At 43.6% G+C, this 51,410-nt stretch overlaps 2 protein-coding genes across 6 annotated transcripts in view; one reads left to right on the forward strand and one right to left on the reverse strand.

Annotated features, from left to right (window-relative positions):
- The first annotated feature begins 694 nt into the window (after positions 1 to 694).
- LOC139415486 (proenkephalin-B-like) lies at positions 695 to 39,889 on the forward strand. Of its 2 annotated transcripts, none has more exons than XM_071163589.1 (3): positions 695 to 1,402; positions 32,960 to 33,221; positions 38,066 to 38,905. In XM_071163589.1, exons 2-3 carry the CDS (start codon positions 33,087 to 33,089, stop codon positions 38,903 to 38,905), a joined length of 975 nt encoding a protein of 324 aa, XP_071019690.1. In that variant the 5' UTR covers positions 695 to 1,402; positions 32,960 to 33,086. The 2 variants fall into 2 exon arrangements, with proteins under 2 accessions (XP_071019690.1, XP_071019689.1); XM_071163588.1 differs by lacking the exon at positions 695 to 1,402 and adding an exon at positions 18,992 to 19,122 and having other exon boundaries at positions 38,066 to 39,889.
- Positions 39,890 to 45,468: 5,579 nt separating this feature from the next.
- Positions 45,469 to 51,410, reverse strand: part of LOC139414895 (zinc finger protein 395-like) — a 15,408-nt gene continuing 9,466 nt past the window's right edge. For 2 of the 4 annotated variants that reach the window (XM_071162498.1, XM_071162501.1), the window contains exons 9-10: positions 51,079 to 51,200; positions 45,469 to 46,753 (exon numbers count right to left, since the gene is read on the reverse strand). In XM_071162498.1, coding sequence (XP_071018599.1) covers positions 46,642 to 46,753; positions 51,079 to 51,200 — 234 coding nt within the window. In that variant the 3' untranslated portion in view covers positions 45,469 to 46,641. Of the gene's footprint in view, positions 46,802 to 51,078; positions 51,201 to 51,410 lie in introns of all 4 variants that reach the window. The other 2 variants (XM_071162499.1, XM_071162497.1) reach the window with 2 other exon arrangements.

A 51,410-nucleotide genomic window follows, 5' to 3' on the forward strand; every position in this document is an offset into this window, starting at 1 on the left:
TACCGCCCCCTCCTGGCCAGGCTGTCTGCACCCTGCTACTGGACATGCTGGTCTCAGACCCTGATGCCCGGCCCACCTCTCTACCGCCCCCTCCTGGCCAGGCTGTCTGTACCCTGCTACTGGACATGCTGGTCTCAGACCCTGACGACCGCCCCCCCTCTCTACCGCCCCTCCTGGCCAGGCTGTCTGTATCCTGCTACTGGACATGCTGGTCTCAGACCCTGACGACCGCCCCCCCTCTCTACCGCCCCCTCCTGGCCAGGCTGTCTGTACCCTGCTAATGGACATGCTGGTCTCAGACCCTGACGCCCGGCCCACCTCTCTACCGCCCCCTCCTGGCCAGGCTGTCTGTACCCTGCTACTGGACATGCTGGTCTCAGACCCTGACGACCGGCCCACCGCCGCCCAGCCGGAAGACAGGGTCCGCTCTGCCATGGAGGAGGACACACAGTGTCATGGACACGGTTAGCGTCCCATAACCACCCTATTCCCTACATAGTGCACTACTTTAGACCAGAGCCCATAACCACCCTATTCCCTGCATAGTGCACTACTTTAGTTGTTGCCAAGGCAGCAGCTACTCTTCCTGTGGTTTAATATGGCTCCCCATTAGTTCCTGCCAAGGCAGCAGCTACTCTTCCTGGGGTTTATTATGGATCCCCATTAGTTCCTGCCAAGGCAGCAGCTACTCTTCCTGGGGTTCATTATGGATCCCCATTAGTTCCTGCCAAGGCAGCAGCTACTCTTCCTGGGGTCCAAACACACCAAACCACCCACATTAAAACAACAGATAAAACAGTGAACTGTGTTTGTACTGAATGAGCTAAAGATAAAACAGTCCATCTTATAACGTCCCTACACCACCACACGTCCACAACACAAAATGTTTAATACCACCATACAACAATATCACCATGCGTGCCTATGCATGTGTCTGTACCTCTCTGTGTGTGTGTCTCTTCACAGTCCCCGTTGTTCCATAAGGTGTAGGGAATGAGGGGTGGCATTTTGGGATACAACGATGGCGACACGGCATCTATATCCAAAGCTACTCATATCCAATCTTATCTACTAGCTGTGGGAAGAACCATGAGGGAGTTGAACCCACAACCTTGGGTTGGTGTTGCCATGCTAACTAACGGTGGCTCTTTTTTGTCTTTTTCAATACATTCAGTCGTACGTGGTCCTTTCGGGAGTTGAACCCACAACCTTGGTGACCGATGCTCTTGTCGTCTAATAGTCAAAAGAAACAGTCATGCATTTGCACCAAGTCATCAACAACAGACGTACTGTACCAGTCTACTGACTGAGGGGAAACTACTGTTGTTTTAGGCACGCCATTTTGACAACATACCTATTGTATCAGGGAGTCAGTGGACTTCTGTCCTCCATGACACAAACGGTATGTATGCTTTTACTGTCTGGCTCGCTAGCTTATAGGTTTACGTTGTGGTCAACAACAAAAAATATCTAAATCTGCACACCAAATATTTAATCGTTCATCAACTATTTCATTAATCGTGGCGTACGTGTATTAAACTGTAACATTTTATTTTAAGGCAACGTGATTTCATAAATACACATTTATGGAGCTTAACTGTCGTCTTAACTTTACTTGCTATTTTGTATTTACTTTGCCACCATGGCCTTTTTTTTTGCCTTTACCTCCCTTATCTCACCTCATTTGCTCACATCGTATATATAGACTTGTTTCTACTGTATTATTGACTGTATGTTTTGTTTATTCCATGTCTAACTCTGTGTTGTTGTGTGTGTCGAACTGCTTTGCTTTATCTTGGCCAGGTCGCAGTTGTAAATGAGAACTTGTTCTCAACTAGCCTACCTGGTTAAATAAAGGTGTTCTCAACTAGCCTACCTGGTTAAATAAAGGTGTTCTCAACTAGCCTACCTGGTTAAATAAAGGTGTTCTCATCTAGCCTACCTGGTTAAATAAAGGTGTTCTCAACTAGCCTACCTGGTTAAATAAAGGTGTTCTCAACTAGCCTACCTGGTTAAATAAAGGTGTTCTCAACTAGCCTACCTGGTTAAATAAAGGTGTTCTCAACTAGCCTACCTGGTTAAATAAAGGTTAAATAAATAAAAATAACTGTCAGTGATTTTAATTAATATGATACTCAGCTCATTCTTGCATTCAAAATATTTAGAATGGCTTTATTATGTCAATTGAGCAGGTGAGATTTTGTTTTGTTGTTGTTGTCTTTTTCAATGTATCAGTTTAGATCGAGTACATTGTCGGTCCTGTCATGAACTCTTGTTGCTCGGCAACAACCCAGACATTGTGAGAGTCCACCAGCGTTTCATGGGATATTGCGATTGGCCGAATCATAGAAACTAAAGCCTGGAGGGTTCTGATGGCAGCCAGCTCCAGAGGACATTGGGTGCAATAATCACCCAGATGTTATCACCACCAATTTACACAAATCCTCAACTCATCTCACCAAAAGGATGTTTTCTCTCTCTGTTTGATTTGTGTGTGTGTGTGTGTGTGTGTGTGTCCAATGTACTGTACTGCAGTGGTTCACTGGCTGTATTTTAAAAAGCATTCCATCATCAACAGGAAATGAAACCCATCTATTCGTCTGGATGATATATCCGTTGTGTGTCTAAAGATGTTTCTAATGGACATCAGTCTAGTCGCGAACATCCGGGACAGAGCAAAGATGAACATCAAGCAAACACTATTTAGTAAAATAAAATAAAAAATAAAATACAAAATAAAATAAATAAAAATTTAAAAAATGTAAAAAATTATATATATATATATATACAGTACCGGTCAAAAGTTTGGACACACCTACTCATTCAAGGGATTTTCTTTATTTTCTACATTGCAGAATAATAGTGAATCAAAACTATTCTACTTATTCTACAATGTAGAAAATAGTACAAATAAAGAAACCCCCTTCAATGATGAGGTGTGTCCAAACTTTTAACATGTTTTATCGTCAAATACACCAGATCGGTGCAGTGAAATGTGTTTTACAGTGTCAGCCACAGCCATTTTATTAGAGTTTCATATTCCTTGCTAGAATCTTTCCATTTACTGTGAATTTGTGAATGTTGTTTGAATCTCCATTAGCTAACGCTGTAACATTAGCTAATCTTCCTGGGATCCAACACCAATTAACAAGTAGACAATACAGACAATTAAAATATCTGACAGGAAACACATTTAACATTCAGTTGATGCTTTCTGTGCTTTCAGACACAGTGAATACAGTTCCTAATGCCTTATCAATGAGGAATATGACTTGGGCCATTCTCCAAGGCTCCAGTAGCATGTTATGTCTAAATGACTTGGGCCATTCTCCAAGTCTCCAGTATCATGATGTTCAGTATAAATGACTTGGGCCATTCTCCAAATCTCCAGTATCATGTTGTTATGTCTAAATGACTTGGGCCATTCTCCAAGTCTCCAGTATTATGTTGTTATGTCTAAATGACTTGGGCCATTCTCCAAATCTCCGGTAGCATGTTGTTATGTCTAAATGACTTGGGCCATTCTCCAAATCTCCGGTAGCATGTTGTTATGTCTAAATGACTTGGGCCATTCTCCAAATCTCCGGTAGCATGTTGTTATGTCTAAATGACTTGGGCCATTCTCCAAATCTCCGGTAGCATGTTGTTATGTCTAAATGACTTGGGCCATTCTCCAAATCTCCAGTAGCATGTTGTTATGTCTAAATGACTTGGGCCATTCTCCAAATCTCCAGTAGCATGTTGTTATGTCTCAGGAACTATATCACTATACTCATAATCCAAGCTGACTAATATTTCTAGCCTGGTCCCAGATCTGTTTATGCTGTCATTCCATTCTTTGTCATGCCAAACATGCCGAGTGCCATGATGGCACAAACTGACTGGTACTGTACCCAGGCTATAATATTTCCAATGTATTTTATGGCAAATGTACTTGAGACTCAGCCCAGCTGGAGATGACCCTCGTAAAAACGTACAGAGTTCAGAAATCTGGAACCCTGAAATATGTTTTGCCCTTCGTGCACGCTCCCTATAATTCTGTATTTCTTTCTGACTAATTTGTATACAGCTAGACCAGAAAAGCAACATCTCTGATTGGCAGATGAATGGCAACCCTGATTAGAAGCACCTGCTGCTCATCTGTTGTTCTTTACAAATGCTGTGTTGAATTCAAATTAAATTGTACCTACACATTGAAGAAGGCTGTAAAGCTGAAATGTTTGTGTACGCTCTCCCTGATGCAGTAAAATAATGAAGTAAGCTTTATGCCACATCTTTTTGAGTGCGAACCAATTACACCTCTCAGTTCCCCTGAAATAGGGCCTCATTAACCAGAGGAGTCAGAGGAGGCTGGTGGGATGAGCTATAGGAGGATGGGTTCATTGTAATGGATGGAATGGAATTCGCGGAACGGTATTAAACACCTGGAAACCACATGTTTGACTCCATTCCATTAATTCCATTCCAGCCATTGCAATGAGCCCATCCTCCTATAGCTCCTCCCACCAGCCTCCACTGGCCTGCATCCAAAAATCACTGAAGCTGGAGACTTATATTTCCCTCACTAACTTTAAACATCAGCTATCTGAGCAGTTAACCAATCGCTGCAGCTGTACATAGTCCATCTGTAAACAGCCCACCCAATCTACCTACCTCATCCCCATATTGTTTTTATTTACTTTTCTGCTCTTTTGCACACCAGTATCTCTACTTGCACATCATCATCTGCTCATCTATCACTCCAGTGTTAATCTGCTAAACTGTAATTACTTTGCTACTATGGCCTATTTATTGCCTTACCTCCTCACGCCATTTGCACACACTGTATATATACTTTTTTCTATTGTGTTATTGACTGTACGCTTGTTTATTCCATGTTTAACTCTGTGTTCTTGTTTGTGTCACACTGCTTTGCTTTATCTTGGCCAGGTCGCAGTTGTAAATGATAACTTTTTCTCAACTAGCCTACCTGGTTAAATAAAGGTGAAATAAAAAAATTAAGTAAAAAATCCCATGGTGCACTATTTTTGACCATAGCCCATTGAGACCTGGTCCAATGTAGTGCACTATATAGGGTACTATTTGGAATACAGGACAGCCAGTAGCTGAGAGTGGAGAGAGGATGGAGAGAGACTAATGGCAGGGACAGGGACCAGGGACCAGGAACCAGGGACAGGGACCAGGGACAGCCAGTAGCTGAGAGTGGAGAGACTAATGGCAGGGACCAGGGACAGGGACACGGACCAGGGGCAGGGACAGGGACAGGGGACCAGGGACACGGACCAGGGGCAGGGACCAGGGGGCAGGGACCAGGGACCAGGGGGCAGGGACAGGGACCAGGGAGTGAAAGAGAGCAGCCCGGCTTTGCGTTAACGCTGACCCGTTCGTTACCCACTGAATTCTGTGCATTAATTTACATTGAAAAACTTGAAGTGTTGAATGTTGCGTTGTTTTGTACACCAGCTCATACACCTCGTTCCATGGAATAGATACATGTTCAAATCTGTTGTCAGTGTTACCAAAGCCCGATGTGTAACGTAGACGCTGGGAGTCAGGAAGTGATGAGTTCAACAACAAACTAATCATGGCACAATAAACAAAACAAGACAAAACAACATCAATACCGCCTGGGGAATTAACCAAAGGGAGTGCCAGATATAGGGGAGGTCATGAGAGAGGAAATGGAGTCCAGGTGTGACTCATCACGAGGAGCAGGTGCGCGTAATGATTGATGCCAGGTGCGCGTAATGATTGATGCCAGGTGCGCGTAATGATGGTTGCCAGGACTGGTGGTCCAGTAAACCGTCAACGTCGAACACAAGAGAGGGGGAGCAGGAGCAGACGTGACACAATGCCAGCTGTGGATACGTGTGGTTGCCTTTTGTAATTATCATACTTCAATCGTATGGTCTTTTGTTCTGATGCTGCCACAGTTAAATTAGCATTGGACTTGGCCCTTCCACTGTGTTGTAAATCCCATCATTTTTGTGTCCAACCATTCTCCACTGTTAATAGCGTTGATCCCAGGGCAGCCTAAAACATTATTCTAGTCAAGTCTATATTATAATACATCACATTTTGTGTTGCGGGCATGTGGTGGTGTGACAGTGTTATATGATGTACTGTTTTATCTATTGTTTTATATGTAATGGAAGTGTCTTAATGTGTTTGGACCCCAGGAAGAGCAGCTGATGCCTTGGCAGAAACTAATGGGGATCCATAATAAACCCCAGGAAGAGTAGCTGCTGCCTTGACAGAAACTAATGGGGGTCCATAATAAACCACATGAAGAGTAGCTGCTGCCTTGGCAGGAACTAATGGGGATCCATAATAAATACAAATACAAAATAAGCTCAGTGATTAATAACAGAAATAAATCACACATTTTCCAGTCATGAATAATTCAAGTATTAGATTGCATGTAGCACATGATTGGCCGTTTTCTCAGACACAGATATTCCTCCTCAATAAAGATTCTAAAACCAGTCAGAGACATAGTATTTATTGTAATGTACTGTCTTTTTTAGTGGGGACAAAACAGCATAATAATAATACCTTATTAATAATACCTTATTATTTCTAAATGTCACACTTCAAGAAGCGCGTCAATCTGGTGTGTTGGTGGGCTGCAGTGAGTAGGGTTTCTGATTCAAATCAATAGTCAGTCTGGTGTGTTGGTGGGCTGCAGTGAGTAGGGGTTCTGATTCTAATCAATAGTCTGTCTGGTGTGTTGGTGGGCTGCAGTGAGTAGGGGTTCTGATTCAAATCAATAGTCAGTCTGGTGTGTTGGTGGGCTGCAGTGAGTAGGGGTTCTGATTCAAAGCAATAGTCAGTCTGGTGTGTTGGTGGGCTGCAGTGAGTAGGTGTTCTGATTCTAATCAATAGTCAGTCTGGTGTGTTGGTGGGCTGCAGTGAGTAGGGGTTCTGATTCAAATCAATAGTCAGTCTGGTGTGTTGGTGGGCTTCAGTGAGTAGGGGTTCTGATTCAAATCAATAGTCAGTCTGGTGTGTTGGTGGGCTGCAGTGAGTAGGGGTTCTGATTCAAATCAATAGTCAGTCTGGTGTGTTGGTGGGCTTCAGTGAGTAGGGGTTCTGATTCTAATCAATAGTCAGTCTGGTGTGTTGGTGGGCTGCAGTGAGTAGGGGTTCTGATTCAAATCAATAGTCAGTCAGTCTGGTGTGTTGGTGGGCTGCAGTGAGTAGGGGTTCTGATTCAAATCAATAGTCAGTCAGTCTGGTGTGTTGGTGGGCTGCAGTGAGTAGGGGTTCTGATTCAAATCAATTGTCAGTCTGGTGTGTTGGTGGGCTGCAGTGAGTAGGGGTTCTGATTCAAATCAACAGTCAGTCTGGTGTGTTGGTGGGCTGCAGTGAGTAGGGGTTCTGATTCAAATCAATAGTCAGTCTGGTGTGTTGGTGCGCTGCTCTATTGTTGTAGAAGCAGCACCAACATTCTATTGTTGTAGAAGAAGCACCAACATTCTATTGTTGTAGAAGAAGCACCAACATTCTATTGTTGTAGAAGAAGCACCAACATTCTATTGTTGTAGAAGAAGCACCAACATTCTATTGTTGTAGAAGCAGCACCAACATTATATTGTTGTAGAAGCAGCACCAATATTCTATTGTTGTAGAAGAAGCACCAACATTCTGTTGTAGAAGCAGCACCAACATTCTACTGTTGTAGAAGCAGCACCAACATTCTACTGTTGTAGAAGAAGCACCAACATTCTATTGTTGTAGAAGAAGCACCAACATTCTATTGTTGTAGAAGAAGCACCAACATTCTATTGTTGTAGAAGAAGCCCCAACATTCTATTGATGTAGAAGCAGCAACAACATTCGATTGTTGTAGAAGAAGCACCAACATTCTACTGTTGTAGAAGAAGCACCAACATTATACTGTTGTAGAAGAAGCACCAACATTCTACTGTTGTAGAAGAAGCACCAACATTCTATTGTTGTAGAAGAAGCACCAACATTCTATTGTTGTAGAAGAAGCACCAACATTCTATTGTTGTAGAAGAAGCACCAACATTCAATTGTTGTAGAAGCAGCACCAACATTCTATTGTTGTAGAAGAAGCACCAACATTCTATTGTTGTAGAAGAAGCACCAACATTCTATTGTTGTAGAAGAAGCACCAACATTCTATTGTTGTAGAAGAAGCACCAACATTCTATTGTTGTAGAAGTAGCACCAATATTCTATTGTTGTAGAAGCAGCACCAATATTCTATTGTTGTAGAAGAAGCACCAACATTCTGTTGTAGAAGCAGCACCAACAATCTGTTGTTGTAGAAGCAGTAGCACATAATAGGTTGAGCGTGTGTGTGTGTGTTTGATAACAGTAAATAGTGTGTATGTGTGTGTGCGCGTGTGTGTGTGTGTCTGGGCATGTGTGTGAGACAATGTTTCACAATGTTTGTGATCTGCAGTACTTCTAATCAAGCCTCTGATCGGGAATACAGTTAACTACCTGCAGAAGATGAGTTCTGTCACACTTCACTAGTATTTATCTATCAGGAAAGGCCCACCATGTTCCATAATCATATTTCACATCCCATTGATAGAGACACTACGTGATCAGAAGTATGTGGACACCTGCTCCTTTGCTGCTATAATAGCCTCTTTAGGAAGGCTTTCTACTAGATATCTGCATTCACATACAGTGGAATAATACTGGGTATTATTAATATCAGTACATAGTAGCTAGGATTTATTGTCATGACTTTTGGTCATCACTGGAGTGGGCGAAAATTCAGTCCCCCAAATACATTTGTGTGTGTGTGTGTGTGTGTGTGTGTGTGTGTGTGTGTGTGTGTCTACAGTACCAGTCAAAAGTTTGGATACACCTACTCATTGAAGGGTTTTTTGTAGAATAATAGTGAAGACATCAAAACTATGAAATAACACATGGAATCATGTAGTAACCAAAAAAGTGTTAAACAAATCTAAATATATTTTAGGTTAGCCACCCTTTGCCTTGATGACAGCTTTGCACACTCTTGGGATTCTCTCAACCAGCTTGACCTGGAATGCTTTCCCAACGGTCTTGAAGGAGTTCCCACATATGCTGAGCCCTTGTTGGCTGCTTTTCCTTCACCCTGCGGTCCAAATCATCTCAATTGGGTTGAGGTTGGGTGATTGTGGAGGCCAGGTCGTCTAATGCAGCACTCCATCACTCTCCTTCTTGGTCAAATAGTCCTTACACAGCCTGGAGGTGTGTTGGGTCAATGTCCTGTTGGAAAACAAATTATAGTCCCACTAAGCGCAAACCAGATGGGACGGTGTATCGCTGCAGAATGCTGTGGTAGCCATGCTGGTTAAGTGTGCCTTGAATTCTAAATAAATCACAGACAGTGTCACCACCAAAGCACTATCACACCTCCTCCTCCATGCTTCACGGTGGGAACCACACATGTGGAGATCATCCGTTCACCTACTCTGCATCTCACAAAGACAAGGCATTTGTAAACAAAAATCTCAGATTTGGACTCCTCAGTCCAAAGGACAGATTTCCACCGGTCTAATGTCCACTGCTCGTGTTTATTGGCCCAAGCAAGTCTTTTCTTATTATTGGTGTCCTTTAGTAGTGGTTTCTTTGCAGCAATTCGACCACTTGAACTCTGTGAAGCATTTATTTGGGCAGCAATGTCTGAAGCTGGTAACTCTAATGAACTTATCCTCTGCAGCAGAGGTTACTCTGGGTCTTCCTTTCCTGTGGTGGTCCTCATGAGAGACAATTTCATCATAGCGCTTGATGGTTTTTGCGACTGCACTTGAAGAAACTTTTAAAGTTCTTGAAATTTCCCGATTGACTGACCTTCATGTGTCACGAACCGGCTCAAAGCCCGTAACAAAAGGGAGACAACGTGGAGATAAGGAGTAACAAAATATATTTTTATTAAATAAGTAACTAAGTATAATATACAATGGTGTGTGTAATCAGTAGTGTAAGTGAGTGTTTTGCATGAATGTGATAATGCAGGGTGTTGAAAGATGCCAAAGCAAACAACCAAAAAAACACCAAGAAACACAACAAAATCTAGAAAGGCGTCTGCATGGAGAGAGTCTCCTCCATGAATGTGGAAGAGGTCCATTTATCCTGGGAGACACCGGGCCCAGGTGTTTCCCATGAAGCTGACGACCCTCCCAACTCCGCCCACCAGCATCCTAATAAGGAAACAACAAAGAGAGAATACGGCAGACAGAGTGGGAGGGTCATCACACATGTCTTAAAATAAGGATGGACTGTCGTTTCTATTTGCTTATTTGAGCTGTTCTTGCCATAATATGGACTTGGTCTTTTACCAAATAGGGTTATCTTCTGTATACCACCCCTACCTTGTCACAACACAACTGATTGGCTCAAACGCATTATGAATGAAAGAAATTACACATATGAACTTTTAACAACGCACACCTGTTAATTGAAATGCATTCCAGGTGACTACCTCATGAAGCTGGTTGAGAGAATGCCAAGAGTGTGCAAAGTTCAATATAAAGGGTGTCTACTTTGAAGAATTTTAAATATAAAATATATTTTGATTTGTTTAACACTTTTTTTGGTTACTACATGATTCCATATGTGTTATTTCATTGTTTTGATGTCTTCACTATTATTCTACAATGTAGAAAATAGTAAAAATAAAGAAAAACCCTTGAATGAGTAGATGTGTCCAAACTTTTGACCGGTACTGTGTGTGTGTGTGTGTGTGTGTGTGTGTGTGTGTGTGTGTGTGTGTGTGTGTGTGTGTGTGTGCGTGTGTGTGTTATAGATAGGAGGATGCTAATGATGTAATGACCCTCCAATAAGAGTTACGGCTTTAATCACCTCTTCTGTTTTTTAACTGAATGGTGCTTCTGTGAGGTTGCTGTTCCGTTGCTAATTATCAAAACGCCTCTTGTAATTATCTCTGATTGGGGTCAAAGCCTCTCGTTTAGTTGCAAAGTCTGTGAGTCAGCACCTCTCAGAGAGAGAGAGAGAAAGACATTCTCCACAGCGTTTCAGTTCTTTCTCCATTTAATAAATAGCAGACTCTTTCATGAATCATTATTTGTTTGTGGACTGGATCCAAGCTTTATTTGAAGTCCAAAGCGTTCTTTTCTCCCCCCCCCCCCCCCCCCCCCCCCCCCCCTACCACCACCACCATCCTTATCTTTTAAAGCTTAGCAAACAGGAAAGAGAATGACATATCGATACATCTGTCTCCTGGGCTGACCTATGTTCAGTCCACAGTCAGTTTCTTCATGCTTTTTATTGTATCAACAAGGAGCTTTTAATAGGAAATATGTGGGGAGCTGGTACACCTATGATTGTGTGTGTGTGTGTGTGTGTGTGTGTGTGTGTGTGTGTGTGTGTGTGTGTGTGTGTGTGTGTGTGTGTGTGTGTGTGTGTGTGTGTGTAGATGTAAGACAGGCTAGAAGTGAGGGTGAGGGCGGGGGGTGAGGGAGGTGATAGGACATTGGGAAAGCTCGCTGAGTTTAATGCGTCCATCATAAAGGCGAACAGACCGTAAGGTTAGGCCACTCTGTTGAATATCTTTGTAATTTGTCCATTTGTCATTGGAATCCTATCTAAAAGTAAACTAAAACTACTGCATTTCTCGTCACATTTGTGTATATGTACTAGTTCCATAGGACTTTACGTGTGACATCAGAGAATTCCATCGGGTTCTTTTGAGGGGAATTAGAACGCAGTGTTCATTCTCGTAGTGCCTCCGGGGAATCACAGATCCACTGAAATAGATTATTAGATAGTGTAGTCTGTGAAGGTTTTTTGTGTTATTGGGTCGGATGGGTTGGTTGTTGCCACGGGTGGAAAGCAACGTTGAATGTTTGTTTATTTGTGTTCCTTCATAATTCTAATTTAGCAAAGATTCATAAGATCATAAATCATGAAAACTCTTTTTTTCAACCACTCCACAAATTTCTTGTTAACAAACTATAGTTTTGGGAAGTCGGTTAGGACATCTACTTTGTGCATGACACAAGTAATTTTTAAACAATTGTTTACAGACAGATCATTTCACTTATAATTCACTGCATCACAATTCCAGTGGGTCAGAACCCTATATACACTAAGTTGACTGTGCCTTAAAAATAGCTTGGAAAATTACAGAAAGTTATGTCATGGCTTTAGAAGATTCTGATAGCCTAATTAACATAATTTGAGTCAATTGGAGGTGTACCTGTGGATGTATTTCAAGGCCTACCTTCAAACTCAGGGTCTCTTTGCTTGACATCATGGGAAAATCAAAAGAAATCAGCCAAGACCTCAGAAAATAAATTGTAGACCTCCACAAGTCTGGTTCATCCTTGGGAGCAATTTCCAAACAACTGAAGGTACCACATTAACCTGTACAAACAACAGTATGCAAGTATGAACACCATGGGACCACGCAGCCGTCATATCGCTCAGGAAGGAGATGCGTTCTGTCTCCTAGAGATGAACGTACTTTGGTGCGGAAAGTGCAAATCAATCCCAGAACAACATCAAAGGACCTTGTAAAGATGCTGGAGAAAGCAGGTACAAAACGATCTTTATTCACAGTAAAACAAGTCCCATATCGACATAACCTGAAAGGTCGCTCAGCAAGGAAGAAGCCACTGCTCCAAAACTGCCATAAAAAAGCCTGACTATGGTTTGCAACTGCACATCGTTCTTTTTGGAGAAATGTCCTCTGGTCTGATGAAAAAAAGGTAGAACTGTTTGGCCACAATGACCATTGTTATGTTTGGAGGTAAAAGGGGGAGGCTTGCAAGCCGAAGAACACCATCCCAACCGTGAAGCACGGGGGTGGCAGCATCATGTTGTGGGGGGTGCTTTGCTGCAGGAGGGACTGGTGCATTTCAGAAAATAGATGCCATCTGGAGGGTGGAAAGTGATGTGGATATATTGAAGCAACATCTCAAGACATCAGTCAGGAACGTAAAGCTTGGTCACAAATGTGTCTTCCAAATGGGCAATGACCCCAAGCATACTTCAAAATTTGTGGCAAAATGGCTTAAGGACAACAAAGTTAAGGTATTGGAGTGGCCATCACAAAGCCCTGACCTAATCCTATAGAAAGTTTGTGGGCAGAACTGAAAAAGCGTGTGCGAGCAAAGAGGCCTACAAACCTGACTCAGTTACACCAGCTCTGTCAGGAGGAATGGGCCAAAATTCACCCAACTTATTGTGGGATGCTTGTGGAAGGCTACCCGAAACGTTTTACCCAAGTTAAACAATTTAAAGGCAATGTTACTAAATACTAATTGAGTGTATGCAAACTTCTGAAGTAAATAATTCACTCTACTATTATTCTGACATTTCACATTCTTAAAATAAAGTGGTGATCCTAACTGACTTAAGACAGGGAATTTTTACTAGGATTAAATGTCAGGAATTGTGAAAAACTGAGTTTAAATGTATTTGGCTAAGGAATTTGTAAACTTCTGACTTCAACTGTATCTATCTCGCTCTCTCTCAGAGATAGAAGAGAGCAGAGAGAGCAGAGAGCAGAGATATTAGAGAGTAGAGATAGTAGAGAACAGAGATGGCAGAGATGGCAGAGATAGTAGTGTGCAGAGATAGCAGAGAGCAGAGATAGTAGAATGCAGAGATAGCAGAGAGTAGAGTTGGCAGATAGGGGAAATGAAAGGGGAAAGGGGGATACCTTGTCAGTTGTCGAACAATGTATTCAACTGAAATGTTGAATACAGATAGCAGAGAGCATAAACATAGATAACAGAAAGAATATATAGCAGAGAGCAGAGATGGCATAATGTAGAGATAGCAGAGATAGCAGAGATAACAGAGAGCAGAGAGGAGAGATAGCAGAGAGCTGATATAGTAGAGAGCAAAGATAGCAGAGATAGTAGAGAGCAGATATATCAGAGATAGCAGAGAGCAGAGATAGTATAGAGCAGATATAGCAGAGAGAACAGATAGCAAAGAGGAGAGATAGTAGAGTGCATATGCTAGAGATAGTGGCGAACAGAGAGACCATATATCAGAGTGTAGAGATAGAAGAGATAGCGGATATTAGAGATAGCAGAGATGGCATAGAGTAGAGATAGTAGATTGCAGAAATAGCAGATAGCAGAGATAGCATAGCAGAGATAGCATATAGCAGAGATAACATAGATAGCACAGAGCAGATATATTAGTGTAGATAGTAGAGATAGCAGAATGTGGAGTGCAGAGATAGCAGATAGTAGAGAGCAGAGATATCAAAGAGAGCAGAGATAGCGGATCGCAGCGATAATGTAGAGACAGAGATAGCAGACAATAGATATAGCACATAGCAGAGTAGAGATAGCAGGGACCAGAGATAGCAGAGAGTATAGATAGTAGAGAGCAGAGATAGCAGAGAGTAAAGATAGCAAATCAAATCAAATCAAATTTTATTTGTCACATACACATGGTTAGCAGATGTTAATGCGAGTGTAGCGAAATGCTTGTGCTTCTAGTTCCGACAATGCAGTAATAACAAGTAATCTAACTAACAATTCCAAAACTACTGTCTTGTACACAGTGTAAGGGGATAAAGAATATGTACATAAGGATATATGAATGAGTGATGGTACAGAGCAGCATAGGCAAGATACAGTAGATGGTATCGAGTACAGTATGTACAAATGAGATGAGTATGTAAACAAAGTGGCATAGTTTAAAGTGGCTAGTGATACATGTATTACATAAGGATACAGTCGATGATATAGAGTACAGTATATACGTATGCATATGAGATGAATAATGTAGGGTAAGTAACATTATATAAGGTAGCATTGTTTAAAGTGGCTATTGATATATTTACATCATTTCCCATCAATTCCCATTAAAGTGGCTGGAGTTGAGTCAGTGTCAGTGTGTTGGCAGCAGCCACCCAGTGTTAGTGGTGGCTGTTTAACAGTCTGATGGCCTTGAGATAGAAGCTGTTTTTCAGTCTCTCGGTCCCAGCTTTGATGCACCTGTACTGACCTCGCCTTCTGGATGATAGCGGGGTGAACAGGCAGTGGCTCGGGTGGTTGATGTCCTTGATGATCTTTATGGCCTTCCTGTGACATCGGGTGGTGTAGGTGTCCTGGAGGGCAGGTAGTTTGCCCCCGGTGATGCGTTGTGCAGACCTCACTACCCTCTGGAGAGCCTTACGGTTGAGGGCGGTGCAGTTGCCATACCAGGCGGTGATACAGCCCGCCAGGATGCTCTCGATTGTGCATCTGTAGAAGTTTGTGAGTGCTTTTGGTGACAAGCCAAATTTCTTCAGCCTCCTGAGGTTAAAGAGGCGCTGCTGCGCCTTCTTCACGATGCTGTCTGTGTGAGTGGACCAATTCAGTTTGTCTGTGATGTGTATGCCGAGGAACTTAAAACTTGCTACCCTCTCCACTACTGTTCCATCGATGTGGATAGGGGGGTGTTCCCTCTGCTGTTTCCTGAAGTCCACAATCATCTCCTTAGTTTTGTTGACGTTGAGTGTGAGGTTATTTTCCTGACACCACACTCCGAGGGCCCTCACCTCCTCCCTGTAGGCCGTCTCGTCGTTGTTGGTAATCAAGCCTACCACTGTTGTGTCGTCCGCAAACTTGATGATTGAGTTGGAGGCGTGCGTGGCCACGCAATCGTGGGTGAACAGGGAGTACAGGAGAGGGCTCAGAACGCACCCTTGTGGGGCCCCAGTGTTGAGGATCAGCGGGGAGGAGGTGTTGTTGCCTACCCTCACCACCTGGGGGCGGCCCGTCAGGAAGTCCAGTACCCAGTTGCACAGGGCGGGGTCGAGACCCAGGGTCTCGAGCTTGATGACGAGCTTGGAGGGTACTATGGTGTTGAATGCCGAGCTGTAGTCGATGAACAGCATTCTCACATAGGTATTCCTCTTGTCCAGATGGGTTAAGGCAGTGTGCAGTGTGGTTGAGATTGCATTGTCAGTGGACCTATTTGGGCGGTAAGCAAATTGGAGTGGGTCTAGGGTGTCAGGTAGGGTGGAGGTGATATGGTCCTTGACTAGTCTCTCAAAGCACTTCATGATGACGGAAGGGAGTGCTACGGGGCAGTAGTCGTTTATCTCAGTTACCTTAGCTTTTTTGGGAACAGGGACAATGGTGGCCCCCTTGAAGCATGTGGGAACAGCTGGGATAAGGATTGATTGAATATGTCCGTAAACATACCAGCCAGCTGGTCTGCACATGCTCTGAGGACGCGGCTGGGGATGCCGTCTGGGCTTGCAGCCTTGAGAAGGTTAACACGTTTAAATGTTTTCCTCACGTAGGCTGCAGTGAAGGAGAGTCCGCAGGTTTTGGTTGCGGGCCGTGTCAGTGGCACTGTATTGTCCTCAAAGCGGGCAAAAAAGTTATTTAGTCTGCCTGGGAGCAAGACATCCTGGTCCGTGACGGGGCTGGTTTTCTTTTTGTAATCCGTGATTGACTGTAGACCCTGCCACATACCTCTTGTGTCTGAGCCGTTGAATTGTGACTCTACTTTGTCTCTATGCTGATACTTAGCTTGTTTGATTGTCTTGCGGAGGGAATAGCTACACTGTTTGTATTCGGTCATGTTTCCGGTCACATTGCCCTGATTAAAAGCAGTGGTTTGAGCTTTCAGTTTCACGGGAATGCTACCATCAATCCATGGTTTCTGGTTTGGGAATGTTTTAATCGTTGCTATGGGAACGACATCATCAATACACTTTCTAATGAACTCGCTCACCGAATCAGCGTATTCGTCAATGTTGTTGGACGCAATGCGGAACATACAGTATCCCAATCCACGTGATCGAAGCAGTCTTGAAGCGTGGAATCAGATTGGTCGGACCAGCGTTGAACAGACCTGAGCGCGGGAACTTCTTGTTTTAGTTTCTGTCTGTAGGCAGGAAACAACAAAATGGAGTCGTGGTCAGCTTTTCCGAAAGGAGGGCGGGCGAGGGCCTTATATGCATCGCAGAAGTTAGAATAGCAATGGTCCAAGGTTTTACCATCCCTGGTTGCTCAATCGATATGCTGATACAATTTAGGGAGCCTTGTTTTCAGATTAGCCTTGTTAAAATCCCCAGCTACAATGAATGCAGCCTCAGGATATGTGGTTTCCAGTTTGCAAAGAGATTGCAGGAATATGACTTTCCCAAAGCCAGTTTGTTCAGGGCCATCGATGTGTCTGCTTGGGGGGGAATATATACGGCTGTGATTATAATCGAAGAGAATTCCCTTGGTAGATAATGCGGACGACATTTGATTGTGAGGAATTCTAAATCAGGTGAACAGAAGGACTTGAGTTCCTGTATGTTGTTATGATCACACCACGTCTCGTTAATCATAAGGCATACCCCCCCGCACCTCTTCTTACCAGAAAGATGTTTGTTTCTGTCGGCGCGATGCGTGGAGAAACCAGCTGGCTGCACCGACTCCGATAGCGTCTCTCGAGTGAGCCATATTTCCGTGAAGCAAAGAACGTTACAGTCTCTGATGTCCCTCTGGAATGCTACCCTTGCTCGGATTTCATCAACCTTGTTGTCAAGAGACTGGACATTGGCGAATAGTATGCTAGGGAGTGGTGCGCAATGTGCCCGTCTCCGGAGCCTGACCAGAAGACCGCTTCGTTTCCCTCTTTTACGAAGTCTTTGTTTTGGGTCGCAGTCTGGGATCTATTCTGTTGTCCTGGGTGGAAGGCAGAACACAGGATCCACTTTGGGAAAGTCATATTCCTGGTCGTACTGATGGTGAGTTGACGCTGATCTTATATTCAGTAGTTCTTCTCGACTGTATGTAATGAAACCTAAGATGACCTGGGGTACCAATGTAAGAAATAACACGTAAAAAAACTAAAAAACGCATAGTTTCCTAGGAACGCGAAGCGAGGCGGCCATCTCTGTGGGCGCCGGAAGCTCTCTCCCAGCAGTATCTGGTCTCCCATCCAGGAACTGACCAGGACCAACCCTGCTTAGCTTCAGAAGCAAGCCAGCAGTGGTATGCAGGGTGGTATGCTGCCAGCTGCCTTGTTTTTTTACCAGAATTTTGCAACCCTAGTCTCCACAAAATGTGATTATCAAACTTCATACAATAGTAGCTTCCGTAATTAAAAAAGGTCTAATGATTCAAACATTCATCACCATAACAACAGCTTCTCTGCTCTTCTCCCCTCCCATCTGGTGAGGTGAGGTGAGGCGAGGTGCCTTAGCAACTTTTGCACCAGAGTCCTCTGAGGTGCCACTGTGCCTCAGGGGGACTTAGTGGTGTTTTTCTTTCCAGAGTTTAAATGACTCTGGTTTTCTGGCTCTACATTGTCTTTGTCTAGCAAAGCCTTAAGGATATATATATATATATATATATATATATATATATATATATATATATTTCAAACCACGACCACGTCTATTGATCACTGATTGATTGTCTTAACGTTGTACTTCCTAATTTGCATCTATCAGAATATATTTTGCTTTGTTTGGCCTTAGATTGTGGTTTTAGTAGTTATGGAAACCATATACAGTGGGGCAAAAAAGTATTTAGTCAGCCCCCAATTGTGCAAGTTCTCCCACTTAAAAAGATGAGAGAGGCCTGTAATTTTCACTTCAACTAAATTCATTAAAAATCCTACAATGTGATTTTCTGGATTTTTTTTATCATTTTGTCTGTCATAGTTGAAGTGTACCTATGATGAAAATTACAGGCCTCTCTCATCTTTTTAAGTGGGAGAACTTGCACAATCGGTGGCTGACTAAATACTTTTTTGCCCCACTGTACATACAGTCTGTAGATATATTTTATATCCCATTAGTTTGTTTCTAGAGGACTAGAGATAATAAGTGACTTAGACCATGCCTCATAAATTGCGTCAGCGTTGATCACGGAATGAGTGTATGGGTAGCTCCACTTTGTGCGTAACAGGGCATACCCCCACCTGCCTCGCTCCCTCCCCGCCGCGGGCTATGTGAATGGTGAGTGAGGGGAAGGCGGGCGGGGTGGGTCGTTGTGCGAGGAGGAAAAGGGGGGGGGGGGGGGGGTGTCGCTATAAGAAGCCAAAAGAGACCGATGCAGTCAGTTGGTTCTGTCAAACTCTCCAAGCGTTAATAAGGATAAGACCTAACTACTGTCTGCCACTCTGCATCTACAAGAGACTGAGATACGGTTTTATAAGCCTCACATACGGGTAAGTGAGAGACTTCTCCGCTAGCACATACTGTTCTGAGAACCATATGTTTCTTAAGGCTTGGTGAGAGTGTGGTTGTCCTATGGTTATTATGTATACAACCTTCCCGACATTGTTCCGGGAATGGTGCGGGATAGGTGCTTGGCTTTGGAAAACACTCAGCACATTTAAGGAATGACAAAATATTGTCATTTTCCTGATATTTCATTACTTCAACAGTGTTTTCTAAAAGTTCAAACAGGGTTACATTCTATGAACGTTCTTCGGCTGGTTTGACATTTGGGAATGTTGTCAAATAGTTTGGAAAATGTTAAGAAACAACTGTCTTCTGTGGGAAATTCAGTTCTTCAACATAACGTTTCCTACAGGTTTCCTCGTGGTTCTATTTAAAGTCAAGTTTTCAGCTCGTTCAGAGAACACAAGATAAAGGAGAGAGAGAGAGTTTTGTTGCTGCTGAGAACGGTATACGTTTTTAAATAAAACTCTTAGAAGTTTTTCGTGTGGTTTTTATGCAAAGTTTTCATAAGGTTTTCAAGAGGTTTAACATTCTCGGGAAAAAAAAACAATTTGAGAACATGACATTAAATAAAACCACGAGAAAACCTGTAGGAAATATTATTCTCAAGTACTGAAATTCTCACAGAAGAACGTTTGTTTCTAAACGCTCTTGGAACAAATAGAAGAAAAAAAAGCTCTGACGAAGGCCGTGAGGCCGATACATAAAGCGTATTAAATATCAGTGATACTATCAAGAGCCGTGTGCGGTTTCCTTCTTCCTTCATCTTGTTCAACTGTTGTCATGCACCTGCAAAAAATAGAAGATTTCTCAGATGTGTGAGTGCCTTTTGAATTTTGAAGAACCATAAATAGAACCATGAGGAAACCTGTAGGAAACGTTGTGTTGAAGTACTGAAATTACCCACAGAAAAATGTCAAACCAATTGGAGAATATTCCCTAGAACGTTACGATAATGTTATAACTTTTAGGAAACGGTTTTTGTTAAAGTAATAAAATACCAAGAAAATAACGTTATTTTGTCCAAGTTCCTTAAATGTGCTGAGGATGTTCCGAAAACCAAGCAACTATCCCGCACCATTCCCAGAAAGTTTAGACAAGGTTGTATGCAAAATAGCCAGAGGACAACCACACGCTCACCAATCTCTAAGAATGTTAATATCAGTTTACGCTTTTACCTGGCATTACCCTGATCACTTAATCATGATGGTGATGGTAGTAGTTATGAATATGCATGGTCTCTTCTACTGATCGGGAGAGAGAAAACTAATATAGATTGAACTAAATCAGCAATAAGCTAAGTAACGGCTGGCTAGAGTTGATCAAAAGTTTAAACAATGTGCACAGCATGTTACATTTATACTAACGCAACAGTAATATTTCTAGTTGGTTTATTAGGTCAAATAGTAACTATAAATCCACATAGAAATCCATATCCGCAAGTAGGAATCTGGTGAAAAGTAGTACCGTTTGTAGGGTATTAGGGTGGTATTGTGAGTGTGTAATGTGCCCAATCAATGATGTAAGCGTGCAGAATTGATTTGCTCACCATAAGCCATTACAGAAGGTAAACGCTAGCTTTAATTAGTTACATCTCGCAGTGCCATTACCGGATTTAGATTCATCCATAAACCACTTACAGTAAATTCATTGAATGAATTATGTTCATTTTTCCACCCCCGTCATCAATAGTAATTCGTGAGTAGTGCGAGGAGACAAAAAGGGGGGTATCGTAGTGTTTTAATTTACATGCACTGGACCATGTACTTTACGAAGTTTGTAACAAATGTTCTCTGAATGACGTACACATTTTATGTAGTGTTTAATGTAGTGTTTAAGTAGGTTTTTATGTAGTGTTTTATGTCGTGATTTAGTAGTGTTTAAGTAGTGTTTTATGTAGTGTTTAAGTGGTGTTTTAGAAGTATTTAAGTAGTGTTTTATGTAGTGTTTTATGTAGTGTTTTAGTAGTGTTTAAGTAGTGTTTTATGTAGTGTTTTATGTAGTGTTTTAGTAGTGTTTAAGTAGTGTTTTATGTAGTGTTTTATGTAGTGTTTTAGTAGTGTTTTAGTAGTGTTTTATGTAGTGTTTAAGTAGTGTTTTAGTAGTGTTTTAGTAGTGTTTTAGTAGTGTTTTATATAGTGTTTTAAGTAGTGTTTTATGTCGTGTTATGTAGTGTTTTAGTAGTGTTTTATGTAGTGTTTAAGTAGTGTTTTATGTAGTGTTTTATGTAGTGTTTAAGTAGTGTTTTATGTAGTGTTTAAGTAGTGTTTTATGTAGTGTTTTATGTAGTGTTAAGTAGTGTTTTATGTAGTGTTTTATGTAGTGTTTAAGTAGTGTTTTATGTAGTGTTTAAGTAGTGTTTTATGTAGTGTTTTATGTAGTGTTAAGTAGTGTTTTAAGTAGTGTTTTATGTCGTGTTATGTAGTGTTAAGTAGTGTTTTATGTAGTGTTTAAGTAGTGTTTTATGTAGTGTTTTATGTAGTGTTTTATGTAGTGTTAAGTAGTGTTAAGTAGTGTTTTATATAGTATTAAGTAGTGTTCAAGTAGTGTTTAAGTAGTTTTTAAGTAGTGTTAAGTAGTGTTTAAGTAGTGTTTAAGTGGTGTTTTATGTAGTGTTTTAAGTGTACAACTGTGCACTCCATTATGTAGTTTTATGCCGATAGGCCTAGGTTCATTAAGTTAGCTAGCTCTAACAGAGGGGTTATTAAGTTAACTAGCTCTAACAGAGAGGTTATTAAATGAGCTAGCTCTAACAGAGGGGTTATTAAGTTAACTTGCTCTAACAGAGAGGTTATTAAATTAGCTAGCTCTAACAGAGGGGTTATTAAGTTAACTTGCTCTAACAGAGAGGTTATTAAATGAGCTAGCTCTAACAGAGGGGTTATTAAGTTAACTTGCTCTAACAGAGAGGTTATTAAATTAGCTAGCTCTAACAGAGAGGTTATTCAATTAGCTAGCTCTAACAGAGGGGTTATTAAGTTAACTTAATAACCCCTCTGTTAGAGCTAGTTAACTTAATAACCCCTCTGTTAGAGCTAGTTAACTAGCTCTAACAGAGAGGTTATTAAATTAGCTAGCTCTAACAGAGGGGTTATTAAGTTAACTAGCTCTAACAGAGAGGTCATTAAATTAGCTAGCTCTAATAGAGGGGTTATTAAGTTAACTAGCTCTAACAGAGAGGTTATTAAATTAGCTAGCTCTAATAGAGTGGTAATTAAGGTAGCTAGCTCTAACAGAGGGGTTATTAAGTTAACTAGCTCTAACAGAGAGGTTATTAAGGTAGTTAGCTCTAGCAGAGGGGTTATTAAGGTAGCTAGCTCTAACAGAGGGGTTATTAAGGTAGCTAGCTCTAACATAGGGGTTATTAAGGTAGCTAGCTCTAACAGAGGGGTTATTAAGTTAGCTAGCTCTAATAGAGGGGTTATTAAGGTAGCTAGCTCTAACAGAGGGGTTATTAAGGTAGCTAGCTCTAACAGAGGGGTTATTAAGGTAGGTATTTCTAACAGAGGGGTTATTAAGTTAACTAGCTCTAACAGAGAGGTTATTAAGGTAGCTAGCTCTAACAGAGGGGTTATTGAGGTAGCTAGCTTTAACAGAGGGGTTATTAAGGTAGCTAGCTCTAACAGAGGGGTTATTAAGTTAGCTAGCTCTAACAGAGAGGTTATTAAGGTAGCTAGTGTAACGGATGTGAAACGGCTAGCTTAGTTAGCGTGGGCGCTAAATAGCGTGGGCGCTAAATAGCGTTTCAATCAGTGACGTCACTTGCTCTGAGACCTTGAAGTAGTAGTTCCCCTTGCTCTGCAAGGGCCGCGGCTTTTGTGGAGCGATGGGTAACGATGCTTCGTAGGTGTCAGTTGTTGATGTGTGCAGAAGGTCCCTGGTTCGCGCCCGGGTATGGGCGAGGGGACGGTTTAAAAATTACTGTTACGTTGATGCTGTTGACCCGGATTACTGGTTGCTGCGAAAAAAAGGAGGAAGGTCAAAAGGGGGGTGAGTGTAACGGATGTGAAACGGCTAGCTTAGTTAGCGTGGGCGCTAAATAACGTGGGCGCTAAATAGCGTTTCAATCAGTGACGTCACTTGCTCTGAGACCTTGAAGTAGTAGTTCCCCTTGCTCTGCAAGGGCCGCGGCTTTTGTGGAGCGATGGGTAACGATGCTTCGTGGGTGACTGTTGTTGATGTGTGCAGAAGGTCCCTGGTTCGCGCCCGGGTATGGGCGAGGGGACGGTCTAAATTTGTACTGTTACACTAGCTTTAACAGAGGGGTTATTAAGGTAGCTAGCTCTAACAGAGGGGTTATTAAGTTAACTAGCTCTAACAGAGAGGTTATTAAATTAGCTAGCTCTAACAGAGGGGTTATTAAGTTAACTAGCTCTAACAGAGAGGTTATTAAATTAGCTAGCTCTAATAGAGTGGTAATTAAGGTAGCTAGCTCTAACAGAGGGGTTATTAAGTTAACTAGCTCTAACAGAGAGGTTATTAAGGTAGCTAGCTCTAGCAGAGGGGTTATTAAGGTAGCTAGCTCTAACAGAGGGGTTATTAAGGTAGCTAGCTCTAACATAGGGGTTATTAAGGTAGCTAGCTCTAACAGAGGGGTTATTAAGTTAGCTAGCTCTAATAGAGGGGTTATTAAGGTAGCTTGCTCTAACAGAGGGGTTATTAAGGTAGCTAGCTCTAACAGAGGGGTTATTAAGGTAGCTAGCTCTAACAGAGGGGTTATTAAGGTATGTATTTCTAACAGAGGGGTTATTAAGTTAACTAGCTCTAACAGAGAGGTTATTAAGGTAGCTAGCTCTAACTGAGGGGTTATTGAGGTAGCTAGCTTTAACAGAGGGGTTATTAAGGTAGCTAGCTCTAACAGAGGGGTTATTAAGTTAGCTAGCTCTAACAGAGAGGTTATTAAGGTAGCTAGCTCTAACAGAGGGGTTATTAAGGTAGCTAGCTCTAACAGAGGGGTTATTAAGTTAACTAGCTCTAACAGAGAGGTTATTAAATTAGCTAGCTCTAACAGAGGGGTTATTAAGTTAACTAGCTCTAACAGAGAGGTTATTAAATTAGCTAGCTCTAATAGAGTGGTAATTAAGGTAGCTAGCTCTAACAGAGGGGTTATTAAGTTAACTAGCTCTAACAGAGAGGTTATCAAGGTAGGTATTTCTAACAGAGGGGTTATTAAGTTAACTAGCTCTAACAGAGAGGTTATTAAGGTAGCTAGCTCTAACAGAGGGGTTATTGAGGTAGCTAGCTTTAACAGAGGGGTTATTAAGGTAGCTAGCTCTAACAGAGGGGTTATTAAGTTAACTAGCTCTAACAGAGAGGTTATTAAATTAGCTAGCTCTAACAGAGGGGTTATTAAGTTAACTAGCTCTAACAGAGAGGTTATTAAATTAGCTAGCTCTAATAGAGTGGTAATTAAGGTAGCTAGCTCTAACAGAGGGGTTATTAAGTTAACTAGCTCTAACAGAGAGGTTATCAAGGTAGGTATTTCTAACATAGGGGTTATTAAGTTAACTAGCTCTAACAGAGAGGTTATTAAGGTAGCTAGCTCTAACAGAGGGGTTATTGAGGTAGCTAGCTTTAACAGAGGGGTTATTAAGGTAGCTAGCTCTAACAGAGGGGTTATTAAGGTAGCTAGCTCTAACAGAGGGGTTATTAAGTTAACTAGCTCTAACAGAGAGGTTATTAAATTAGCTAGCTCTAACAGAGGGGTTATTAAGGTAGCTAGCTCTAACATAGGAGTTATTAAGGTAGCTAGCTCAACTGAGGGGAGTGCCCTCACACTGTCTCACACGGTCCATCTGCAACCTTATGAGATCTCTGTGTCATAATGTCATATCAGAAATAGTTACGACAGTTATAGACATGCTAATTAAGGGACCAATTGAGGGTTCAACCAGCTAGCCATTCAAAAATCATGTTAAACCCTCTTTTTGAACACAGAGCGAGTCCATGCAACTTATTATGTGACGTGTTAAGCACCATTGTTTATTCCTGAACATATTAAGGGTTGCCATAACAAAGGGGTTAAATACTTATTGATTCAAAGCATTTCATCTTTTGATTTTTTTAAATTAATTTGCAATAATTTAGAAAAACATAATTCCTCTTTATTGGGTGTGTTGTGTCAGTAACACAAAAAAAACCTCTCAATTTAATCCAGTTCAAATTCAGTCTGTAACACAACAACATGTGGAAACAGTCAAGGGGTGTGAATACTTTCTGAAGGCACTGTACATACAGTGGGGCAAAAAAGTTTTTAGTCAGCCACCAATTGTGCAAGTTCTCCCACTTAAAAAGATGAGAGAGGCCTGTAATTTTCATCGTAGGTACACTTCAACTATGACAGACAAAATTAGAAAAAAAATCCCGAAAATCACATTATAGGATTTTTTATGAATTTATTTGCAAATTATGGTGGAAAATAAGTATGGGGCAAGTGGGGGCAAAATAAGGGGAAAATGCTCTTTTAGGCAGAAGGGTTAGGGGTTAGGGGCATAGGGGTTAGGGTTAGGGGTTAGGGGTTAGGTTTAGGGGTTAGGTTTAGGGGTTAGCGGTTAGGGGTTAGGGTTAGGTTTAGGGGTAGGGGCATAGGGGTTAGGGTTAGGGGTTAGGCATAGGGGTTAGGGTTAGGGACATAGGGGTTAGGTTTAGGGGTTAGGCATAGGGGTTAGGGTTAGGGGCATAGGGGTAAGGTTTAGGGGTTAGGGGCATAGGGGTTATGTTTAGGGGTTAGGGGTAGGGGCATAGGGGTTAGGTTTAGGGTTCGGGTGACAATTAGGGTTAGAATGAGGGGTTAGGAATTAGGGTTTGGGGTTAAGGTTACAGTTAGGTTAAAAGGTTAAGGTTAGGATTAGATTTAGGGTTAGGGGTTAGGGAAAGTAGGATTTTGAATGGCAATACATTTTTTCGGTCCCCACAAGGATAGTATAACCAACGTCTGTGTGTGTGTATGATGTATCAAATCAAGTTTTTTAGTCACTTTAGTCATGTGCCAAATACAACAGGTGTAGTCGACCTTATAGTGAAATGGTAACATACGAGTCCCTAACCAACAATGCAGTTTAAAAAAAATAAGAGTAAGAATAAGAAATAAAAGTAACAAGTAATTAAAGATCAGCAGTAAAATAACAATAGCGAGACTATATACAGGGGGCTAGCGATACAGAGTCAATGTGCGGGGGCACCGGTTAGTTGAGGTAATATGTACATGTAGGTAGAGTTATTAAAGTGACTATGCATAGATAATAACAGAGAGTAGCAGCAGTGTAAAAGAGGGGGGGCAATGCAAATAGTCCGGGTAGCCATTTGATTAGATGTTCAGGAGTCTTATGGCTTGGGGGTAGAAGCTGTTTAGAAGCCGCTTGGACCTAGACTTGGTGCTCCGGTACCGCTTGCGGTGCGGTAGCAGAGAGAACAGTCTATGACTAGGGTGGCTGGAGTCTTTGACAATTTTTAGGGCCTTCCTCTGACACCGCCTGGTATAGAGGTCCTGGATGGCAGGAAGCTTGGCCCCAGTGATGTACTGGGCCGTTCGCACTACCCTCTGTAGTGCCTTGTAGTCGGAGGCCAAGCAGTTGCCTTACCAGGCAGTGATGCAACCAGTCAGGATGATCTCGATGGTGCAGCTGTAGAACCTTTTGAGGATCTGAGGACCCATGCCAAATATTTTCAGTCTCCTGAGGGGGAATAGGTTTTATTGTGCCCTCTTCACAACTGTCTTGGTGTGCTTGGACCATTAATAGTTTGTTTGTGATGTGGACGCCAAGGAACTTGAAGCTTCCAACCTGCTCCACTACAGCCACATCGATGAGAATGGGGACGTGCTCTGTCCTCTTTTTCCTGTTGTTGTCCTGGCAACACATGGCCAAGTCTCTGACCTCCTCCCTATAGGCTGTCTCGTTGTTGTCGGTGATCAGGCCTACCACTGTTGTGTCATCTGCAAATTTAATGATGGTGTTGTAGTCGTGCCTGGCCGTGCAGTCATGAGTGAGCAGGGAGTAGATGAGGGGCCCCTGTGTTGAGGATCAGCGTGAAGGATGTGTTGTTTCCTACACTTAGCACCTGGGGCCGGCCTGTCAGAAAGTCCAGTTGCAGTGGGAGGTGTTTAGTCCCAGGGTCCTTAGCTTATTGATGAGCTTTGAGGGCACTATGGTGTTGAACGCTGAGTTGTAGTCAATGAATAGCATTCTCACATAGGTGCTCCTTTTGTCCAGGTGGGAAAGGGCAGTGTGGAGTGCAATAGAGATTGCATCATCTGTGGATCTGTTTGGGCGGTATGCAAATTGGAGTGGGTCTATGGTTTCTGGAATAATGGTGTTGATGTGAGCCATGACCAGCCTTTCAAAGCACTTCATGGCTACAGACGTGAGTGCTACGGGTCGGTAGTCATTTAGGCAGGTTACCTTAGTGTTGTTGGGCACAGGGACTATGGTGGTCTGCTTAAAACATGCTGGTATTACAGACTCGGACAGGGAGAGGTTGAAAATGTTAGTGAAGACACTTGCCAGTTGGTCAAGTAATGCTCGGAGTACATGTCCTGGTAATCTGTCTGGCCCTTCGGCCTTGTGAATGTTGACCTGTTTAAAGGCCTTACTCACATCGGCTGCGGAGAGCGTGATCACACAGTCGTCCGGAACAGCTGGTGCTCTCATGCGTGTTTCAGTGTAATTTGCCTCGATGCGAGCATAGAAGTAGTTTAGCTCGTCTGGAAGGCTTGTGTCACTGGGCAGCTCTTGGCTGTGCTTAACTTTGCAGCATCAGAGCCGGTATAGTACGATTCAATCTTAGTCCTGTATTGACGCTTTGCCTGTTTGATGGTGGGTCGGACGGCTTAGCTTGATTTCTTATAAGCTTCCAGGTTAGAGTCCCGCTCCTTGAAAGCGTCAGCTCTAGTCTTTTGCTCAGTGCGAATGTTGCCTGTAATCCATGGCTTCTGGTTGGGGTATGTACGTACAGTCACTGTGGGGACGTCGTCCTCGATCCACTTATTAAAGAAGCCAGTGACTGATGTGGTGTACTCCTCAATGCCATCGGAAGAATCCCGGAACATGTTCCAGTCTGTGATAGCAAAACAGTCCTGCTGCCGGGGCGTTCTGTATCACTGTCGTTCTGTCCCTGAACAGGCAGTTAACCCACTGTTCCTAGGCCGTCATTGAAAATAAGAATTTGTTCTTAACGGACTTGCCTAGTTAAATAAAGGTTAAAAAAAATAAAAATCTGTTTCATCTGACCACTTTTTTTATAGACTGAGTCACTGGTTCTTCCTGCTTTAATTTTTGCTTGTAAGCAGGAATCAGGAGGATAGAATTGTGGTCGGATTTACCAAATGGAGGGCGAGGGAGAGCTTTGTATGCGTCTCTGTGTGTGGAGTACAGGTGATCTAGAATTGTTTCCCCTCTGGTTGCAGGTGTTTTTAAGCGTTCAGGGAGTGTTTAGGTCAAATATATTTTGCTGAAGGGAGGGCCATCCATTTTCTTTACAGAGAGGTACGATTTCTACATGTAACCCTTATTATAAATCATGTTCACTCCCTAAGTGGTTTTATTGTGTGGATGTTGCCTGTAATCCATGGCTTCTAGTTGTGGTATGTACATACGGTCACTGTGGGGTTGACGTCATCAATGTTATTCTAGTCTCTGCCAGCAAAACAGTCCTGTAGCTTAGCATCTGCTTCATCTGACCACTTTTTTTATTGATCGAGTCACTGGTGCTTCCTGCTTTCATTTTTGTTTTTAAGCAGGAATCAGGAGGATAGAATTATTGTCAGATTTGCCAAATGGAGGGCAAGGGAGAGGATTGTATGCGTCTCTGTGTGTGGAATAAATGTGGTCCAGAGTTATTTTCCTTCTGGTTACACATCTAACATGCTGATAGAAATTGGGTAAGACAGATTTAAGTTTCCCTGCATTCAAGTCCCCGACTACTAGGAGCGCCGCCTCTGGGTGAGCGTTTTCCTGTTTGCTTATGGCGGAATACAGCTCATTCAGTGCTGTCTTAGTGCCAATGTGGTGGTATGTAGACAGACACAAAAAATACAGATGAAAACTCTCTAGGTAGATAGTGTGGTCTACAGCTTATCATGATATACTCTACCTCAGGCGAGCAAAACCTAGAGACTTCCTTAGATATCGTACACCAGCTGTTATTTACAAAAATACATAGTCTGCCGCCCCAGAGAGCTGTATTTTGGTAATGTCGTTGTTTGGCCACAACTCTGTGAAGCATAAGATATTACAGTTTTGAATGTCCCGTTGGTTGTTTAATCTTCCGCGTAGGTCATTGATTTTATTTTCCAAAGATTGCACGTTTGCTAGCAGAATGGAAGGAAGTGGGGGTTTATACAATTGCCTACGAATTCTCAGATGGCAGCCCGCCCTCCGGCCCCTTTTTCTCCACCTTCTCTTCATGCAAATGACCGGGATCTGTGCATGTTCCCGGGAAAGCAGTATATCATTCACGTCTGTCTCGTCAGAATCGTTAAAGGAAAAAAAAGGATTCTATCAGTCCGTGGTGAGTAATCACAGTCCTGATGTCCAGAAGTTATTTTCGGTCATAAGAGACGGTAGCAGAAACATTATGTACAAAATAAGTTTAAAACAAGTTAAAAAGTTAAAAACAATGCAAAGAAACAAACAAAAAAATTACACAATTGGTTAGGAATACATAAAATGTCAGCCTTGTTCTCTGGCGCCATCTTAGTCAGATGATAAGAATGGAGACTTGAGTGGGATGATGATGCACCGGCAGCTGATCCAATCAGATTGTTATCTCCACCCTGGGAGGTGCAAACAATACAGACATCTAATAGGATTCATTTTCATAATTTCCTCCTCCAGGATCACCGCTAAAAGACACTTTCACTCAGACTTTCTCTTCAAAAAAAGGCCTGTTATTTAATTGCCGCTAACAGACTTGTTCTACTTTTACTGCTGAAGCCACAGCTTTGTGTTTGTCCGTTATGTCAGAATACCATATACCTCAAGGCAGAACTTTTTTCATGGGCCTTGGTGCCCGATAGGAACAAGACCATTGTAGTGAATTAGTTTCATGGGCCTTTGTGGGAACAAGACCATTGTAGAAAATTAGTTTCATGGGCCTTGTTGGAAACAAGACCATTGTAGTGAATTAGTTTCATGGGTCTTGGTGGAAACAAGACCATTGTAGTGAATTAGTTTCATGGGCCTTGGTGGGAACAAGACCATTGTAGAAAATTAGTTTCATGGGCCTTGTTGGAAACAAGACCATTGTAGTGAATTAGTTTCATGGGCCTTGGTGGAAACAAGACCATTGTAAAAAATTAGTTTCATGGGCCTTGTTGGAAACAAGACCATTGTAGTGAATTAGTTTCATGGGCCTTGTTGGAAACAAGACCATTGTAGTGAATTAGGGACAGGATAGGCTAAATGGTGGAGAGAGACATTTCTTCCCTCTGTAATGTCTTGGTGTGTGTCTGAAATGGCACCCTATTCCCTACATAGTGCACTTATTTTGACCAGAGCTCTATTGGGTGTAGGGTGTCTTTTCAGAAGCACTTTGGCGTCCTAAACACTATCTTCACTTCACTCTATCAGGTCAAACAAACACATTAAACAGGAAGCAGGAGATCGTTAAAAATCCCTTCTCAAAAATAAATAATGAAGTATTAATGACGAATTAAGATTTTATGGGTATGAGAAGGACATTTTCTCTTCAAAAAGGCCTGTTATTTAATTACCTCGTCTGACCCAGACTAAACAGAATAGCCCATTCGGGATTCAATCTGCAGGTTTAGAAAAGACCGAAGCGACTGTACTATGTGAAATCTTAATGCCTTATCGTCTTCATGATCCGAACATCCCACTTAACGGCCGCACGCAGACAGAGAATGATTCCCAAAATGGCACCCTATTCCCTATATAGTGCACTACGTTTGATGGGCCTTTATATTGGGTCTTTATGTCTCTATTGTTCCTGTCAGTCAAAGGGTTTTAAGCCCTTATGTTTTCTCACGAACGCAGGAGGAGAGTCCAGGGACAACATGAGTCAGAGCTTCGTTGGTTTGGACGGATCGTGAGCGAGCCCTGAGTGTTCCTTCCTTCGTGTTCCCCCACTCTCTCTTTTTCTTGTTCCCTCACTTTCATTCATTTCCTCCTCATTATGAACCATGAGGCAGCTAATTCATACCACAATTACTGAGCCTGATGAGTTGGAGTTCCGTTAATGAACTTCATTTTAACTCTGAAATGAAAGTTTTGTATGAAACAGCTGGTGCTGTATGGTTGTAGAGCAATTGAGAACTTTCTGCTCTTTGACTCTCTGTGCTTTACAAAACAGGCCCTCCAGGTCCATCTATCCTATCTCGAAACACCTATTTAACTTTTCTGTATTGTATTATGCTGTTGTGGTTGTTGTTGCTGTGACGATATCATACATCTGTGAATCTGCTCACTAGTCTGGCTGACCCGACTCACATGATGTCAGCCAGAAAACCTGCTCACCCCTTTGAAATGAACATTTTGAAATGAGCGACTAACCTCCTCCTTCTCTTTCTCCTTCTCCTCCTACTTCTCCTCCTTCTTCTCCTCCTCCTCCTTCTCCTTCTCCTCCTACTTCTCCTCCTCCTCCTTCTACTTCTCCTCCTTCTACTTCTCCTCTGCTCCTCCTCCTCCTCCTTCTTCTCCTCCTTCTCCTTCTCCTTCTCCTTTTCCTCCTTCTCCTTCTCCTCCTCCTTCTACTTCTTCTCCTTCTTCTACTTCTACTTCTTCTCCTCTACTACTTATTGTCCTCCTCCTCCTACTTCTGCTCTTCCTCCTTCTACTTCTTCTCCTTCTCCTCCTCCTCCTTCTACTTCTCCTCCTCCTCCTTCTCCTTCGCCTCCTTCTTCTCCTTCTCCTCCTCCTTCTACTTCTTCTCCTTCTACTTCTTCTCCTCTACTACTTCTTCTCCTCCTCCTCCTACTTCTGCTCTTCCTCCTACTACTTCTTCTCATTCTTCTACTTCTCCCCCTTCTCCTCCTCCTCCTACTTCTCCTTTTCCTCCTCCTCCTTCTACTTCTCCTCCTCCTCCTCCTTCTTTTCATTCTCCTTCTTCTCCTTCTTCTACTTCTCCTTCTTCTCATTCTCCTTCTTCTCTTTCTCCTCCTCCTACTTCTCCTTCTCCTCCTCCTTCTACTTCTCTTCCTCCTCCTCCTTCTTTTCATTCTCCTTCTTCTCCTTCTCCTTCTTCTCATTCTCCTTCTTCTCCTTCTCCTCCTTCTCCTACTTCTCCTTCTACTTCTCCTCCTCCTTCTCCTACTTCTCCTACTTCTCCTCCTTCTCCTCCTTCTCCTACTTCTCCTCCTCCTTCTCCTCCTTCTACTTCTCCTCCTCCTCCTCCTCCTCCTTGTCCTACTTCTCCTTCTCCTACTTCTCCTCCTCCTTCTCCTCCTCCTCCTTCTCCTCCTTCTCCTACTTCTCCTCCTCCTTCTCCTCCTTCTCCTCCTCCTTCTCCTCCTTCTCCTACTTCTCCTCCTCCTTCTCCTCCTTCTTCTACTTCTCCTCCTCCTTCTCCTCCTTCTTCTCCTTCTCCTTCTCCTCCTTCTTCTCCTTCTCCTCCTCCTCCTTCTCCTCCTTCTTCTACTCCTTCTCCTCCTCCTTCTTTTCATTCTCCTTCTTCTCCTTCTCCTCCTTCTTCTCCTTCTCCTCCTCCTTCTCCTTCTCCTCCTTCTTCTACTTCTCCTTCTACTTCTCCTCCTCCTTCTCCTTCTTCTACTTCACCTCCTTCTACTTCTCCTTCTCCTCCTTCTCCTTCTTTTCCTCCTCCTTCTTCTTCTAACTCATTTTCCTCACCTCTATCTCTTCCCAACAGGTTCTGCGCTACACTTGACACCCTAAAACCCTACATCCTGCCCTACACCCTCAGGCCTCCACCCTCCTCCCGTCCCTATCCTGCATCCCTCTTGTCTGTCCGACTGGGTGTCCCTCTGTAGTGAGTCATGAAGTGGCCTCTGTGGAGCCTGCTGCTGCTGTGCCGGTGTACCCCAGGACAGAGTGGCTGCCAAGGGGACTGCCTGGCCTGTGGCCTCCTACTATCCAACCCCCAGAGCCAGCAGCAAGCGTTCAATACACTGGTGTGTGTGTGTGTGTGTGTGTGTGTGTGTGTGTGTGTGTGTGCGCAGTGCATTGATAAATTATTCAGACCATTTCACTAGTTACCCATTGTGTTACGTTACAGCCTTATTCTAAAAATGGATTAGATAAGAAAAAAATCCCTCATCAATCTACACACAATACCCCAATAACGACAAAGAGAAAACAGGTGTGTAGAAAGTTCTGCAAATGTATTACAAATATTACAAATGTGGATTGGACATGATTTGATGAGTGCATGTCAGAGACAGAATCCAAGCCTTGAGGTCGAAGGAATTGCCGTAGAGCTCCGAGACAGGACTGTGTCGAGGCACAGATCTGGGGAAGGTCACCAAAACATTTCTGCAGCATTGAAGGTCCCCAAGAACACAGTGGCCTCCATCATTCTGAAATGGAAGAAGTTTGGAACCACCAAGACTCGTCCTAGAGCTGGCCACCTGGCCAAACTGAACAATTGGGGGAGAAGGGCCTTGGTCAGGGAGGTGACCAAGATTTGATTTGATTTGTTTTGGATTTAATTTGAAGAACCAGATGGTCAGTCTGACAGAGCTCCAGAGTTCCTGTGTGGAGTTGAGAGAAACTTCCAGAAGAACAACCATCTCTGCAGCACTCCACCAATCAGGCCTTTACGGTAGTGGCAAGACTGAAGCCACTCCTCAGCAAAAGCCACATGACAGCCTGATTGGAGTTTGCCAAAAGTCACCTAAAGGACTCTCAGACCATGAGAAACAAGCTTCCCTGGTCTGATGAAACCAAGATTGAACTCTTTGGCCTGAAATCCAAGCGTCACGTCTGAAGGAAACCAGGCACCATCCCTACACCGCTCATCACCTGGCCAATACCATCCCTATGGTGAAGCATTGTGGTGGCAGCATCATGCTGTGGGGATGTTTTTCAGTGGCAGGGACTGGGAGACTAGGACAATGACCCTAAGCAGGCAGCCAAAACAACGCAGGAGTGGCTTCGGGACAAGTCTATGAATGTCCTTGAGTGGCCAAGTCAGAGCCCGGACTTGAACACAATCGAACATCTCTGGAGACGCCTGAAAATAGCTGTGCAGCGACGCTCCCCATCCAACCTGACAGAGCTTGAGAGGATCTGCAGAGAAGAATGGGAGAACCTCCCCAATTACAGGTGTACCAAGCTTGTAGCGTCATACCCAAGAATATTCGATGTTGTAATCGCTGCCAAAGGTGCTTCAACAAAGTACTGAGTAAAGGGTCTGAATACTTATGTAAATTATTATAATATTTTTCTTAAAACCTGTTTTTGCTTTGTCATTATTGTGTGTAGATTGAGGGATTAAAATTAGAATACATTTTAGAAAAAGGCTGTAACTTAACATTTGGAAAGGTCAAGGGGTCTGGATACTTTCCGAATGTACTGTATGCTTGTGTGTGTGATGTGTGTGTGATGTGTGTGTGGTGTGTGTGTGTGGTGTGTGTGTGTGATGTGTGCATATGCATGTCCCACATGCAGCATGGGGATGATGGTTGTATGGATGACGGTTGTGTAGATGACGGTTGTTGTGGATGACGGTTGTTGTGGATGACGGTTGTTGTGGATTGACAGTTGTGTGGATGACAGTTGTGTGGATGACGGTTGTGTAGATGACAGTTGAGTGGTTGACAGTTGTGTGGATGACGGTTGTGTAGATGACAGTTGTGTGGATGACGGTTGTGTAGATGACGGTTGAATGGATGACGGTTGAGTGGTTGACAGTTGTGTGGATGACGGTTGAGTGGTTGACAGTTGTGTGGATGACAGTTGTTGTGGATGACAGTTGTGTGGATGACAGTTGTGTAGATGACGGTTGTGTGGATGACGGTTGAATGGATGACGGTTGAGTGGTTGACAGTTGAGTGGATGACGGTTGAGTGGTTGACAGTTGTGTGGATGACGGTTGAGTGGTTGACAGTTGTGTGGATGACAGTTGTTGTGGATGACAGTTGTGTGGATGACAGTTGTGTAGATGACGGTTGTGTGGATGACGGTTGAATGGATGACGGTTGAGTGGTTGACAGTTGAGTGGATGACGGTTGAGTGGTTGACAGTTGAGTGGATGACGGTTGAGTGGTTGACAGTTGTGTGGATGACAGTTGTTGTGGATGACAGTTGTGTGGATGACAGATGTAGTGTGATCTTCATCATTTATTTGAAAAACACTAATCCCCAACAAGTTTTTTTTTTTACAACGCAGCTTTTTACAACATTAGACCTGTAATTGAATATTGTGCCATTCGGGATGACTCATGGGACGTAGCGGTAGCAGTGCTAATGTAGATAATTGTAATTGAATATTGTGCCATTCGGGATGACTCATGGGACTTAGCGGTAGCAGTGCTAATGTAGATAATTGTAATTGAATATTGTGCCATTCGGGATGACTCATGGGACGTAGCGGTAGCAGTGCTAATGTAGATAATTGTAATTGAATATTGTGCCATTCGGGATGACTCATGGGACGTAGCGGTAGCAGTGCTAATGTAGATAATTGTAATTGAATATTGTGCCATTCGGGATGACTCATGGGACTTAGCGGTAGCAGTGCTAATGTAGATAATTGTAATTGAATATTGTGCCATTCGGGATGACTCATGGGACGTAGCGGTAGCAGTGCTAATGTAGATAATTGTAATTGAATATTGTGCCATTCGGGATGACTCATGGGACGTAGCGGTAGCAGTGCTAATGTAGATAATTGTAATTGAATATTGTGCCATTCGGGATGACTCATGGGACGTAGCGGTAGCAGTGCTAATGTAGATAATTGTAATTGAATATTGTGCCATTCGGGATGACTCATGGGACGTAGCGGTAGCAGTGCTAATGTAGATAATTGTAATTAAATATTGTGCCATTCGGGATGACTCATGGGACGTAGCGGTAGCAGTGCTAATGTAGATAATTGTAATTGAATATTGTGCCATTCGGGATGACTCATGGGACTTAGCGGTAGCAGTGCTAATGTAGATAATTGTAATTGAATATTGTGCCATTCGGGATGACTCATGGGACGTAGCGGTAGCAGTGCTAATGTAGATAATTGTAATTGAATATTGTGCCATTCGGGATGACTCATGGGACGTAGCGGTAGCAGTGCTAATGTAGATAATTGTAATTGAATATTGTGCCATTCGGGATGACTCATGGGACGTAGCGGTAGCAGTGCTAATGTAGATAATTGTAATTGAATATTGTGCCATTCGGGATGACTCATGGGACGTAGCGGTAGCAGTGCTAATGTAGATAATTGTAATTGAATATTGTGCCATTCGGGATGACTCATGGGACGTAGCGGTAGCAGTGCTAATGTAGATAATTGTAATTGAATATTGTGCCATTCGGGATGACTCATGGGACTTAGCGGTAGCAGTGCTAATGTAGATAATTGTAATTGAATATTGTGCCATTCGGGATGACTCATGGGACTTAGCGGTAGCAGTGCTAATGTAGATAATTGTAATTGAATATTGTGCCATTCGGGATGACTCATGGGACGTAGCGGTAGCAGTGCTAATGTAGATAATTGTAATTGAATATTGTGCCATTCGGGATGACTCATGGGACTTAGCGGTAGCAGTGCTAATGTAGATAATTGTAATTGAATATTGTGCCATTCGGGATGACTCATGGGACTTAGCGGTAGCAGTGCTAATGTAGATAATTGTAATTGAATATTGTGCCATTCGGGATGACTCATGGGACGTAGCGGTAGCAGTGCTAATGTAGATAATTGTAATTGAATATTGTGCCATTCGGGATGACTCATGGGACGTAGCGGTAGCAGTGCTAATGTAGATAATCGTTCTAATGATGCTTCTGTCTGTGAGGCAGCTTGAAGTAGAAAACTGCAGTTAAAACACTTGTTAGAAATCTTGTCAATACTTTCTATGTTTACTCTTGTCTGGAGTGCCTGCTGAGGTGATGAGTTTGCAGTTTCGGAACTATTATTTTTGTTGGTTTTTGGTACTTTTTACCCCCAATCTTGTGACATCTAATTGGTAGTTGCAGGCTTGTCCCATCGCTGCAACTCCATACAGACTCGGGAGTATGAGACTACAGTATTGTTTAAGTGTTCCCTTTATTTTTTTGTAGTTTCCTCACCACACACTGAGAGAGATCGAGATTATATATATTTTTTTTATTTAACTAGGCAAGTCAGTTAAGAACAAATTCTTATTTTCAATGACGGCCAAGGAACAGTGGGTTAACTGCCTGTTCAGGGGGCAGAACGACAGATTTGTACCTTGTCACCTCGGGGATATGAACTTGCAACCTTTCGGTTACTAGTTCAATGCTCTAACCACTAGGCTACCCTGCCGCCCCAAGAGTTGGCATGCACCGACTCACACACAGACACATTCAGATTGCTGGGAATATCAGTCCACCTATGAGACTATCCACCTATGAGACTACAGTATGAGACTGCAGTGAGAGAGTACAGTATGAGACTGCAGTATGAGACTACAGTATGAGACTGCAGTGAGAGAGTACAGTGAGAGACTGCAGTGAGAGAGTACAGTATGAGACTGCAGTATGAGACTGCAGTATGAGACTACAGACTGCAGTATGAGACTGCAGTGAGAGACTACAGTGAGAGACTACAGTGAGAGACTACAGTGAGAGACTGCAGTGAGAGAGTACAGTATGAGACTACAGTATGAGACTGCAGTGAGAGACTGCAGTGAAAGAGTACAGTATGAGACTACATTATGAGACTGCAGTGAGAGACTCCAGTATGAGATACAGTGAGAGACAGTGACTGAGAGTACAGTCAGGTCTCTTTCATCTCTCTCTGCTCTTCTCTTCTGTCTGTCCACAGGTGTGTCTGTTGGAGTGTGACGGTCACATCTCCCCTGCCCTCACCTGGGATCTGTGTCAGCGAGCCATGCTATCGCACTACCCCCTCCCACCAGACGATGGCGCTGTGTCTAAGAGAGCAGAGGAAAAACTGTCCTTAAACCATGACCCCGTTGACCTGGAGTCAGATGGAAAAATGCTCTACTCTGCAGCCATGGGGCTCTACCAGCAGGATGGAGCGGACCAGGAAGACGAGGCCCTGGTGCGACGTGATTCCCAGTACGACTCCTCTCCGCTGGGCTTGACCGCCGAAGGAGACTCGCTGGCGCTGGGTATGAAGAGCAGGGAGGAGGAGGAGGAGGTCAGGAGGAGGAGGAGGAGCGGCCAGGGGGAGGAAGGAGACTCGCTGGCGTTGGGTATGAAGAGCAGGGAGGAGGAGGAGGAGGAGGTCAGGAGGAGGAGGAGGAGCGGCCAGGGGGAGGAAGGAGACTCGCTGGCGCTGGGTATGGAGAGCGGGGAGGAGGAGGAGGAGGAGGAGGTCAGGAGGAGGAGGAGCGGCCAGGGGGAGGAAGGAGACGAGGAGGATGCCGTGGTCCAGCTGACCAAGCGTTTCGGGGGCTTCCTCAAAGGTCGTCACAGTTACAGGAAGTTGATTGGCGGCCCGGAGAGGAAGTCGCTGCAGAAACGCCTCGGAGGGTTCATCGGGATCAGGAAGTCGGCCAGGAAGTGGAACAACCAGAAGAGGGTGAGCCAGCTCCTCCGGCAGTACCTGGGGATGACCGGCAGCAGAAACCCTGGTCGCAGTGTTGGGAGGTTCACTAACCCAGCCCAGGGCCTCAGGAGGCTACCCAGCCGGCTGTAGCCTTCCCTTCATCCCCTGGGGCCTCTCTGCTCTTCTCGTCTCCCGTGCCTCCACCCACTTGGATCTGCTCTTCTCTTCTCCCGTGCCTCCACCCTCCCAGGTACCTCCTATAGAAATAGAATTACTATAGTTTACTACTTGCATACTATTATGTTGGTATTCCATCCCCATTGTTACCAACAACGTGTACAGCTACAGCTATGGGTACTGTGAACTCCCTCATTCCTCATCGGCCTTATGAAGAAGAGTTATGACATCATCATTCTGAAACTCATCCGGTGTTGTGTGAAGAATAGTAAGGAATGTTTCCTCCCGACTACTGCTCCCGACTACCGCTCCCGACTACCGCTCCCGACTACCGCTCCCGACTACCGTTCCCGACTACCGCTCCCGACTACTGCTCCCGACTACTGCTTCCGACTACTCCGACTACTGCTCCTGACTACTGCTCCCGACTACTGCTTCCGACTACTGCTTCCGACTACTGCTCCTGACTACTGCTCCTGACTACCGCTCCCGACTACCGCTCCCGACTACCGCTCCCGACTACCGCTCCCGACTACTGCTTCCGACTACTGCTCCTGACTACTGCTCCTGACTACCGCTCCCGACTACCGCTCCCGACTACCGCTACCGACTACCGCTCCCGACTACCGCGACCGACTACTGCGACCGACTACTGCGACCGACTACCGCTCCCGACTACCGCTCCCGACTACCGCTACCGACTACCGCTCCCGACTACCGCTACCGACTACCGCTCCCGACTACCGCTCCCGACTACCGCTACCGACTACCGCTCCCGACTACCGCTACCGACTACCGCTCCCGACTACTGCTACCGACTACTGCTCCCGACTACTGCTCCGGACTACTGCTCCTGACTACCGCTCTCGACTACCTCTCCCGACTACCGCTCCCGACTACTGCTCCCGACTACTGCTCCCGACTACTGCTCCAAGTTAATGAATAAAAAGTGCAATGTAATATTGTGTGTCGGTATTGTAAGGCCGTACTTCATGATACCATATCCTGGATATAGTACCACCACATGTTATGGTGATGATTGGGTGTTCATGACGTATGTACGCACTTGATCTTTTTTTCATTTAAATCTTGAGCGAGTGAGGGTTGCAGTTGCTATTTGCACTGGTCTCTGGGTAATTCTACAACTGGTGGGTCTGCATCTTCTCTATTCTGAGTGCATTCTTTTCAGAGCCCTTGACTGTTACGTTACAACAAGGTTGTAACATGTATTAAATTATTCCCCCCCCATCAATCTGCACACAATACCCCATAATGACATCGCTATACCCCATAATGACATCACAATACCCCATAATGACATCACTATACCCCATAATGACATCACAATACCCCATAATGACATCACTATACCCCATAATGACATCACAATACCCCATAATGACAAAGCAAAAACAGGATTTCAGAAATGTTTGCAAATGTATAAAAAATGTAAAACATAAATACCTTATTTACATACGGTACGCTCTAAAATTACTGGCACCCCTGACTGGAAATGCACAAACAATACTTTATCTCTATAATTATATTGTTTATATTTTTAAACTCAAAATACCAACATGTGAGAAATACTCTACTTTATTAACGTTTCAATGGAACCAACCAAAATCATTTATTGATTTAATTAAAAATCAATGTCCTCACAATTAGTGGCACCCTTACAGATGATTGATTATAAATAACATCCAACATTAAAGCAGGAATTAAATTCCACTTATTTAAGTGTATCTAAGTCTTAAGGAATATGTTGAGCCATTACATCACTTCCTGTTTCACTAGGGTATAAAAATGAGGTAACACACATGCAATATCCCGCTGTCGTCCAACACCATGAAGAAAACAACAGAACTGGCAGTTCAAAAAGAGACAGATGGTCGTAGACCTTCATAAATCTGGTTACGGCTACAACAAGATCCACAAACGATTGGATATGCCACTGAGCCCTGTCAGGGCAATTTTGTTTTTAATTCTAAAGATATGGAACGGTCGCAAATGCATTCCCCCCCCCCCCCCCCCCCAGGATAGAGAGGAGGATGGTGAGAGAAGCAACAAAATCCCCAAGAATCACTGTGAAAGAATTGCAGGCCTTGGTGGCATCTTGAGGTCACCAGGTTTCAAAAAGCACCATCAGACGCCACCTACACAACCACAGGCTCTTTGCCAGAAGAAAGCCCTTTCTGACCCCAAGACACAGACGCGAGCGCTCAAAGTTTGTCAAACGCCACTTAAATTATGACTGGAGGAAGGTGCTCTGGTCAGATGAGACAAAAATTGAATGTTTTGGTCAGATACAGCATCGGCATGTTTGGCATCGAAACAGAGATACAAGGAGAGGCACCTCATACCCACAGGGAAACAGAGATACAACAAGGAGAGGCACCTCATACCCACGGTGAAACAGAGATACAAGGAGAGGTACCTCATACCCACGGTGAAATAGAGATGCATACCAGGAGAGGCACCTCATACCCACGGTGAAACAGAGATGCAACAAGGAGAGGCACCTCATACCCACGGTGAAACAGAGATGCAACAAGGAGAGGCACCTCATACCCACGGTGAAACAGAGATGCATACCAGAAGAGGCACCTCATACCCACGGTGAAACAGAGATGCAACAAGGAGAGGCACCTCATACCCACGGTGAAACAGAGATGCATACAAGGAGAGGCACCTCATACCCACGGTGAAACAGAGATGCAACAAGGAGAGGCACCTCATACCCACGGTGAAACAGAGATGCATACCAGGAGAGGCACCTCATACCCACGGTGAAACAGAGATGCATACAAGGAGAGGCACCTCATACCCACAGTGAAACAGAGATGCATACAAGGAGAGGCACCTCATACCCACGGCAAAACAGAGATGCATACAAGGAGAGGCACATCATACCCACGGTGAAATATGGTGGTGGGTCAGTGATGTTTTGGGGCTGTTTTAATTCCAGAGGTCCAGGGGCACTGGTTGAGATTGATGGCATAATGAATTCCACCAAGTATCAGGCAATTTTGTGTCAAGGCACAGATCTGGGGAAGGGTACCAAAACATTTTTGTAGCATTGAAGGTCCCCAAGAACACAGTGGCCTCCATCATTCTTAAATGGAAGAAGTTTGGAACCACCAAGACTCTTCCTAGAGCTGTTCCGTGGCCAAACTGAGCAATCAGGGGAGAAGGGCCTTGATCAGGGAGGTGACCAATAACCTGATGGTCATTCTGACAGAGCTCTAGAGTTCCTCTGTGGAGATGGGAGAACCTTCCAGAAGGACAACCATCTCTGTAGCACTCCACCAATCAGGCCTTTATGGTACAGTGACCAGACGGAAGCCATTCCTAAGTAAAAAGCATATGACAACCCGCTTGGAGTTTGCCAAAAGGCACCTAAAGGACTTTCAGACCATGAGAAACAAGATTCTCTGTTCTGATGAAACCAATATTGAACTCTTTGGCCTGAATGCCAAGCGTCACGTCTGGAGGAAACCTGGCACCATCCTTACGGCGAAGCATGGTGGTGGCAGGATCATGTTGTGGGGATGTTTTTCAGGGGCAGGGACTAGGAAACTAGTTAGGATTGATGGAAAGATGAAGGGAGCAAAGTACATAGAGATCCTTGATGAAAACCTGCTCCAGAGCACTCAGAACGTGACTGGGGTGAAGGTTCACCTTCCAACAGGACAACAACTTTAAGCACACAGCCAAGACAATGCAGGAGTGGTTTCGGAACAAGACTTGAATGTCCTTGAGAGGCCCAGACAGAGCCCAGACTTGAACCTGATCAAACATCTCTGGAGAGACCTGAAAATAGCTGTGCAGCGACGTTCCCCATCCAACCTGACAGAGCTTCAAAGGATCTGCAGAGAAGAATGGGAGAAACTCCCCAAATACAGGTGTTCCAAGCATCATACCCAACAAGACTTGTGGCTGTAATCGCTGCCAAAGGTCCTGAATACTTATGTAAATGTAATAACGTTTTTTATATATATATATTTGCAAACATTTCTAAAAACCTGTTTTTGCTTTGCCATTATGGGGTATTGTGTGTAGATTGATGAGGGAAATAAGCAATTGAATCCATTTTAGAATAAGGCTGTAACGTAACAACATTTGGAAAAAATCAAGGGGTCTGAATACTTTCCGAATGGCGAAAGTATCTTCCAGTATGTGGATACCCTTTCAAATTAGTGGATTTGGCCATTTCAGCCACACCCGTTGCTGGCAGATATATAAAATTGAGCACACTGCCATGCAATCTCCACAGACAAACATTGGCAGTAGAATGGCCTGAAGAGCTCATAGTATGCCATCTTCCAATAAGTCAGTTCGTCCATTATCTGCCCTGCTAGACCTGCCCCGGTCAACTGTAAGTGTTGTTATTCTGAAGTGGAAACATCTAGGAGCAACAACGGCTCAGCCGCGAAGTGGTAGGCCACACAAGCTCACAGAACAGGATCGCCAAGTGCTGAAGCGCGTAGCCTGTAAAAATCGTCTGTCCTTGGTTGCAACACTCACTACCGAGTTCCAAACTGTCTCTGGAAGCAACGTCAGCACAATAACTGTTTGTTGGGAGCTTCATGAAATGTGTTTCCATGTTTCCATATCTGGCAGTTTGTGAATGAATCTGGGTCTTGATAAACCATTTTTACGATTTAGCATACCAGACAGTAGGGCAACACTGCCCCCTGGTGTTGGTAGAGTAGAATCAGCATACCAGACAGTAGGGCAACACTGCCCCCTGGTGTTGGTAGAGTAGAATCAGCATACCAGACAGTAGGGCAACACTGCCCCCTGGTGTTGGTAGAGTAGAATCAGCATACCAGACAGTAGGGCAACACTGCCCCCTGGTGTTGGTAGAGTAGAATCAGCATCCCAGACAGTAGGGCAACACTGCCCCCTGGTGTTGGTAGAGTAGAATCAGCATACCAGACAGTAGGGCAACACTGCCCCCTGGTGTTGGTAGAGTAGAATCAGCATACCAGACAGTAGGGCAACACTGCCCCCTGGTGTTAGTAGAGTAGAATCAGCATACCAGACAGTAGGGCAACACTGCCCCCTGATGTTAGTAGAGTAGAATCAGCATCCCAGACAGTAGGGCAACACTGCCCCCTGATGTTAGTAGAGTAGAATCAGCATCCCAGACAGTAGGGCAACACTGCCCCCTGGTGTTGGTAGAGTAGAATCAGCATCCCAGACAGTGGGGCAACACTGCCCCCTGGTGTTGGTAGAGTAGAATCAGCATACTAGACAGTAGGGTAACAGTGCCACCTGGTGTTGGTAGAGTAGAATCAGCATACCAGACAGTAGGACAACACTGCCCCCTGGTGTTGGTAGAGTAGAATCAGCATACCAGACAGTAGGGCAACACTGCCCCCTGGTGTTGGTAGAGTAGAATCAGCATACTAGACAGTAGGGTAACAGTGCCACCTGGTGTTGGTAGAGTAGAATCAGCATACCAGACAGTAGGGCAACACTGCCCCCTGGTGTTTGTAATGTAGATCATGTCCTGTATTTGTCTTCCAGTATACATACCAAACTGAACTTACCAACTATCTGATTTCCCCCCCCAAAAAAGAGGCGAGAGATCTATTGTGTTTGTTATGTTCTTGTTACAGTATGGAATAAGAGTTATTTTTCTTGTCTGAAAACACTCAATAACACAACATGATGTTATGATTCACCTGTTGGTAATAGAGAGGCCTGGTTTTGTTTAGCAGCACCTCCCTTCAGGCAGTATATATCCAGTACTCTTTTGACGTATGTAAGCGTTTGTGTGTATGTGTTAGGGAGTACATGTCTCTCGTTCATATACAAAATAACTTTGTGAATACAGTGTACATTTCTAGCCATTTGTTTAAGAGTCTTAATGAAACCTGTATAGAGAGAAATGTAATAAATGAGTTTGCTATTCCTCTTGCTGATTGTAATTCAGAAAACTATCATTGTCCCGGTATTCTCTGTTTAAAAAAAATGTATTTATTATTTACTTTATTTGACTGTGTTTTTAGTAACTTTAGACATGTTTCCTCTGTCATTAGAAGGATATTTGTAAAAATGCAGTCTAACGTGGCCTGATCCCTTGGGAGTGGTTCAATACCTCGATCCAGACAGGACCATAACACTGTCTTATACAGACAGGACCATAACACTGTCTTATACAGACCATAACACTGTCTTATACAGACAGGACCATACCACTGTCTTATACAGACCATAACACTGTCTTATACAGACCATAACACTGTCTTATACAGTCAGGACCATAACACTGTCTTATACAGACAGGACCATAACACTGTCTTATACAGACAGGACCATAACACTGTCTTATACAGACAGGACCATAACACTGTCTTATACAGACCATTACACTGTTCACCAAGACGGGGTAGAGTAAAATACTGTATGGAAGAAACTGATTCGATTCAAACCACAACGAGTCAAACCACAACGAGTCAAACCACATGTAGCTTAATCATCATTATCCTTGTAAAATACATGTTTAAATAAAATGTGCCAAAACATGACATTAAACTCTTTATATAACAATAAAAAAACACAAAAATACAAAATAGTCCAAAAGATCTCATAGATAGCACATCACATAGAGGTATAGGTGTTCCATAGCTTCTATAGACACCACGGGGAAGAATGACGTGTTGGAGGCCACGGGGAAGAATGACGTGTTGGAGGCCACGGGGAAGAATGACGTGTTGGAGGCCACGGGGAAGAATGACGTGTTGGAGGCCACGGGGAAGAATAACGTGTTGGAGGCCACGGGGAAGAATGACGTGTTGGAGGCCACGGGGAAGAATGACGTGTTGGAGGAGGAGATTAAAGAAGAAGAGAGCTACAGTACTGTGGAAGGTGAGGAGAGACATGAGAGGTGAGGAGAGACATGTTCTCAGTGGGAGGTGAGGAGAGACGTGTTCTCAGTGAGAGGTGAGGAGAGACGTGTTCTCAGTGAGAGGTGAGGAGAGGATGAAGCGCCTTGCTCAACCCGGGATGGAAACTAAACCAGCCCGCCAGATCGGGCTAGTACTTTTCAGATCGGGCTAGTACTTTTCAGATCGGGCTAGTACTTTTCAGATCGGGCTAGTACTTTTCAGATCAGGCTAGTACTTTTCAGATCGGGCTAGTACTTTTCAGATCAGGCTAGTACTTTTCAAATCGGGCTAGTACTTTTCAAATCGGTCTAGTACTTTTCAGATCCGGCTAGTACTTTTCAGATCGGGCTAGTACTTTTCAGATCGGGCTAGTAGAAAATGTGCCACACTAGCCCGCCAGGACGGTCTAAAGTTTGTCCTTAGAAATATTGCATGGCACAGACTTTTGAGCCGATTGTTACCCAGGGTTACAAGCCAGTACCCCAAAAAGTTCAGTCCCTGTGTATAACTAACTCCTACGGTCGTTGTCATGCCACACAGCACCAACAGGTCTGGGACCAGGCTAGGAAGGACGAACATTGTAGGCCTACCACGTCATAACATCAACTACTAGCTACTAACATCACACACACTGACTCACTGCTCAGGTCAACGTTTACATTTTAAAAAAAATACACAAATCACTTTATTCCTTGAGGGGGGAAAAAAACAAGGTAGAAAAAAAAGGAATTTGTTGTTCTTGATGGCTAACAGGCCCTGGTTGTGATCGTGACCTCTCTTTTTTCCATCATCCGTCGTTCGCGCCCTCGTTTAGTCTGTGAAGCGCTGGCAGGCTTTCTTCCAGCGACAGGCCGTGCACCACTGCTCTTTGTGCTCCACTCCGTACACCTTACGACACTTCTTAGCCTCCCCTCGTCCCTTCCTACAGGGATGAAACACAAGAAACGTTTTTGCCTCCCATCGTCCTTTCCTACAGGGATGAAACACAAGAAACGTTTCAGCCTCCCCTCGTCCCTTCCTACAGGGATGATACACAAGAAACGTTTCAGCCTCCCCTCGTCCTTTCCTACAGGGATGAAACACAAGACACGTTTCAGCCTCCCCTCATCCCTTCCTACAGGGATGAAACACAAGAAACGTTTCGGCCTCCCCTCGTCCCTTCCTACAGGGATGAAACACAAGAAACGTTTCAGCCTCCCGTCGTCCTTTCCTACAGGGATGAAACACCACCCAGCAAACCAGGAACAGTCCCAGAACATTATGACATTCTCTTAATCAAATAAGAATCAAATAGGTCTGTTTTTAATGTTGTTCATAGTATATGTGATTTAGGTTTAACGTAATATTCCCATTGATGTTCACACAATATACATTTTAACTTGTTTTGGAGGTCTTCTGAAGATTTAGAAAATTGTATATTTAAGTTTAGTTTAATATTACCACAACATTCTCAGCATGTAAATGAAAGAATATTGGAATACATCCCTATTACTGTTCTCACCAGATATAATTGCAATTCGCATTAGAGGACTGTATAGAGCCCCACAGTGGCGGTGTCATAATACCCATAAAACCTAGCGGTCAAACAGGGAAATGGTTCCAATCGTTTTTTCCCCCCATTCATTTTTAAAATGTGTAGGCTTATCCATTTAAATCTCTCTAGGACAAGGTGACTTTTATCAATATATTCGGCTCTATTTCCTCTCAGATTTGAAAAATGCTAATTAGCATCAAAGTAGACATCATGCAAGACGACAAATCCCTGCCAGCTCCTGCACGTCATCTCTAACTGACACCTTTGCTAACAGGTATTGTGTCAATTTAAAACTTGCAATGTTTTATGTTGCAAATTTATTCATTATTAAATTTAGCTAACATTACATAGTTAATCCAGAGATTGTTACCTTTGACTCGATTCTTCAGTCTCACCCAGATCATCATGGTATTTGTAGTAGCAACATTACCAGCTAATTAGCATTTAATTTTTCTGAGGTAAATACAGGCGAATATATTGATAAAAGTCACCTTGTCCTAGAGAGATTTACACAGTTATCAATATGTCACGCCAGGGTGAGCCGACACGAAACACAGCCCTTATTTTAAGTGTAGTTGTTCCTAGATGTGGGCTGTGTTTCGTGTCGGCTCACCCTGGCGTGACATATTGATAACTGCGTAAATCTCTCTAGGACAAGGTGACTTTTATCAATATATTCTAAAAAAAAATGTGGGTAAAATAAATGTTGGAAGAAATGATGACAGGCTAGGGAACCAAACATCGCAGGTTCAAACCCCACGTGCGCCTGTTGTCAACACGTGAAGTATATAAGAAAACATGGGTGTGTTTGTACCATAAAAATGCTCTTCAAATGTCCTGTGAATGAAATTGAAACGTGTCTCCGTATCGCCTACAATACAGTTATCAAACGCAAATCGCCATTCAATTCAATGATGGGACGGGGATGTAATTCCAATATGTTTTAAGGTAGCTACAAATTTGCATGCTGGGAATGTTTGGTATTATTATGTTAAATTTAAATATAACAATTTCGAAATGTTCTGAGGACCTCAAAAACAAGGTAAAAATGAATATTGTGTGAACATCGATGGAATATTACGTTAAACCTAAATCAAATCTGCGATGAAAGTAATGAAAACTTACTTATTTCATGATTACAACATTAAGGGAACGTCCCGTGCCAACCTAACTTAAACATTGTATGAATGTCGTCACTGTTGAGGAACATATCTCTCGTAATGTATCCGCACTGTTCCCACTGCCTAATCAAATATTCTGGGAACCTTTAAAGAACTCAGAAAGGCATTTCTGTCAACAATCTTGCAACATCAAAGGATAGTTTTTTTTACACCCTGATACAAATATTATCTTAATGTCAGCACAGCTGGACAGTTTTGCTCTTTTTGGGAACCAATTTCTCGTCCTAAACCCCACAATGTTCTACACAACTTAAATAAATGTTTTCGGGACTTTTAAAGAATTTAAAAAAAAAATTGTTCTGGGAATGTTCTAACAACATCAGGCAAATGTTTCTTTTTGCAACCTAAAATAAACATTGTAGAATTATCCACACAACTGGACAGTTTTGGTGTTTTTGGGAACATATCATTCTTGATGTCCCCAAAATGTTTCCACAACCTAATGAAACATTCTGAGCTTTAAAGAACAGATTAAATGTGTTCTAAGAACGTTCTTACAACATCAGGTTCTATACAAACATTCTGAGAACCTTTAAAGAACAGATTAAATGTGTTCTAGGAACGTTCTTACAACATCAGGTTCTATACAAACATTCTGAGAACCTTTAAAGAACAGATTAAATGTGTTCTAGGAACGTTCTTACAACATCAGGTTCTATACAAACATTCTGAGAACCTTTAAATAACAGATTAAATGTGTTCTAGGAACGTTCTTACAACATCAGGTTCTATACAAACATTCTAAGAACCTTTCAAGAACAGATTAAATGTGTTCTAGGAACGTTCTTACAACATCAGGTTCTATACAAACATTTTATAATTATCACTACGACGAGACGTTTTTTTTTGTGTTATGAGAACATTTGCCGCGACCTAACAAATGTTCTGGGAACCTTCACAGAACCAATTTTGGTTTTCTGGGAAGACACAATCAAGGTGGAGATAATTGTAAACCCAATACATACAGTATGGTGATAGAAAAGGAATATGATCTACCAGTACAAGAGAAAAGACCGTGTTAGAGAGAATACGATTAGAGAGACACATTCTCCTTCATGTTTCTTATCTAGCTAACTAATCATGTCCTCTCGTCCCATTGGGAGAGGTGTGGAGTGTACAGACAGAGATAGAAGAGAAAGATAGAGGGGCTATAAGAGAGGAGAGATAGTTGAGACAGTGGGGAGAGGAGAGATAGTTGAGACAGAGGGGAGAGGAGAGATAGTTGAGACAGAGGAGAGATCGTTGAGATAGTTGAGACAGAGGAGAGGAGAGATAGTTGAGACAGGGGGGAGAGGAGAGATAGTTGAGACAGGGGGGAGAGGAGAGATAGTTGAGACAGGGGAGAGGAGAGATAGTTGAGACAGGGGAGAGGAGAGATAGTTGAGACAGAGGAGAGATAGTTGAGACAGAGGGGAGAGGAGAGATAGTTGAGACAGAGGGGAGAGAAGAGATAGTTGAGACAGGGGGGGAGAGGGGAGATAGTTGAGACAGAGGAGAGATAGTTGAGACAAAGGGGAGAGGAGAGATAGTTGAGACAGGGGAGAGAGGAGAGATAGTTGAGACAGGGGGGAGAGGAGAGATAGTTGAGACAGGGGGGAGAGGAGAGATAGTTGAGACAAAGGGGAGAGGAGAAATAGTTGAGACAGAGGGGAGAGGAGAGATAGTTGAGACAGAGGAGAGAGGAGAGATAGTTGAGACAGGGGGGGAGAGGGGAGATAGTTGAGACAGAGGAGAGATAGTTGAGACAAAGGGGAGAGGAGAGATAGTTGAGACAGGGGAGAGAGGAGAGATAGTTGAGACAGGGGGGAGAGGAGAGATAGTTGAGACAGGGGGGAGAGGAGAGATAGTTGAGACAAAGGGGAGAGGAGAGATAGTTGAGACAGGGGGGAGAGGAGAGATAGTTGAGACAGGGGAGAGGAGAGATAGTTGAGACAGGGGAGAGAGGAGAGATAGTTGAGACAGAGGAGAGATAGTTGAGACAGAGGGGAGAGGAGAGATAGTTGAGACAGAGGGGAGAGGAGAGATAGTTGAGACAGGGGGAGAGGAGAAATAGTTGAGACGGGGGAGAGGAGAGATAGTTGAGACAGAGGAGAGAGGAGAGATAGTTGAGACAGAGGAGAGAGGAGCGATAGTTGAGACAGGGGGGAGAGGAGAGATAGTTGAGACAGGGGGGAGAGGAGAGATAGTTGAGACAGAGGAGAGATCGTTGAGATAGTTGAGACAGAGGAGAGGAGAGATAGTTGAGACAGGGGGGAGAGGAGAGATAGTTGAGACAGAGGAGAGAGGAGAGATAGTTGAGACAGAGGGGAGAGGAGAGATAGTTGAAACAGAGGGGAGAGGAGAGATAGTTGAGACAGAGGGGAGAGGAGAGATAGTTGAGACAGAGGGGAGAGGAGAGATAGTTGAGACAGAGGGGAGAGGAGACGAGAGGGGAGGCTAAATGGTGCTTAACTAAAGAAGAGGAGCAAGGAGAAGAGGAGCGAGGAGAAGACAAGAGAGAGGAGAGGAGAAGAGAGGGTACACGGTGACTACCTGAAGGAGCATTGAGAGCGTGATGGAGAGGCTGCTCTCATGGTGGTTAGCCTGTTGGTGGCGCTGTTCTGTTGAAGCCACTGTTCTCCCACACTCACAGACCTGCAGCGACCCCTCACCACCTGTAGTGGGCAAAAGATAGGAAGCAGGGGGAGGGGAGAAGAGAAGAGGAGGGAGTGGGAATACTTATTTTTAGATAAGTATGGCATCTCTTGTCATAAGAAATCATTAAATAGTCACAATTAATATCACATCCAGCTGTTGTCCTACTGGTGCTCTGCTGGAGATAGGTATCAGGAGATAGGTATCAGGAGAAAGATATCAGGAGATAG

The sequence above is a fragment of the Oncorhynchus clarkii genome, chromosome 8 (assembly GCF_045791955.1).
Source record: "Oncorhynchus clarkii lewisi isolate Uvic-CL-2024 chromosome 8, UVic_Ocla_1.0, whole genome shotgun sequence".
Lineage (NCBI taxonomy): Eukaryota > Metazoa > Chordata > Actinopteri > Salmoniformes > Salmonidae > Oncorhynchus > Oncorhynchus clarkii.

Excerpts from the sequence above, each read along its gene's own strand:
- LOC139415486 (XM_071163589.1), top strand. The coding sequence starts at position 33,087 with ATGAAGTGGCCTCTGTGGAGCCTGCTGCTGCTGTGCCGGTGTACCCCA. Across the intron at positions 33,222-38,065 it reads AGCAAGCGTTCAATACACTG|GTGTGTCTGTTGGAGTGTGA; the intron begins GTGTGTGTGTGT and ends GTCTGTCCACAG.